Source organism: Lygodium microphyllum, chromosome 19 (genome assembly GCF_053477565.2).
Source record: "Lygodium microphyllum isolate KBCC chromosome 19, Lygodium_microphyllum_v1.1.10, whole genome shotgun sequence".
In the NCBI taxonomy this organism is placed as follows: domain Eukaryota; kingdom Viridiplantae; phylum Streptophyta; class Polypodiopsida; order Schizaeales; family Lygodiaceae; genus Lygodium; species Lygodium microphyllum.
The window spans coordinates 44,756,617-44,828,705 of NC_141153.1; the positions used below are offsets into that span (position 1 = coordinate 44,756,617).

At 39.2% G+C, this 72,089-nt stretch overlaps 1 protein-coding gene across 1 annotated transcript; it reads right to left on the bottom strand.

Moving 5' to 3' along the window:
• Window positions 1-24,979: 24,979 nt before the first annotated feature.
• Window positions 24,980-58,532, bottom strand: LOC148019810 (kinesin-like protein KIN-13A). Its single transcript, XM_087699986.1, has 12 exons — window positions 57,415-58,532; window positions 56,984-57,214; window positions 55,533-55,748; window positions 55,311-55,418; window positions 54,990-55,067; window positions 54,694-54,775; window positions 54,353-54,515; window positions 47,855-48,157; window positions 47,556-47,774; window positions 42,691-43,276; window positions 26,208-26,273; window positions 24,980-25,895 (listed from the first exon to the last, which is right to left on the bottom strand). Exons 1-12 carry the CDS (start codon window positions 57,619-57,621, stop codon window positions 25,707-25,709), a joined length of 2,448 nt encoding a protein of 815 aa, XP_087556112.1. The 5' UTR covers window positions 57,622-58,532; the 3' UTR covers window positions 24,980-25,706.
• Window positions 58,533-72,089: the final 13,557 nt, after the last annotated feature.

A 72,089-nucleotide genomic window follows, 5' to 3' on the forward strand; every position in this document is an offset into this window, starting at 1 on the left:
ATTACATATAATCCTATTGGTTGAAGAATCAATTGATTTATTAAATTCTTTACTCTAATAATATATATTTCTGATGTTGATTGATTTATGAAAATTTTTATAAAAATCAATTGTCAAGGGTAAGTCAAGCAGCAATTCATTGCATGGTAAGACCCTCTCTCTACTCATGTTGCCAATTTCAATCCTATTGCATCTCATGGAATAAGCTGAATGGATATTTTCAGTAATGCATATCATGCTGATTGATTATAGTAGCATATCTTTTCTATGTTGAGATTTCCACCAAGGAAAAAGTTGGATGTTGGCAGATAGTGGGATAATAGAGAGGTGACCCTCTCCCACTATTAAAGATCCTAAAGGGGTGCAACCAACTGACCCAAGGGAAGCTTTACCCACATCTCGTTGATTTGGAGCCCATGTAGGGAGCCTATCCTAATGTTTTATCCCTCACATAGGTACCATGAGTGGATAATTGAAGATTCAAGTGCTCACAAAGATTCAAGTCTCTTGAAGATCAAAACAAGGTGAAAACGAGGCCATTGGACACTCTAGGGTATAAATAGGTCATTACAGGTATCATCCTCATCATTGCGGTATAGGTGCAGGTAGTATAGGTTTCCCACAAATCCTATCAAGCTTGCAAAGGATTTGGTATCCCTTAGGTACAACCATTTTGATCCCACATGTGGAAATAGGGCAGTTACAAGTTGAAACAAGGTGCAAGCGTGGACAGTTAAGCCGCAGAGATTGGGTTATAGAATTTTCTTTTAAAAATTTTTACTAACATGCTAGTGCTTATCTTAGAGAGAATTTTTTTTGGCTTTATTTTGAATCAAAAAGTTTAGAAATTAGAGTTTTTTTAGCTCAAGTTATATCCAATTCACTAATAGGGGATCCTGCAGGACTACACTACTAAGGCGATCATCCCACAAAGGGAAGAATAGGGCCTAGGATAAATATGTCCAACAAATCAAAGATATCGTATTGGAAATCACACCTCAAAAAAGCCTTGAAAAGCCTCAAATGCGAGGAGAACTTAGTGCTCTTAATCATACCATGAGTGAACATGAGAATTGACACACTCAAAGGCTTATAGAGCTATTATCTAGAGTTGAGCAAATAATTTTGTCCAACCATCAAATAAAGCACTCTATTGAAAAACTAGTGGATTCCAAAACCCAAATGAAGGCTTCAATTGACAAATTAGTAGACTCCAATGTACAAATTATGGCTCAATTCTCTCAATGGATGCAAATGCAAATGGGAACCAAGGATGCTAGGGAGAAAGCACAATCAAATAATAACCCATTAGTTCCACTTTAGCTACCTAATCTAAATAGTAAAAGTCAAGGACTTATAGGATGAGAAGGCATTTCAAATAGTCAATATGAAGTAGGAGAGGCTTTTTAAAGAAACGATGACTATTTGGGTAGCATAAATAGTGATAACCCCTAAGCTTATGGACCAAATCCTCAAATTTCTAGAGGTCCTCTACTATTGAAAAGATTTCATGCTAGTTCTTAGCCACATTTTGAAAGAATACCATATCATTTTGGAAGTCCAATACCTATTAATTGTGATCAACCTATTTTTGGGATAACAACCTTTTCATGAGAGGGAGTTGAAAGATAAAATAATTTGGCAAAGTATAATGGGTAGTCATCTTCACCATCCGACATAGAGAAATGGATTTCAAAATTGGAGTCCTATTTGATATATTCCCTAGGATTGATGATATGAAGATTCACTTTGTCTCATTACATTTGAAAGGATTTGCATATACTTGGTGGAGATATATTAAGGAGAACATACTAGTAGAGAATTGGGATGAATTCAAGACACTTATGGCCAAGGTCTTTGTTTTTCCTCTTAAAAAAGAAAAATTGGCATGAAGATAGTATGGACTAGAGGAAAGAGGCCTAAGTGTATGGGGTTATACAAACTAATTCCTCAACCTCACCATGTATATAGAGAGTATAAGCGATGAATCTAAACTCCACAAGTACATATATGGTTTAGAACCTTCATTATCAATAGTTGATGTTATGGTGCAAAATCTCACCACTCTTTTCAAAGCCATTGAGCTTGCGGAATGGTATAGAAGGAAGTATAGAAGAGAATCTAGATTTTAGCCTATAAGACTATTTTTAAACAGGGATAGGCTGGCAATATTTATGGTAGCAATCATACGCCATGTGGGGGTAATATTTATGGCATCAATCATATGCCATGTGGGGATTGTAGAGTGACAACTTATCCACCTTTCAATGCTTCAATATCTCAACGCAATTTTAGGACAACAAACAATCCAAGATTGGATTTTAAACAAGGGGAAAACAAGCTTAGAAGTACTTTGGCAATGTTAATCCAAAGTCTATTCCTACGGACCTATACAAAGAAAGGAATAAAAATGTCTTGTATTTCAAAATGTGGAGAGAAGTATACAGCTAATCATGCAATAAAGTGTGTGTATAAGAATGCAAAATCCAAGGTCAGTCTTTGAAGATTTAGAGGATGATAATGAGGAGGCATATTGTGGTTGCTACTGAAAATGAGGATGTTAAGAAGGAAATTGGGCAACAACGACTTTATGATCGTGCTAACACTTTTTGTTTTGATTCAAGTGGTGGTATTCCTTATGATCTGGGAGGGATTCGTGATGAGACACATACTACCACTATTTATTTCATCTCTATGGATGCTTAGATAGGTTCTAAGAGCCCTAATACACTCCGCATGAAGGGTGCCATTCATGGAAAGGATGTGTTTATCTTGAAAAATAGTGACAATACGCATAGTTTTGTGAATAACTCAGTTATAGACAGGTTACATTGTCTTCCCACTAATTTACAATAGCCCATAAGAATTAAAGTAGAAAGTTGTGCACAATAAAATAGTACTTAAATATGCCCACATGTTTCCTTATAGTTGGTTGAAGGAAACATGTGATTGGCTGATGACCTTAGGAAAGATTACTATGGATTTCTCACAATTGTATATGGAGTTTGCTAAGGAGTATAAGTGGTGCTCTCAGATTTTGTTTTACACTCGAATAAAGAGGTTGAAGACCAATCCAAGAATTTGGCTGATCATCTAACTTTGAAAGCTCTTCTTAAGGAGTACAAAGATTTGTTTGAAGTGCCTCTTCTCATTACCTCCTAAAAGAGCAATAGACCGCCCTATAGATTTGGAGCCAATTTCAAAGCCAGTCAATAAGCCATCTTATAGGTTGTCTAAAAATGTGATCATGAAGAAGTAGCCATCTTCACCATATGACTCTTTGGTCTTATTTTATTGAAGAAGAAAAATGGATCCTTCAATATGTGTATTGATTACAGAGATCTAAACAAGATCACATTGAATAACATATATCCAATCTCTAGAGTAGATGATTTTCTTGATGAGCTCAAGGGGCCTAGTTTCTTTACCAAAATTAACTTGAGATCATGATATTATCAGATCAGTATGTGTGAGGGTGATGAACTTTTTAAGACAGTGGAAAATGGATTTGCATATCTTCTATAAGTACTAATTAACAACACTTCATGAGCAAGAAAGATGTTCCTTGCAATCTCTACACATTTCACTGCTATTACCAAGGAACATTAGCATGGCATACTCCTCTTGTCTTTAAAATTGCCTTTAGGATTGATCGTGGGTTATACCATTTCTTGGTGATGTCATTTGGGCTTACAAATGCTCCGGATACCTTCCAAAGTCTAATGAATAAGAGTTTACATCCTTTCCTCTTTCAATTTGTCTTTGTTTTCTTTGATGATATATTGATTTACATCAAGACACTACAAGATCATTTATCACATATGAGGAAAAAAATTTATGTGTTGAGGCATCATAGACTCTTTGTTATGGAGAAGAGGTGTTTTTTAATGCAAACTAAGGTGGAGTACTTGGCCATATTGTTAGTGAGAAAGGGATATAGGCTAATCCTAAGAAGGTGCAGTGTGTTAGAGATTTGCCAACACCCTACCACCACTACTTCAGTTAGAGGATTTCGTGGTCTATCATCCTTCTATCATTGCAGATTCATTAAATATTGTGTGGTTGTAGCCTCTCCTTTGACTGATAGATTGAAGAAGAAAGTTTTTTTTTTTTGATGCACTTGCAGAAAGTAGCTTTACATAGTTAAAGGAACTCCTTACTTCTCCTTCTATTTTAGTATACTGGGATTTCTCTAGGGAGTTTACCATACAATGTGACACTAATGGGGTTGTAGAGTAGGGATTGTTTTGCTATACGAGCATGGATTTATTGCCTTTAAAAGTTGTAATCTTACAAATAAGGAGATAGCTATGCATGTTTATGACCAAGAGATATTGGCTATTCTACATGCGATAAAAAAGTTGCACCATTACTTGTATGATATAGTTGGTTTAGACTTCAAAGTGATCATAGGATCCTAAAGTATTTTCTTAGTCAAATATCACTCCTAGGCAGTATAGATGGTTAGCTACTCTACTAAATTGTGATTTAATACAAGGGGTAAGGAAAATGTGGCAGCTAATTCTCTTTCTAGAATGTGGGCATGTAAAGTTTTAGCTATGACTGAACTACATAGTGACTAGATTGAGGAGTTATAAGAGGCCTATCTTTTGGATGATGAGCTCAACCATGTTTTAGGAATTACAATAAGGTCTCATGGAGGAAAACTCATATTATCAACTTATAAATGGCCTAATTTGTCTTAATGGTAAGATTGTTATATCTTCAACTTCTTCTTTTAAGCTGAAAATTATAGAGGAGTTGCATACTTCTCCTTTAGCTAGACATTTTGGAGTCTTTAAAACCTATGATAAGATCAACAAAAGCTTTTATCGAAAAAGGATTGTGGAGATATGTTAAGGATTTTGTTATGAAGTGTATGGCTTGTCAACAAAAAAATGATAATACTCATAAGCTAGGTGGTTTATTACAACCACTACCTATTCCCAATGGCAAGTGGATGCACATTACCATGGACTTCATTATTGGCTTACCTACTACTAAAAAGGGATGGAATAACATCTATGTGGTAGTGGATAGACTCACCGAGGTAGCCCATTTCATTCCTACCAAGACATAGTTCACTACTTCACATGTGGCTAATTTGTTTATGGAGTAGATATTTAAATTACATGGATTACTATAGGTGATTGTGCATGACAGGGATTCAAAGTTCATGAGCAAATTTTGGTAGACCATATTCAACTCCATATGCACTAAATTGTCTCCTTCTATAGCCTATCATCCACACATTGATGGCTAGATAGAATTGGTAAATAAGTGGCTAGAGACTTACCTTTGCTATTTTTATCTTGATGTGTAGCATGCATAGGATTCTTGGTTCCATTTGGTTGAGTTTTCCTACAATAACTCCACCACTCATGAGAGATTGTTGGTACTGAGGACATGTTGACTGGTCAAAGAGGGCCTCTAGGGTTATTGGCTAGCTGCATGGGTGCAAAATATACATGTAAATGAAGAGTAGGTGCACTACTTGGGAGGTGTCTCTATCTTACTATGCAATACATTGTACAAGTGGTGGTGAAATTGGGAGTTGGGTCGAGAACTCTAAGTGCTTGAGGTGTTGTCCCACACTACTTGAGGACCCAGTTCATGGAAGGGGAAGGTGATGTGCATGATTTAGGGAGGCAAGACTATCATAATATAGTTCCCTTGATGTGCACTAAGTACATGAAGTGGGAGGGGCTAGAGACTTAATGATCCCTAGATGCAATGTTCGCGGCACTCATACATCACAAATGAGACAATGTATTTTGTCGTTTGCTCCCTTTTTCTTTGTTTTTTTCTCTTCTTGTTATTATTCGCTCTTTTTTTAAATAATTAATAAAAATAAATTGCAAATGATGATGCTAAGTTGCATTTTGGTCTCCTATAGGGGCAGAGCTAGATGGAGGTGTTAGTAGTGACCTACTTAGGAAGGACTGACTTAGCATATAGCTTTTCAAGTTAACCTTCACGTTTAGAGGTGTAGTGGAAAAAAGTGGGTGGTTACACCTCTTGGACCAACTATTGCTCATACAAAACCTGGCAATCAGGTAGCTCTTATCATAAGCCTAGTCATAATGCAACTATCTATGCCCACATTTGTGTAAAAAAAGAGGGACAATAGTTGCTCTTCCTCTATTGCTAGCTTTTGCTTAAGTAGTATCCTAAGGAGGCAGAGATAGTTATAAGTGGTGATAAACATTGGATTTAGACATGAAGAAAATTCCTGGAGAAAGTGCATGATAGATGGTTGAAGATTCTTTTCCATGAAGATCATGCACTCCTCAGAGGTCATGGCGTTAACATTGTAGATTCGAGGAAAATCATACCTTCCATATACCTCCAGATCAAAATCTACTTTGTGTCTTCTTGGGTAGGTCATGTAGGTCGGATTATCCCTTTCATATGATAAAGTGTTGTAGAAGGCCATCCATGCATCCATACTATTGTCCCATATATTCCTTCTCCATTTTGATTAGGATTCATAGCCTTTGATTGTTCTAGGATTCTCCATCACTTTGTAATTCCAATATTGAGCAGGTTCCCTTTGCCATAGCATTGGGTGTCTTTCTCTTTCCTCTAACCATCTTTTTCCCAACTACATGGAGATCTTGATCACCTCCTCCACACCCTTGGTAATAGCACTCGACCAAGTGATTAGGGGTAGGAGAAGGTGGACTCGAAAGGATGCAACGGCTTTCATATTGCTCCCATAGGGACAATTCTCATGCCCAATTAATCGGTAAGCATTCTTCATGTTGGGGGGTTAGGGCTCTAGGCACTGGCTAAGGTCTAACATTGAGCTTCCTCTATGACACATCTCCTAACTCCCTTCTTTTATGCCTCATTTCCACAGTCCTCTCTGAGGCAGAGGGATCTTCGTCGTGCGCTTTTGCGTATGATTCAAATTGTGAAAGTGGACTTGGCAAGTTAGGCTACTCTTCTTCATCATTTTGCTACTCAAAATCGAGCCCTTCTTCCAAATCTGGCTCTATAGGCTCCTAAGTTACGGGTTTTCTTGTTGCTCATGCTCTTCAAAACCCAGCAGGTTGAGCTCTCACCTAGACAACCCTGCCTTGACCAAATGTTTCCTTTGCTCTTCTATGCTTAGGCTGTTGCTGGCTCTAGATGTCTTTTCATGGAGACCGTATCTCAATACTCTCGTTGTGAGTTTTAATTTTCCTTTAAGCCCTTCAATTGTCCCCTCTCCTTCACCCTAAGGCCTCTTGCTGTGATAGTAACCCTATCTCTAGCACCTCTACTTTTCCTTCAATGATTATGCGCTCACTTTTTGATAATGCTAGTGCTCAGCTAGATCTTTGATCTAAGTCTCATTCCATTCTGCCCATCCTTTGACTCTCTCTTTCGTCTATTCTAGGCTCCGATTCTATTCTCATGAGAGGGTCACTACCATCTGCTCTTGCTTCTTCCATATGGCTAGTATCTTTTCTTTGTCTTGGCCCTGGCATTCCACTTATTTCCTTAGGATGGCCTGCTCATCTCTAACACCTCCACTTTTTCTTCAATAATTATGTGCTCACTTTTTGATAATGCTAGTGCTCAACTAGAACTTTAATCCAAGTCTCATTCCATTCTGCCCATCCTTCCGCTCTCTCTTTTGTCTATTCTAGGCTCTGGTTCTGTTCTCGTGAGAGGGTCGTTACCATCTGCTCTTGCTTCTTCCATATGGCTAGTATCTTTTCTTTGTCTTGGTCCTGGCATTCCACCTATTCCCTTAGAATGGCCTGCTCATGGAGTACTATGTGGAGTTGATGATACAGCTCTGCCATCTTCTTCATGGTCTCTTCATCTTCTACATCTTTGTAGCATGTAGCTCTTGTTTCGACTCCTCTCTCTGCCTCTTCAACTCCTTGTTTTCTAACTCCATATGTTTATTTTCCTTGGATTTTAAGGCACAAAATTGATCTAAAGCTATAAAGCTTTCCCTTTTTTCTATATAGGTTCTTTAGATTTTCTTCACCGTGTCTTACCTTCAAGGCCTCTTTCAAAGCTATCACCTCCCTAGTATATATCATCATCATTTGCCTTGTTTTTTCCAGTTGAAAGGATGCAAAAGCCTCCTTTTCTACTTCTACCTTGATGAGCGCAGCTTTTCTTTCGTCATTCATCCTCTTGCATTGGCTCTGGAGAGCTCTTTTACTAGCTCATCATATTCTTCTGTATTGTGTGTTGCTGATGGTACCGAAGTGGTAGATACTTCTAGTGTTGGCACCTTTGGACCTTGGTGGGATTGCCCATCTACTTGCTACTGGTCTTTTGGCTCTGATCGTTGGGGCCCTTTTTGATGTTGTTGGTGCCATCTCATGCACTTTGCACAGTAAGTACTGCACCCATGCCATCATGTTGCTTTCATTAACCACCACTTATGTGGCTTCTTATGCTAGGGTGGTTGCAGGGGCCATAACTAGTGGGATTACATGTATGGGGGCCTTTCCCTTCCCTTCTACCAATGGTCTTTGCTCACTCTTCTTTATAGTAGCACTTATGCTAGGCATATCTTTAGGTGTTGGGCTCATCATGGCTAGCTCCTGAGATCGATAGGGTTGTTCAACTGACCTTCTAATAGCAATGGCCACCTGCTCCTCCTCTCATCTTAACCTTTCTTCCTCCTCTTCCTGTCTCTTTTTACATTTCTCTTTGAGCTTCTATGGTTCTTCTTCAACCCTCTGCAATTCTCTACTCTCTTAGTAGTGGATCTGGTTCTCTTGATGGGAATCTTCAACATAATTCTTCACTTGTCCCCGTGGCTGGATGGTGCTAAGCTTTGTTGCCCTTGCTTGCTCATCATTCTCTCGCTCAAGGTTCCTAGTTTTTTAGGTTGACGGTCGGTCAGCTTCCCTTTTCTTAGCCACTCCCTCCACTTCTCCTGTTGAACCCTATTAACTTCTTCTTCTCCTAGGTTCTCTATAGAGTAGGAGATGAGAGGGCTCACTGGAATGAGTGAGTGGAGCTCATGGATTGGCAACTATTCTGGTGTTTCCTCATCTTCCTCTTCTCTGTCCATTTTTCCCACTGCCTCTTGGATTAGTGATGTTAGCACTCCTCCAAAACCCATGTTTGATGCCTTGGATGCATGTTTTTTTTCTTTCTAACTCGGCCCTCGTTGCTATGGATTCTCTACCTATGGCTCTTAAGGTTGTCGCCCTAGTACCCTTGCCGATTCTTGGATTGTTGTTCGGACATAGGAGTTCATGTTCACTTCATCCAATGCCTTGGCTGCGAGGTCCTCGAGCAGTGGTACCCTATTTTGTTTGTGAGCCTTGGCTGCAAGGCTCTCTAGCAGTGGTACCCCTATTCTATTTGTGAATGCATTGTACCTTTGGCTTGAAAAGAGAGCATGCACCACTTGGCTTGCAACCTAACATTAGGCTTGAGGATATCTGCTATGTTGATTCCATCATTTGTGTACACTTACTACTTGTTCATCCCTAATATGCCATATACATCTCTCTTTGGCCTTTTTTCTGGCTTGTCTGCCAACCCTAAAGCTTTCTCCACCAACTTCGGGCTGAGCACGACATCCACAATCCTAGTTACGTCTCCTTGTTTGATTGCCATTGTGCCACTGTTCTTCCTAGCATTAAAGGATGTGAGGAACTCTATGCACCTGTTGTGATCTATATATTGGCTGACCTTCTTTAGGTACTTGGCTAGATTGCATTGCTTGACAATCTGCCTAGCCACATCCTCAGTTGCCACAAGTTCTTTTAGGTTGTGTATGCTTGTCGCAACCGAGGATATTTGTTCTGTTCTTCCTCACGAAATGGTAGCATTGCCATTTGGATTCCTAATAACATAATAGCTCACTTCTTTGAATGTTAATTTTTGCTTGAAAACAAAATAGTTAGAAGGAACCATTATCAAGTAGTGAAAAGTATAAGCCAAGGAATGAAAATTTTTCATAACAATCAATCCGTATATCCCACACCAAAATTGCACGAAGAAATTTCTAGTAAATGAAAATTCACCTTAAATGAAAATTTGCCCTCCACAAAATTCTCCTTAAATGAAAATTCACCTTTCACAAAATTCTCTCAAATGAAAATTCACGTTTCACCTTCCCTTCCCTCTTGGAACGATGACAATCCTCCCTAGGATTGGAGAATAAAGGGATAAGGGCATTTGGGATGCTCTTGATGGGCTCTAGTATTGTAAAAGCCAATTGTAGAAGTTTGGGTTATACTCCAATGTAGCCTGGTGGTCCATGTCTTGTGGTCGAATGCCCACATGTGTGATATAGGTCAAGACATTGGTCAAGAGATCACCTAAATTCATTCTATGTCATGTTGAATCCATACTTAGATATGATATTGACAAAGGAAGAACTTCATGTTGCTAGTAGTCAAGATCTCTACTGACGAAAAGTCTGCAGATTTGCTCATGAAAAGCCTCACCACTGAGTGCTTTGCCTTCCTCAGGAGATTGATGGGTGTTGGATGAGATGATATTTTTCCTCATCCTATTGTACATGTGTACATTGTGCTGTCTTTTCTTTTTCTTTTCACTCCTCATTGGGGCAGATTTGCCTATAAGTGGGAGCTTGTTGGGGGTAAAGGCACCTCTTCCTAGCCACCCGTGTATTACTACACTGACATTACCCACCACTGCACACTGCAGGTGGCGGGCGCCCATCATCATCACTTTATTCTTTATTCTTTTAGTGACAGTTTGAATAAAGGAAGGCCCGGTCACACATTGTGATTGTTGGAGTTCCCACATTGTGAGTCTCTCTCTCTCTTGCTCTTACTCTCCCACCATAGCTCTCCCATGCAAGCTTCGATCCTTCTCACCTTTCAGTTTCCTCTCAAAAGCAAAAGCAATGATTTTTTAAAAAATAAATAAATATAAAGAATATTGACCAATGATGAAAAGGAGAATGGCTTAAGCCCTTGTCCTTTCCGTGCATCTCTCTCTCTCTCTCTCTCTCTCTCTCTCTCTCTCTCTCTCTCTCTCTCTCTCTCTCTCTCTCTCTCTCTCTCTCTCTCTCTCTCTCTCTCTCTCTCTCTCTCTCTCTCTCTCTCTCTCTCTCTCTCTCTCTCTCTCTCTCTCTCTCTCTCTCTCTCATGCTAAACCCTTCGTTCTCATGTGAGGGTATATCTCCCTTTCTTTCTATAATCCAACCTTGGAGTCGAATGCCTCTGTTGCATAGGAGAGCTTTTTCACTCCCAAAAGTGCAGCTACACATTGTACCACAAGCTCATTCAATGCATTTTCTCCACACCTTCCAAGCACAATCCGCTTGTGTTCACTCTAATTCCTCATTTCCATTGTTCATACAAAGATGTTTTTATCGTAATGTTCCTAGTCTAATGGCCAAGTTTGTGACTCCTCATGCAAAGTGTTGTAATTGCCATCCAATGATTTTTTTCCTTTAATTTTTAAATATCATCTAATGAAATAGTTTGTTGCTAGAAGCTATCTAATAAAGATTGAAGTGTTTCTTTCAACTAATACAAAAAATTCTAGCTAATTAGATGTGTTTTGGAGCTATATACATGCACCTTCTCCTAATTTGGTACACACGTCATTTGACCATCTCTGTGTGGCCAATGTGTCCTAGTGTTAGTAATGAAACCAAAAATGTTGTGTTCATACACTAATGTCAAGACCACATACACACCCTTATTAATTCAAGGGTTTCCACACACAAAGAACATAGGTATCTCTCCCCTAGACTATTCACATGCACAGATAAGCATAGAGAATAGACTTACCTTTACCACATCATCATGGCTTGCTTGGCAAGTCACACTCAATGATCCATGCAGATGCTCATTTCTCATCTGCTCGCTCTTGTTGTTATCGTGCATGCATCAATCACCAAGGATAGCTCAAATGGTTTATAAGAGATCATGAAACCTTTTCTTGCCACGTCCCTTGCTTTTTCACTCTCCCTACTTCACATCCTCTCACTATCACTTGCTATGCTCCAAAAGAATTGACTAAGAAGAAGAGAAATATGTAAGGGCTTCTCACTCAATATCCCTCACACTCACTCTCTTCATCATCTTCACTCTCTCTCTTGCTGAAAAAGATTACACAATCAAGAAGATCACAAGCTTGCACACACATGAATAGCCTTTTCTATTATCTATTATCCTTTTTATACAATAATTTTAGGGTTTTCACCCTTTGTGGGCATCCAATCCACATTGCTAGCCCTTGCATTGCATGAATTTTGGAATTTAAACTTGACTCACTCATCTTTAATGAAAAGAAAGTACAACTTGTGTAGGAGTGAGCTTAACCCTTGATTTTACATTCACAAACGTTTTTGGAAAATAATTAACTTTTTCCAAAAAATATTGTAATTATTTCCTTTGTTGCATGTCATTTCATAAAGATCTAGTCTACTGGTAGTGGAAGAAGAGGAAGGATTAGATTATGTGTCAGCCTTGGAATAAACCAATCAAGGAAGTCAATATTGAATTGAAGTGAAGCATAGCCATGAAAACTGCATGGTGTGAGGAGAGGCAACAGATATATGAAAGAGGTATTTCACACAAAAATTGTGTCGCTATCACGCTTGAATTTAATATCAAGCATTTCTAATCGTTTCACTCTAAACAATGTCCTGCTTCTCTAATTATTTCCCCTTAAGGTGCAATTAGCATAGTGTGACAAAGTTTCTAAAATTGTGCTTAGCTAGCTATTAATGGGGCCCTATTGAAATCCCATCTAATAAGAAGCATCATACTTTCTTATCTTAACCAACTAGCAATGTGTAGGTCTTCATGTGAAAGAAGTTTGTCACATAAAGGGTGTTTTTGATAGGTTCAAAAATTTTGAAATGATAAATAGTCATGAGCACTCTCAAGGATGTAGGGGCTATATATGTCAAATCATGCAATGAGTCTAGAGATTTTTTGCTCAATAATCGATATTAGTCAATTAACAAATCTAGCTCTACTAAACCCCAACTAGAATACCGTTCTTGTGCAAAAACACATTCTCCTTCTACTTTTTGTTATAATGCTTCTACTTTCTCTTTGCTAGTTCCACAATTTGGTTGCAATGTGGAGTGAGGCAATTGATTAAAGCTTCTTTTGTTTAGCTTTGGATATGTCTTCATGACTTAAGTCCCACAACTTTAGGGTACCACAAGCAAATAGATTCTTGATATGTCCATGTCAATGGTCTTTCTATGGGCTTTGCATATTCTTCAGTAGGGGACTCCAATGTCAGCATGAACATATGCCTAAGGTCATGTCAATGTATCATCAAGTTCCTTTGGGGCTCTTAGTTACTAGTTGGTGATCATCTTGTTGTCCCATCTTATCTAACTTCTCCTTAAGAGATTGCTTGATCTGCTTAGGCTTCAAATTCAATGGAGCTTTGGGTTGAGAAGAATATGACTTATGAATCATCAGATTCATTGTGCTCTCTATGTTAAAGTTTGTGTCTTTTTGTAATGCTGGAGCACTAAAGGCTCATTCCTCAGCAAGAGTCTTGGGTTTAGTCACAATCAAAGGCTCTGGACTGTGTAGTTTCCACTTCAAAATTGAAAGTAGTAATCATAGACTCAATGGATTGATATGTCTTGGTAGTCAAAGATTACTACACACTTGGATCCTTGTACTCATTGGAAGTAGTCTCAATCTTGGAAATTCTACATTTGTTTTTAATAACACTCTCAAAGGGAGGTCGTCATTCTTTGCATGTCTTCTTAGTTGTTCCTTGGTTCCTTTTCTTAAAATGGAGAGTTGCAATAACTTGTTGCTCTTAGATTTTTGATTTCTGAGTCTTTTGGTTTGGAGAGTTCAACCATTTGGATGGACCACAACAACATCCCAAAAACTTCTTTTGGTTTGGAGAGTTCAACCATTTTGATGGACCGCAACAACATCCCCAAAAATCCTCTTAGAGTTGTTTCTTGTCAATAGTTGATTGCCTTATTGCATCCTTCCTTGTACTCTCTCTTTCAATTTGAGCAGCATCACTAGGAAGTGGTTGCTTAGTCTCCTCCTCTTGGGTTCATGAGCTTCTCAAACACCATTAGCATTGGTAGTAGAGTAGCAACTGCATTGAGTTATTACGCTTTAGTGTTTGTATTAGTCAAGTGTCTTTTCTTGATAGGGAAGAAGTGGATTTTCAATTTTAAGTACTAGATTCTTGGCCTCTAATAGGCCTAATGGCATCTTATCATTTATCTTGATCTTTGACCTAGACTAATGATTGGATCTCTTTCTCTTTTTCCTTGATTTTCATGGACCTTGGACCATGGTGAGTGGAGATGGTTGTGTAGGTGGTTTTGGCGGCCAAATCCATTGATTTCATGCATAATACCCTTGAGTATATAGCGATGCTTTGGGAACCCATTATGTCTTGGTGTTAGATCTCCATTGACACTTTTGACTACATGACGTGGGTCTTCTCTTCCCTTTGGATGAGGTGCTTTTCTTGAAAGCTTTCGAACTTGTTGTATTATTCCTAGCAGCCTTGGTTTTGTCTTTCATTTTAGGAGGATTCTTATTCAGTGGCTCCCTCTTGTCCTCTTGTTCTTGGAGTAGCTCTTTCAAAAATTTATATCCATCCTCATTGGGGCTCTTGTTTGACTCTAGAGCAAGATGTTTGCCTTTCCCTAGAGAAGAGAAAAGGTTGCCTTTATTGAAAGTAGTGATTATGGTGTCTTTATTCTTGGAAAGCCCAATTCTATCCACCATTATGCTTCATAGTCCACCTGGCAAGCTCAAGTGTATCTACCATTGTGCTTCATACTCCACTTTGCATTTGGTTTCATGCTTGAAAGGTCTTCCAAGAAAACTTCCTCCACCATATCCTCTTGATTTGCAAGCACAAAGAAAATGATGGGAATGCTTTCAATTTCTATGATCATAAGAATTTCACATCTTCGTAAGATGGAATATGGCATATGTGGGGATGATTTTGGGTTGTTTGATAACAATCCATACATCGTAAGTTAGGACATTGTTATTCGAACAATTGTTTATGAGAGCATCAAAATGAACACACTTTCTCTTGATAGTTAGTGAGACCCTAAGATATATAAGAGGTATCAACTCTTTGTCTTTGGATTGGCTTTGACCTTTTATATATTAGGATCTATGGACCTAGGTGTCATACCACTAGGTGCCTCCTCATGTGTCGAACAATGATACATGTGAGTGATGCCACACTCAATGCATAGGACAATGATGATATATGTGAGTGAATAAGCAGACATGGTGATGACTATAAGAGGGAAACCAAGATGGTGGTGGTGGGAATTGTCCAAATCTTTGGCCTTTACTCCTCTCTCTCTCTTTCTTCCCCAAGGTGATGACAACAATGATATTGGTGATAATGAAGATCATTATGATGATTTTTAGGAGGGTGATGGTGGCTTGCTACCTTGCCCCTCTCCACCCTCACACATGCCTTTGTTTGGAAGGTGAGGCAAGGCAAGATTTTATTATGAATGGTATCCCTATTGAGGCGATAGAGTGAGAGAGATTATGGATATTAAATTTGCATGGCTCTCAATAGCCTCATGGCATGGATTTTGAGGTAATGATGAGGGCTTTGGAGCAACCCTTGAAGATTGAAAATTTTGAGGTAACCTTTATTGTTTAAAAGTGATGGTTGTGGAGTTTTCAAGGTGGCTTATTTTGGCCACAACCCATAGGGTGGCCTATAGTCTTAATATTATGGCTATTAACTCCACATTAGATTTAATATATTGTTAAGGTTTTTAAGAAATGATCCCACTAAGACCTAAAACTCTTGTGCAAATTAAGGATTCAAAATTTTGCCTTGTCAAAATCAAACTAGAATTTATCATTTACTGGGGACCTATCAAACTAGAATTTATCATTTACTTGGGACCTATCACTAATCTTATGATAATGTGAATTCCCTTCCAATTGAAAATAGAGATTTGAGATAATAATTAAGGTGGTTTTGGTGAAAGATGGATACATTACATTTTTGGTACTATAAAGTGGGCCTTTTAGTCCTATTTGGCTTGATATACCTTTTTCTTCCTTTTTCAAGGTCAATTTTTTTTCATAGTTCTTCCTTTTGCAAGGTCAATTTTTATTTATAGTTCTTCCTCTAAATCGCCTCTAGATAGCTATTGTTTATTGTGGTCAAGATGCAAGATCAAGTATTGGGTTCTAGGTTTTCTATGGTTTAAGTCACTTCTCTAGGTCAATTCAAATGGTCCTTTTCATATCAAGATGGTTCTTAATACTGGTAATAGAATGTCAAGGGTCCCTCTTTAGTGTTCCTAGGGATGAATGATGTTAGTCAAGGCTATTAGTTAGGTCTAAGGGTACTCAAGTCCTTCTATCTTTGAATAGAGTACTTAATATTACTTTGCCAAGGTCCATAGGGTTCTTAATAGTTCAAAAGCGGTCAAGCCTTTACCTATGAATAGCTCGAGACCTTTCAACCCATTGTGAAGTCTTATGGTGGTGGTCTTGATTGACTCATTGAGACCAAAAAGGTTGGAAAGCTAACCATCTTGGTATTATTTTAGGAAAATCCTTGAGGTGAGTTAAATGGACTCTAGGTAGCTCAAAATTAGCCCTTCAGTGTCTTGGAAAGAGTACAATGTCTCTAACATACACCAAGGACCTCATATGTCTAGGAATGATTGGCATGCTTGAACTAGTCTACCTCCAAGATAGAGTTCTTTGAATCTTTGAGGTCATACAACATAGTCTAAGAAATGCTTGTCAATGTCCTTATGTCCTAAAGGGTTAGGGATTAATCAAGACTAATCTCAAGTTATCCATTGTAGTAGAATTCCTTCAAAAAGAAAAGAATCTCTTTCTTTCTGGCTAGGGTGTTGGACTACTAGGGACTATGTAGGGCCTTGAAGGTCTTTATGTCAACTATTGTAGTTGTTCAATGGTTTCACTACAAGTGGGATAATGCTCTCTATGGGCCAATGCAATTTACCTTTACTGTCTCTATAATAAGGCAATGGCATATCTCTTCTTGGTCTTCACCAATGATTCTTTCAAGGTTAAGAGATATTAGCTTGTATTTTGCAATTCAACCCACCTTATTGGTGTCCTTTATTATGCTCAAATGAGTGCAAGGTCCTCAATCCAAGTCTCAAGGTGAGATATGAGCAGTGAGAGGTCTAGTCTCTATGTGTTCAAGATAAGAATTTTGCATTTGGGATCTCAAGGATGGAGTCAAGGCATTCCAAGGATGAAGCATCAGCAACAATAGGGTTATTTCAAAGGAGGAAGGCCTAGAAGCACTTGAGGGATTGGGTTCGGAACTTTTTCCCATAAATTGTTGGAGAAGCATACATTTGATGTATTGAATGTAAGATTAGTTGTAAGTTACACTTAAGGTATTGAAGCAATTAAGAATCAAGGTTCTACTTAACGAGTACACAAGGTTCTTGCAGTAGGGGTACACTCAAGGTATGAGAGTCAAGGAATCAAAGTCTTTGACCCTCAAGCAATTGAGAGTTATTGATGGGTTCTTCAACACACACTCATCACTTGATGCATTATGATATGGCTTGTACTTAAGGTATTTAAATTTGGGATATTGAGAGGATGAATCAGCTGGTGGGATAGCCCTAATTATGATATGGCTTGTACTTGGAGCATCTAGTATGATAGCACCCTTGGCATATTGAGAGGACGAGTCCATGTATTATAAGAGATAGCCCAAATCAAGGTAATGGAAACTCAATGGATCCTTGTCAAGGTCTTGGTGTAAGGACTCTTCCACTTGAGGCACTACAACCCACTAGCCACTTGACGTATTTGGGACAAGTGTATAAAAGTCTTATGACCACAAGGTATTTGCACTCAAGGTATTTGAGACATAGCCTTGCACTATGGTGTTCGAGCTTGACCATAAGGTATTTGCACTCAAGGTATTTGAGACATAGCCTTTCACTAAGAACATTCAAGCTTGTCCCCTAGGTATTGGCTAGAAGGCCAATTATTTTAACACTAGGGGTCACAAGGTATTAATGTGGATATTAACACGATGTATAGGAAGGTACTCAAGGGATCACAATTGTGGGGGGAACTCTTGTGAAGTATATTGAATGGTCAACCACTTGAGGTATTGAGGTTTATTCTACTTGAGGTATTGATAGCCTATGTTGTGGACACTCAAGTTATTAGTTCATGTGAAACTCCTACAATTAAGGTATTGAGGTTGAACCTTGAGGAATTAGAGGTGTATGTTAATCATTGTATTGCAAAATTGAAGGACATTGAGGTATTAGTGTAGCCCTTGCTTGAGGTATTCTTGAGATCATAGTAGAGTTTATTAAGGAGCACAATTGACATACTAGATCACTCAATCTTGCTAATATCATGTGACACAGGGTATTCTACATTTTGCAATCGAGGTATCTAAAAGTTGAGACTTGTAGTATCGGTTGATACTTCACAACTTGAGGTATTGTGGATTGAGCAACCAATGTATAGTCAATGTATTACAATTTAGGTATTCAACATAGCCCAACCAAGGTATTCTAGGGGTTATAATCAAGGTTTTTATGGCATGGTAATTGAGATATTATGGTGGTTGTGAAGGCGCTTGACATTGCTTGGATTGAATGCCCAAATAATGATGCAATAGGCCAAATCTAACATGTTAAAGTTGAATTTAGTTCAACCTTAAAATAAAAAATATGTGTCCCATTAGGAGAAGTGAGTAGAATTTCATCGAAATAAACCATAATAATTAGAGGCATATCACCCTCATGTCTAATATATAAGGTACTCTCTACTACATTATTTTGAAAACCATATGTAGTCAAGTATGCATATATCTCCTCATGTCAAGCCCAAGGTGGTTGCTTTCGACCATTTAATGCCTTTCCTAATCCACACACTTCATTTTCTTACTCCTTCTATGGAAAACCATGAGGGGTGAAACACATATACTTTCTCATCTAATCCTCTATTCAAAAATGTAGTTTCAATGTTCAATTAATATATCCCAACCATTATGAGTTTCTAATGTACAAATTCTACAAATAGTTTTCATAGGCAAGTGGGAGCTAAGGTATGTATTTCACAACCTTATCGTTTACTTTCTTACATTGTTGCACCAGTACTAAAGCATAAGCAAGGCCATCAAAAACACGCAAGTGATCAACAGATAGCTTTTGCCATGTCAAGCTGCATACAGAGTGATAGACTGCAATGCCTTAGTGGGACAATTGCTAAGTGTATAAGTTGCACACATTTGGATACACTTGCAATTGTTATGGGCCATTGCTCTTTTTCTTGGATAGTTCTAGTATCTTTCCTTAAGGGACTAGTTTCTTGGATTGACTAGTGGCATAGGACTAATGTTGTTCCATTTTTCTAGTTTGGGCTTGGTAGTGTATGTATCTTAGACACCTTTGATTCATCGTGTGGACCAACAACTACTAGGGCCGTTGCACTACAACATTGATGAGCGGCTCTAATGTATTCTTCTTATAAGCAACCACGTGCTTTTCAACAAGCTAGCTTTGTCAGTCATCCCTTTTTGGTATCCTTGCTTGCCTACATTTATGGTACTAGCTTGCATTATCTTACTTTCTTGGTGTCTAGCTTGCAATTAGCTTTTGATGAGATCAAAATTTGACTAGGGTGCAAGAGCAATCAATGCAAATAATCTAGGTAACCAACTTCCTCTCCCTTAACAATAAACAATGTCACCCTTAGTAAAAAGTAGTAATGAACTTGATGTTAAATAGGCTAAGGTGTATTCATTGTATAGTAAAGGCAATGTTATACTTAGCTATCTACTAGAAAGTTATTTCAAGAAATATTTCCTTCCCCACATCTTCTCTAGTTCGAAGAAAATAAAACATGAGTGGTATGCTTTTAGTTCCACTATCTACTTATCATTTCTCTAGGAATAGAGATCAAAGTCCAAAAATAGAAAAGAGAAAATCTTGCATTTCAATCATCTGACTCAAAATGTTCGTGGGTTTCTCGTTTGATTAGCAAATTTTGACAAAATCTTTGGGGAATCTCCGTAATGGTAGTTTGGACCTGTTTCAAAAGAGAAAAGACATGTGAAGATCTTCATGGTGGGAGTCCAAGTGAGACTCAACCTAATAAAGAGTAAGACCTTGGACACCAAATTGTTTCACACAAATAGATGGACAATACTCATTTTTTCCATAACATGCTTCAGTCTCCTATTAATACTTCCATTCTCAAGTCAGTTATGTGTTTGACTTATCAAAACAATTGATACAGAATAATGGCGATGATACAGGTCATGATTGTGTTGTGCAATGTTGTAGGACACTCTTTTTTACAATCCTTTACTCCTATAGCATCTAAAGCTCCTCTAACAATATGATATCTTACACGGAGTAGGTCCTTAACTCTTCCACCCCACCAATATTTTATTGCCATTAAGAGTGTTTGGTGTCCCTACACTATGGATTGATAGTGGTGTTTGTTAGCACAAGTTTAGGCTATTGTATTTCAATCCATGCATTGTAGGTCAAAATATTGAAATTAGAGCCTTCATCTATAAGAGCATATATGGTATGCTCTCTTTCTAAAATCAATTTGACCCTAAGATAAGCTAATGGTACTAGCTTTTCATCTTTAAGGCCGGTTCTAGTAACCTTATTGTTTCATATAGAAACATTTAGCCCTACTAATCCTGTAACTTTACTAGTGGATTTCTTGCATTTACAACAATCTATAAATAAGTGTGTCTTTGTCATCCACTCTCAAGTCTAGCTTGTCCTATCCAATCTTCTCTCTTTGACATGCCTTTGGCTCTTTAGTGTAGATACATGGGCTTACTCATCATGGATCCACTTATTTTGTGGGTCCCATGTGCCTTAAGTTTGCATCTCTTCACATGCACTCCTAACATGCCTAGAATGCCTTGTAGACACTCCATGAACTTGGCATGCATTTTAACTAGGTAGGATGGACTAGGTGCATAAACTAGCCATGTATAACCTTGCAAATGTATATCCAGTGAACTTTAATTTACCCATGCACATATTTTCTAACTTCATATTCAAGCACAAATTAACTTTTCAAGTTAGCAAGTTCACTTGGCCATATATGGCCACAATAATATTGACATTTGGACTTTTTAATGCATCTCACTATGCATGGCAAAGATATTTTCTATTACACCTTAAAGGATTTCCACTTTTCACTAACTAAAAATCGCATGCTTGGGGTGGCTCCTCTTTGCCAAATCTAATAAACACAAAAGTTAAAAATGTTAAAAAAACCATGAGCTTGTTTTTCATGTCATCTAAGGGTAGGATTTGGTGCCTTATCCCCACTCTAATGTCATGCCATCTACAACTTGATCAATTGAAAGTGTTCCATTAATATGGGTGTTGTCAACCCAAAGCCTTGCTTTTATTTTCGAGACATGAGAATGCCAAGTTTGATGAGCTCCAAGCACTTTTAAGCTATAGCTCATACTTTTATTGCTTTGCTTTTCCACACATTTAGTCTTTCAGTAACATATTACCACTCTTGCTTGTTGTCACACACTCGCTTGCCCATGACACGAGGATATATCAACCCTTACCCTACTATACATCAAGTTCCTTATGAAAGGTGCTCCTTGTATGACTCAAGTTCATCATTTATTAAAGTGGGTTTACTAGATGCTTTGAATTCCTCAACTTAAAACTTATTTTAGCAATCATATAGCATTATATTCTCTCACTTTAGTATCACATGATTTGATAGCATTTTCTTATGGTTATATAAGACATTATGCCTAGCATATTTGGAATATTTTAAATGCACCATCTCTACCATTAAGAGTAATATTTAAAAGACAGATGATCGTAACCATCCTAAAGATGATTAGTAAATGAGTGCAGCATCTGAAAAATTTATATGAAAATCCCCTAGAAAAATAAAATCTTTAGGATTATCATATAAGTAGTCAAATAGCCATATAAGAATCTTAAGACTTATCTTTGTTACCATTTATGTCTTTTGGCAAAATTAGAGGCTTGCACTTCCAAAGCCTTTGAGACGATTCTTTTCACCTACCAAGCATTTTTTCTAGGTGTAATGTAACATTTTGGCTAAATAAGAGCCTTGCGCTTCCAAAGCCTTTGAGACAATTATTTTCACCTACAAAGCATTTTGTCTAGGTGTAATACATTTGTTTGGAAATGAAAGATTAACTCCTCAATAGATTACTCTTATTTGTTTCCCATGGCAAATATCGCTTGTATTCCTCACTCATAAGCCAATATCTCACATATTAAAAAAGGCCTCCTAACATCCACTAATGTACTAAGTTAGAAACTCATAAAAAGGAGTCGTACTCATTGGCCTATCTAGTGAACTAGAATCGGTGATTAACAAGCATTTTTATGGGACACACAAGATAAAGTGTCATGTCTTACCATATTTTTCACTTCATTTCTCAAGGCTTATGATACCAACATTCTTTTCAAGGGAAAAGAAGGGATTAAGGGATATTATGTGGTCATTTACTACCAGATAAATCTAGTGGCTAGCAAAAAAGTAAAACCATAACTAACAGCCATGGCTATAACAAGGTGATGTGATCACAACAGCCTGCTTATATAAAGTATCCGTGGAAAGGAATACTCCTAATAATTTTAGTAGTCATTGCATAACCAAGGGAATGAATCTCTATCTTTGCACTTAAAGACCTATTTGGCATTTTTTGAAAAGGGGGTAGGGTTTCATAAAGTTATAATGTATCTATGTAAATGCCTATCTATACACACACAATGTTATATGTCTATATGTACAACTATCTGTGCATGCATGTCTAGAGTGTACTTATGTAAATACATAGATCTACCCATGCAATCAAAAAGTAGACTTCATAAAAGAGAGATGAAGAGAGAAGCATTCATATAAATAGATATAAATAAATATAAGAACGAGTTTGGGAAGAAAAAGAAAGGAAAATATATTCAATCAATAAAAAGTATGCAAGGTGCATAAAATCAAACTCAACAATAGCTACTAAATTGTGAACTACTTATTTCAAACCCACAATATAGTGTGATGGACCCAAGCTACAATAGCATCAAAAGGGCAATAACAAAAGCATTTTGGAAAAAAAAAAATCACGAAGGAATTTGGGCCTCAATTCCTAAGAAGGGCAAATGGTTCCAATCTCTATCATGAACCCTATAGAAGAACACAAACCCCCCAAAAAAGGAAAATGTAAGAGAATTCTACCAAAGGGCTAATTATACAACTTTTATGTAATGTTCTTCTAGCATTATTCCCATGATTGTCAATGACGCACCACAACAACAACAAGAATAGTTCAACTCCACTTCTACAAATGGCTAGTCGCGTTTCTTTGGAAACATCTCTCTTGAATACCTTCTTTAAGGTCCTAGATTTGTTGCATTTTTTTTGCATGTTTGCAAAGGCATCTACCTACTCTGCCTTACGATTTTTTAATCAAATCTCTAAAATGATCCACATGTAATGACTACCAAATGCTTAATCTTCTTATCCATTAAAATTAGAGTTCATGAATGAACCCCATGGCATCCCTTCTTTTATGTGTGCACCATATTTTTATGCACTCTATGTGGTCCATTATGGTGTTGGTTTTCCTAATGGTTCACCATAGAAATAAATTTGTGTCTTTTGGAAATGAACCAACATGTTAACTATATGATGATGAATTGCATGCCTCTTCCTATACCCTTATGGTTATCTTTAACGAGGAAGGCAAGGTGCAAATACCCATACGTAGTAGTGTATCCCTAGTCACACACTAATGGTGTTCACCGTTCACCAATAACTCAAATAATAATGCTTAACCTCATCTATGTGCCAAAAACTTTCATTATGGAAGTTAAGGGGAGAAAGTGAGTGATACTAAGAAATCTTAGGGGGCTTAGATGACAAACCATATTGTATAGCACTTCGTACTAATTGTCTCTAGCATATATTGTGCTTCCTATTGTTGCCTTCACCAATATGTATTCTTCATTTTATCTACCAAATTGTATATATTGAACATGAAAACTCTCGGAGTCATGTTTCATTCCATTGCTTACAAATTCCCATCCTTGAAATGTTGGACCCACACCAAAATTTCATTCTTATACTGCTCAAGGTTGCATGGCTATTCTTACGACAAATGAATTAGCTTGAATAACTTCCCCAACATGTTATAGAGAGCTTTCAACACAAGAAGCCAAACCGTTTTAAGAAACATTATTACTAGTTAAACAAATTCATACTCTAATCTTTCAAATGTCATCTCAAGGACGAAACAACTATTAAGACCTAGTTTAATGAGGCTCATTGACCAATCTCAATGCTACATGATCCAAGTTAGGCAAGGTCATGCTAATACTACTATGAAGTTACCCTCTTAAGGTCTTGCTTGATATGCTATGACTTACTCTTGTGGCCTAGCTCAATGATACCCTTCAATCACTCTCAACACTAGATGATTTAAACTAAAGACCATCTTGATATTAGTATGTATGCACTTTACCATTTTCAGGTGCTGTTCAATATTCTAATAGTTAAAAATATTACCAAGTGAGATAACCGCATCCCAAAGGAAACAGCAAAACCATCACTGTTAGACCACATAAAATTGTGTTCCCTAGCAAATCATTTGCATCTCGACGTTGACTAGATTTACAACATTACGCATGTCCTAATCGCATTGCATACGCAGACAAAAATGGAGTTTTTAGTGGCTTTAAAATAAAGCAAGACAACATAGTTGTCCAAACCAAAGACCGTTGAAAATGCTTGGAGTGCCACTTGGAAATAAAACCAACAAAAAGAATGTGTTCATAGCTCAAAGTGTCAGCAAGTGAGTGAACTGCATTCTGTATAATCAACATGACAATTGTACATACCTTAGAAAGCAGTATGATAAGTATCCTTTTCACATTTCTGATCCTATTGTATAAAGGTTTTCAAACTAACAACATTACTTTCATAGCCCTACCATTACTTGTATAAACAATGAGGAATGCGACTCAGGGGCATGCTGCTAAACAAAATAATGTTCCTGTTCAAGACGAGCTTAGATTGAAGCACCGAGCTACAAGCATACAAGCCAATAGTTAAGTACTTTGGAGCCAAGTACCTTGATGTATAAACATACAGAAGCATCCCTTCATTCTGCACTCACTTTTCCTCAGATCTAAAACACACCTACAAGCTAATCAACAAGGATACTGGGTGCATCAAGAGAGGAAGTTCAGTAACAGTTTTCATACATCTGTTGGAAGCAATGTACAATACTTAAGTGTAGCTGCCAATAACTTCAATCGGCATCGGAAAGCCATTTGTGACATGTAGTTTGCATCCACCACAAACAACAGTGTCCCAAGACCAATCTTTGAATATTGTCCCATGACCTTTATAGTAAGCCTTTTGTTTATGGCCAATAAAATATGCCAATTTGAACAACATGCTTTCAGAGCACACCAGTCTTCAGTCACATGTGACTGATATAACAGCTAGCCTGCTTGTAGTTCTTGATTATAAAGCTTTAGATGGGGTATTCCCAAAACTTTATCAGCCTGCTGGCTTGAACCAAAAACAAGGGAGTGGTATAAATGCCTCCCCGTTCTCAGATGAACAGGGCATTGTCTGGATGTCGATGTACAGATTTTTTACTCAAAAGCCAAGCTATGGGTTGGACTCCAGGTAGCTCAAACAGTCTGTCTCCTCTCATTTCAGGAATTAGCTTTTTTGCCTGTAGTTCTCTCACTGTCCACCATTGCCCAGGTTATGGCTGAGTATCTCTTGCTCCTTCAGATGGCGTTGAAACCTTGCAAGACGGGCCTGCAGATTTACAATTCCAGCTGCCTTTCTAGACAGAACATAGCTCAGCTGAGAGACATAACGATCAATCCGGCTACCAGGTTGGTCCACTTCTGTAAGAAGCTTCATCTCCTACATATTGAACCAACATGTTCTCAATATACGCAGGAAATTTTTGAGAACTTTGCTTGATTAGCTTTCTATCATTTCACCAGAGAATTAAAGCCCTCCAAAGCGCATGCACATCTGACCCTTCCAAAGCACAAACACATCTAACCCTCCAAAGAGCAAACATATCTAACCCCTCCAAAGAGCAAACATCTAAAGGTGCAGTATACATAATGATCAGATTACTGAAAAGAGATGACAAGATGTCATTCATATGCTTGTATTAAACAGAAAAAGCACAAAATTATAACTTATATCCTGACATGCAAGCATTACCTCCCGAACAAGTTCCATGGTGTCCTCCACTTCCAACCTATGAGCAGCAATGAGGTCCTCCTCTTCCTGAGAAGAAGGTAGTTAACTTGTCATGTATCAACAAATTTAGCAATATGCTAGTGTTCATTATATTGCACTGAAGCAAATTTCCTTCTGCCAAAAAACTGGGTATACAATAAACTTCCTTTCTCCCCAGAAAAAGAACCGTATCACTCTATATGCTTCTTAACCTCTCTGTTTCACTAAACATTATTCTCATTACCAGAACCACAGCATAAATTGTTATGAGAAATGATACTACGTGCAGCATTTTAAGACTTGCATGTTTGGGTGTGCACAATCATTCAACAAAGGTGGATATTCAAACGGGGTGCAGAGAGAGAGAGAGAGAGGTATCAGCCCCTGTTCTACAGTTCAGCCACAAGATCTGGTCCAGCTGAGCCTGCCATAATAATGACTGGTTCCAACTTCCACACTGCCCATCTCCAAGTTACCATCAACCTTGTTGACTCCAGCTTTACAGGACCCGGCTGATCAGCAACTGCTATCAGCTGTCCCTTCGTTTTCTATCAGGTTGAGACTCAAGAGGCCTCATTTCTGCCCAGCAGCCCTCTATTTTCTGCCCTGCATAATCGGACCTTAAAAGAACCTGCTTTCAAGTTGCCTTCAGTTGCTAATACTTTGCATTTGTCTGATGTGAAGCCCAGTGCCCCAGCTGATAGAACCCCTCCTTCCTCTGCAAAGGTTATTGCAGCTGCACTGACAGCAGATAAACCCACTCCTTTCTGGAAAAACTTTGACTGATTCTCATATAAGTTTCTAGATTGGCAATAGCCTGTTTTACTGCTGCAGCAGACCGCCCTGCTGTTGAACACCCTGGACAACAGATTCCAGCCTGTGTTTGGCTGCTGCACCAGCGCCCAGCATCCAACTACCTTCTGCCAGCTGTCACCCAGTTATACTGTTGCATGTGACTGCCTGCGGACTCTTTCAAGTGGTAAATTGCAGCATTTACCAATTCCAGCCCTCCACACTGCTGCATTTTGGTTTCCAAGCTGCTGCTCTTCCATTTCAGCATTATGTCAGCTCCATCTGGTGGTTACAACCCTCGGGATCCATCTCTGGTGGATGTCACTTTCCAACCACTCCCTTAGCCCACTCCCACAAGAGTCGTCAGCTGTTGGATAGCTCTACCTTTGAGCATCTTGTACACTCTTTCATTCATTTACAACATTCATTCATTCAGTTCAAAGTTATCTTTCTTCTCCGTTTGTGTTTTGCATTTTGTGGTTTGCATTTTTCATGTATGTGTTTTTGTCCGAGTTATTGAGTGTTAGTCATGTTCATACATACATTCTATTCTAATTTCTGTGTTTCCTCTGTGCAAACCATAGTTGTCAGGTACGAAAGGTACGATACGGTACAGTACGATAAAATACAATACTAAATGGTACCTTAAGATTTTATAAGGTGCGGTATGATATTAGTACTACAAAAAAATGACTTGATTATTTTGGACTAAAGATAATAGAATAGATATTTCAAGTCTAAATAGCAATGCAATTAGAGTAAATAAGATGAGTACTTGAGGTAGCATGCCAAAACCTAATGTGGAATGCGCAACATGCGCTACTGCTACCTACAACTTATAACTACATAGATGGGAGTGAATACATCATACATGTATGATCATACAAATAAGAGAAGTGTGGGCTTGAGAGAGAGAGAAGGTTGACAAAAATTGTTTGAATCTCAAATAACCTAATCTCATGGGAGAATCATATTAATATAAGGAGCATTTAGCTCGTCCCAAAGTGCAATTCGAATGGAAAGGATGCATCCATTAAGTTGGTACCTTATGGTACTAATATGTAAGGTACGGTACCTAAAGTATGGTATAGTATCAAACCTTTTGTTCGTGGTACTAGTGCAACTAGAGAGAGGAAGAGGCTAGAGAGAGAGAGAGAGAGAGAGAGAAAAGATTGAGAGAGAGAGAGAGGCTTGAGAGAAAGAGGGTGTGAGAAGCTTGAGAGAGAGAGAGAGAGGCTTGGGGGAGAAATAAGAAGGAAAGAAGAAAAAAAGAAGAAATGAGAAAGAAAAAAAGAAAGTTTTAAACTTAAAGTAGAGTGGCCAAAACCGTACGGATCAGTCTGTACTACGTACGGAGACAACCCTAGTGCAAACCCTAGCATATATTCACACAATATTAGAGCTAGTGCTCTTCCAAAGAGTATCCTATGGCTATCGCAAATGCTTGGTTTGTGCATGATACATGGACATGTTATCAACATTTTTATTCAATTCATGATGTCTTGGACCCTTCCTCTCGAGAAGCTACAATGCCTTCTCCGGTTTCTCCATCACTGGAGACCCTAAGGAGATATTATGCCCTCAACCCTACCTTCTTGTCACGGGAACATGTATTTTTTATGCTAGCATTGGTAGTATTAAGTTGTCTGCATGTGAGATGCACATGTGAAGTGCAAGTCAATTAAGTCAGGATGATAGCCTAAATCGCAGAAGTGTGCAACAAGTGACGTTGGCAAAAGTTGAATCAAGTTATGCTAGATGGTACTTGTGGATACCTAGTGTCGATTTGGGCCTAGGACATTAAATGGGCCTTTAAAATGTCCTATATTGACATTAGGACTAGGCACTAATTAATAAATTAATGCTAGCCTAAGGCCATTAAATATTTAGAACTTAAAAGTTCCAAAGGGATTGACACAATTAATGTGAATGGGTATCAACCAATTATTGGGCATTGTCAAATGAATAATTAATTAATTTTTAAAATTTTATTTTTGAAAAAATAATTGATTAACACTAAAAGTTTATTTTGGCAAACTTGCCCATGCAAGCTGAGAGAGGGTTGTCTAGGACTCACTCAAGGTGGTGGCAATCATTCAAAGGCTAAGGGAGAAAGGAAGAGCTATCAAATTAGATCTAAGATAGGCGAGAACTACTCGTACAACGTAAAAAGACTATGGCAGCAAGTTTCCTTCTCCGCCTCAATGAGAGGCAGCGATAGAAGAAATGTACTCACAAGTCGTACTAGGATTTTACTCCCCTTTCAAAGCTATTGTGGAATCACCATTAGAGCTACCATTCAAAATATTCTCTCTACAGCTGATTCTCTCTCAATCTCCAATAATCACTCTGCAATTTCCAACACATTCCAACCATTACTAAAGAGCAACCGTGAATTTTGTTGTTGAAACCCTAATTTAGGGCAACAATTAGAGTTTCTCAACCACCTCAAGATCTGTGCCCAAAAATTGAAGATCCATGCCCAAAAATTGAAGATACATACTCAGAGTACCAACTCTGAATTGAGAATTTATAGCTGATCTAAGGGGTGAGCCCATTCCGATTTGATTTGGCCACATGCAAAAGCCCAAGGATCAATCAATCAAATCAAGGGGCAAATAGATTGTCATGCTATTGGTCATTCAAGGCAATCCCATGAAAACAAGATCAGCCCAAACCTCCATGTACTTCATCTTTAAGCAATACGAGATATAAAAAATACCACAAGAGACACCAATTGTTGGGGCCAATGGAGTGTCAATTATCCAAGATTGATTTGGTAAAGTTTACATTTCACATTTGTGGATTCTATTATTTGTTGTAAATTGTATTAAATCAGGTCATATACCACTCTATGCGAAGAGAAAGGATGGTTTCATGGTTCCATCACTAGGATACATCCGACTCCTTTGAGTAGGTAGGTCAATGGCACCTTATTGCAAGTAGAATTGTTGCATATTATTGAATTTGTGATCAATTGAGTGCAAATCAGCAAGCATGTCATCATACTTTAGTAAAATGGGCTCAAGTCATGCTTCAAAGTTTGAAGGTTCACAAAGCATGGGGGAAAATGCAATGCCTAATCATGGAATGGGCACACAGCACAAGCAACATGTTAACAAATATTGGTTTTGACCAAGAAGCGGGTCCTCAAAATGCTGATAACCAGCAAGGAGAAGAAGAGGATGATTACTTTAAGGCACAATTGAGGACAGCGATTGATCTCTTTGCACAACCGGCAAAGAATCCTTGATTTGTGCAATTCTTGAATGCTTCTTCAAAGGACAACAAATGCAAGAAGAAAAAGCTGTCATCTTCTAGAGTTTTGAGACAACATGAGGTTTTGAAAGAAAAGCCACTTCAACCACAATGCTTGCGATGACCAAAAACAAATGATATGCCATTTGGGCAAGTATCACAAATGCAAGGCCAACTTGGTATTGCCAATCCAAGGAGTTTTGGATATCAACACATACATGGTTATGTTGGGAATCCCAGATACTTTGGTGGAGGATCTATTTTCCATACTAAGGCTGCTCAATGATCATCTATGGGTATGTATGGCCCAAATCCTTTTGGTGTGCAATAAGCAATGCATGGAATGCAAGGCCCAATGTATCCAAGAATGGCAAGTGAAATGCAAAATCCCATATATTGTAATGTCGGCATCATGTCTGAGGCACACAATGGCATGTTTGTTACTTTGCACCAATATGGAAGGTCCAAGGATTTCTATGGTCCAAAGGGACAAAGGCTTGGAACCTAGTGGAGGATTCAAGGAGGCAACTTAGGCAAGTGAATTTAGAGCTAAGGTTTCCATGTCCTACTTGGTGAAATTTTAGGATTGTTTCACCTATGGATGAATGCAAATAGATGGAAGAGGGTGACCTAGCAAATTATCCTCAATGATGCACTTTACCTTGATGTATTTCAAGTAGAGCCAACTTTGGATCAGGCTCATTCAAGTTTAGCAAAGCATACAGAGTCTAGAATATTGCATTATGCTCAAGGGGGAGGTTGCATCTCCCCTCCCCTGGTGATGGGCACCTCAATCATGTAGTGGATCTTGGATGTATTGAGTTTCCATCCAATGTATTGTATGTTGTCAGTGTTTCTACCATTGGGATCACTATTCACTATATTGGTCACCATGAGTTGGTATGTAGATAAGTATGGTTTGCACTTAAGATCTAAAACTATGCATTTGCAAGGATATTGATATGTATGGAATACATGGAATGTACATGTGGATGTCATGTGAATTCACAAGGCATGTATAGTGCAAGTCCGTTATGTCAATTAAGTCAAAGATCACATCAAGAAAGAAATGATGAAAAATGACATAGAATTGATCAAGCACACAGTCATTAATCTTCATCAATGGTTGTGCCCTTAAATAGGTAAAGCTTACAACATTTATGGCCCTTCAAGAGGCATTCCACACTTAGATTCTCACCCCTAAAGATGCCTATCTTCATTCCACATCCTTTAGATTCCTAATGAGACTAAAACTCTTGACTAATTGTGCCATTGATATGGTAGGTCTACCATCGACTATGTTCTTACTGAATCCTAATTAATATTAAAAACCTTATCTACCAATGCATTCACAACAAACCCCTACATGGTAGGTTGTGTTGATTTATTTAAATTGCCTAAGAAGTAATAACACCCTTAATGACTTTTTGGATAGTGGGTATAGAAAGCCCCCCCCCCCCCTCCCCGCTTTTTCTTATTGGGTGGTTGGCTTTTTGAGTTGATATATAATTTTTGTAATAAATTACAAGGCTTTTTGATTGAGTTTGAAGATGGCACTTTGTCTTTGTTTAGATTGGACTTTGGACTCTTGCTCTATTGGTTTTTCGTACTTGGAATCTTCATCTTCTTTGACTCTTTGGTCTTCTTTATATTGGATCTTGGCTTTCATCCTTCCTATCTTTGTTTTCTTGTCGGTTCTAATAGTAGATTGACATTTGCCCCTAGCTCTAGCCTTTCTCTTGGGCTTTGCCTTTGGCTTATCCTTGGCTTTTGGTCTTCATACCTACCTTTTTGTATTAGTCTTTTCATATTGGTCTTTTTGTTCTTCACCTACACCTTGGCTAGAATTTATTTATGCATCTTGATAGTAGATGCCAATTTTACTATTGGCATGCACACATATTCTCTTTGCTTTGGGATAATATATGTTGGAAGCATAAGATTCATATGGACTTTACAAGAAATTGTTTCAATTTTAAGGTTGGATTTTTCCGTTGTTTGCGACTTTGGACTCTTGTTATGTAGAGCTTACCAATCTTGTGGTCTTCAATTGTAAGGTTGATGTTTTTCTTTGTTTGTGACTTTTGACTCTCGCTAAGTTGGCTTATGGTCCTCACAATCTTTAGCTTCATTGGCTCTTTGGTCTTCTTTAAGTTGAATTTTAAGGTTTGATTTTTCCTTTGTTTGCAACTTTGGACTCTTGCTATGTTTGCTTACAAACCTTACTATCTTCAATTGTAAGGTTGGAGTTTTTCTTTGTTTGTGACTTTCGACTCTCGTTAAGTTGGCTTATGGTCCTCACAATCTTTAGCTCCATTAACTCTTTGGTCTTCTTTAAGTTGGATCTTGGCTTCAAGTCCTTGTCTTGTTTTCATTTTCTTATTGCCTCTAAATCAAGATAGGTGTTTGCTCCTCGCTCTACCCTTCCTCTGGGGCTAAGCTTGGCTTTTGGCCTTCATGCCTTCCTTACTTGTGGATTTTAGTCCTCTTTTTCTTCATCTACCCTTTGGCTAGAATTTGCATCCGCATCTTAACATAGGCATTAGTTCACTCCATCAATCTGAGCAAGTTATAGCTCAATTTGAAGCCAGTAATAAGATGCACAAAAGCCCCACCTAGCATCATGACATTGTTGGTGCTATAACATCGTGAATCAATAGGGCAGCTCGAGTGGCCTGTAAGTTGGTGGTATGACCCAAACTGGAAGTCACAGTGAAAATCATGTGAAAACCGTTTAGCTACAGAATCCTCAAAGGTGACCTCTTGAGGAATATTAGATCTTGGAGGTCCTTCATAACTAAAGTAATGAAGCCTCCATTGGAGTGTGGTCATTGCATTCAACCCCTCTTTAATTATCAGAGCTAGGTATTCAAGCCAAGCTTTTTCAAGTTCTAATTGGCATTTATCACCTTGGAGGAAAGACAGATTTTTTTCTTGTTGTAAAAATTTATAAGCTTCCATTTGACTATACTCAAGCTTAAGATACCACTTGTGTAGAATGTTTCTCCGAAATTCCAAGTAAGTCTCTGTTGGCCTGCTCTTTATCATTCTCAGTCTGTCATCTCCTGGTTGTGAGCTCCTGTCAGAGTCTGACAGGAGACAGAGGAGCTCTGTCAGTTCATTTAGTGGCTGTCCTTGTCAGTCTGCAGCATTTGGGTGTCATACAGCCCATACTGGGCTGTTATTCTGCAGTCGGCCCAGTTTCCTGGGCAGGTCGGCCAGATCTGGCCAAAGTCGGCCAGATCTGGCTGGTCGGCCAAATCTGGCCAGGTCGGCCAGATTTGGCAGGTCGGCCAGTTTACTGGCCTGGGGGCTATATATAGCAGCCCCCCCAGTCATTCCAGCATTGTACTCTGCAGGTTCAGCACTGTCTCCATCATCTCCGTCTCCGGCATTGGTGCTGCCATTGCTTCCAGTCTGTTCTGGTGCCCTCACTGACGCTCCGGGCTGCGTGCAGGGACTGCTCTGTCCATTTCAGTGTATTCAGCTTTCATCTCAGTCAGTGCAGACTTTCTTCCTTCATTCCCTGCTTTCTCTCTCCTCTCCTCTGTGTTCGTGTTCTTCTTCCGTTGCGCACTCTCACAGTCTCATGCTTCTAGTTGTATTAACTATGTACGCATACCAAAGGTTTCCGTATGATGCAATGCAAACCATACCTTATAGTATGTTCCATATACAAAACAAAAAAATAATGTGGTGTTTTGTAGCTTATTCCATATGTACATTCAGTACAAGTACTAAAATAGCTAACATTGTTTACAACCATCTAAATTACTCCTTGTCAGATTTTCAGTCATGCCAAAGCCCATGAATCAATTTCAAGAAGCCCACAATATTATCCTCAATAATACATCTAGATGCCATCTCAAGCCACACCATTATCAGGCTTGGATGAAGACATAGATGGATGTTCCTCATCTAGATTCCATCTCTCTTTATACATTGTGTCATTGGCTTGACTAGTCACAACTCACTACAGTACCTCCACTTAACTCATATATGATCACTTATGAATTTGATTTCAAGCTCGCAATGCAGCATCTCCTTTATTTCAGCCTTCAAGATTGCTGCTTGGGATCCAACTTGTAGTATTTTCAAAGTTTCATTGTTTAGAGTTGTTATTTCTTTTTCTATATTGGACTGGTCAGTTGTTGCATTGTGCTTAATGAATCAAATGTCTACATATTCTTTTCAGAATATGTTGGGAATAAAGGGCCATTGTGCCTTTTATATGTGCACGGGTGTGAACGCACTCTTAGCACACTTGTACTTTCATATATATCTATCTAAAAACCTAAAGTGGTACACACTCCAATTGTACCCAAGAACATCTTGCATCTCTCGCTCTCACTCGCTGCTGTTGCTTACGTGTTTGCTCTTTACCTGACATTTCATCGCCGGACATTGCATCTCCGCAGCGCATCACTCACTTCAAACTGGTATCAGAGCTTCGGCTAAGGTGTTCGCGTTTTTCGCAGTCCGTGCAGAGCTTCGGTTAAGGTGTTCGTGCTTCTCGCAGTCCACAGGTCACGTTTTTCAGCCAGGCGACATTTCCCAGGTTGCGCGCAGGTCAGTCAGTCATTTTCTGGACAGCTCGTCACTGTTCTTGGACAGTGTGCAGTCAGGCGTGCAGTTCCAGGCAGCGTGCAGGTCAGGCGCAGGTCAGAAGTGACGTGTTTTGCACAGGCGCTGGTCACGCAGGTCAGTTCGTGACTTTCCAGGCCACGTGCAGCTGGCGGCAGGTCAAAACGCTGGCGGCAGGTCAAAACGCAGCAGTCGTCACGTTACGGGACAGTTTTCGTCAAATTTCTCTTGCAAAAATTTTTAATTTTCAAAGGTTTACTACAAGCTGCCCCCTTTGCCCACTGACGGGAGTTCGCGCGTGTAAGCACAGTTCTGTGTTTTGGGCAGATTTGAGCCACAAATTTGGGGATTTGTCCGGATTTGACACGAGCAAGACACACAGTGAGATTCTGTCTCAGAAATTGCAGGAATTTGTGACATTTTGCCTCCGAAATTTGGGGCTTTTCATGTACATGTTAAAATTGGGCTGAAATTGACCCAATTTCTTGACATTGATGCACATTGGACCCCGTGCAATTTGGGGCTTTTGCTGTTTGAGCAAAATCTGTGCGCAAATTGGTCATTTTATGTACATGCGGGTTTAATTTCATGCAATTTGGACGCCCGACACTTGAAAATTTTGGGGGTTTTGCTGAAATTGCTTCATTTTGGCAAAATTGGTCTATTCTATGCATGTCAGAGACAGTGCAGATGTATGGTTGATGTTTTGAGCAGAAAACTTTGGGGCTTTTGACCGTGCGGGTCAAATTTTATGCCCGTCAGTGCATGTACAGCAGAAATTGCAGCTAAAATTTGGGACTTCTCATGTAATGTGATGTATTTGTCCTTGGAACAGCTGTCATCAGTTGTGGAGTGCTGTAGCACAACATTTGGTGCTTCTGAAAATTGATTTGCAGATCTGAAATTTCTGCTTTTAACTGGTACTTATTGCTGGTTGGTACTTGTTTGTACCTTGGTCACTTGTTTGACAGTTTGGGCCTACATTTGCTGAATTTGTGGTCATATTTTGAAAAAAATCATGGCTGGCAGCAGCGATAGCAGCCATCTTATGCACATCAAGAAACTTGAGGGTGCACATAATTTTGCAGTGTGGCAAAAGCAATGCTACAATATCCTGTTGCAGAAGAAGCAGGCTAAGCCGATCAAGGCCAAAGGGGTAAAGCCCGCAGATGTGGAACAAGATGACTGGGATGAGTTGAACGAGCTTGCACGCTCGACCATTGAGCTATCTGTCTCTGACGCTCTGCTGTTTAACATAGAGGGTTTGGACACTGCCTATGCCATTTGGACTAGACTGGAGGAATTGTATGCTTAGAAGAGTGCAGCTAGTAAGGTGTATTGGCTAAAAAAAGCTTATGGATTTGCGGATGAAAGAAGGAACTGCTATGTCAAATCATCTGAGTGAATTCAACTCAATTTTCAGCCAGCTGGTTGCTTTGAAGTTTGTCATTGATGACGAGTTTAAAGCTACCTTTCTGCTTTGCACTCTACCAAAGAGTTGGGATACATTCAGGACTGCCTTGGTAACTCGAATGCTATGCTTATGTATTCTGACGTGGAAAGCTCTTTGCTTATGGAAGAGATGAATAGGCAAAATAATGCATCAAGTAAGTCGTCTAGTGCCTTGCATACCAGGGGCAGATCACAGCAGAAGGGAAAATCTGATGGCAAGGGTCGCAGCATGTCTCGCGGCAAGAATGTGGAATGCCACCACTGTGGCAAGAAAGGTCACTTCAAACGTGACTGTTACAAGTGGAAGAAAGAGAAAGGGAAAGGCAAGAAGACAGAGGACAGCAAGGAAGAGAAGAAAGAGAGCCAGCCCAAGAAGAGCAGCGTCAAGATCGAAGAGGTGAATGTAGTCACTCAGGACAGTGACAGTGGGAACGATGTACTCTTCGTGTCTTCATGTTTTGATGCCCATGCATTGGTTGCCGATTCGGCTGATGACATGCATACCTGGATTTTAGATTCGGGTGCCTCCTTTCATGTCACCCCTTACAGAGATTGGTTTTCCGATTATACAGGCGGTCGACATGGTGTTGTCCATCTCGGGGACAACTCAGCATGTGATATTGCAGGCATTGGCAGTGTGCAGCTTCAGTTTCAGCATGGTTCTGTCTTTACTCTTCAGAATGTTCGTCATGTACCTGAGCTCAAGAAGAGCTTAATCAGTACTGGGCAGCTAGACGATGATGGTTATCATACCACATTTGGCGATGGAAAATGGAAGATCAGTACAGGATCTAGAGTCATTGCCACGGGTTCAAAGAGTGATACTCTGTATCCTCTTCATGTATCTAGTGTGCGTGACCATGTTGTCGCAGTAACCGAGCAGCCAAGTGTTTCTTTGTGGCATGGCCGGTTAGGACACATGAGTCAAACAGGAATGAAAGTTCTTTCTCGTTTGGGTTACTTGCCTTGTCTCCGTTATGCTGATTTTGAGCATTGTGATCATTGTGTCTATGGTAAGCATGCGCAGACATCTCATAAGAAATCTCTTTCTTTGAAATCTTCACCTCTAGAGTTAGTACATTCAGATGTATGTCAGATGCCAGGATTGTCTTTGGGGGGGAAGAAGTACTTTGTCACCTTTGTCGATGATGCTACACGGAAGGTATGGGTTTACCCCATTCGTAGCAAGGATGAAGTACTTGACAAGTTTAAAAACTTCTTGGCATTGGTTGAAAATCAGACTGATAAGACACTTAAGTGTCTTCGCTCTGACAATGGTGGGGAATATGTGTCCAAGGCCTTTCAGGCATTTTGTGACAGTAAAGGGATAAAAAGGGAGCTCACTGCCCCTCATAATCCACCCCAGAATGGAGTTGCAGAGCGTATGAACAGGACTATACAGGATAAAGTCCGTACTATGCTGTCTCATGCTGCATTACCCCATGGTTTTTGGGCAGAGGCTGTTATGACAGCCGTTCACTTGATCAATCGGTCACCAAACAGATCTTTGGGGGGGGGGGGGAGTCCCTCAGGAAGCGTGGTCGGGCAAGCCACCTTCTTATGCTCATTTACGAGTGTTTGGCTGCGAGGCTTTTGTGCACATTCGTAAGGAAGACCGCAGCAAACTTGAGCCAAAGTCCTGTAAATGCATATTCCTAGGATATGGTGACGAGGGTGAAATGGGGTATAGATTGTGGGATCCCGTGAAAAGGAAAACAGTGCGCAGCAATGATGTTATCTTCCGGGAAGGTCGCATGCATAAACAGCCCGAAAAGACTGAGGAGGTTCGTAGGGTTGTATTCCGGGAAGAAGTACCTTTTGGACAGCAAAATGTGCCCGCTGTACAGCAGCAAATACCTGCTGTAAATGAACCTGCGAATGCAGAAAATGATGCTGGAAATGATCAGCCAGCCATTGCCCATAATGATGAGCCACTAAATGTGCAGGAACAGCCAGGACAGCAAGCTGTTAATGTTGATTTGCAGGCTGAAATGCCGGGACAGCAAGCTGTAAATGATAATATGCAGGCTGAACAGCCAGCAAACAATGATCATTGGGTTAGGAGATCGTCTAGGGCTACTAGACAGCCCGACAGATTCGTTCCTGGTGCAAACAATGTGGCTGATTATGTCATGATCACTGACTGTGGTGAGCCGTCATGCTTCAAGGAAGCAATGGACAGACAGGACAGCAAGAAATGGTATAAAGCCATGCTGTCAGAGATGGAATCTCTTGAGAAAAACGGCACTTGGGACTTGGTGCAGTTGCCTAAAGGGCAGAAAACGCTTCCATGCAAATGGGTTTATAAGATGAAGGTCACTTCTGGTTCCTCGCCAAAGTACAAAGCCAGATTGGTTGCTAAGGGGTACAAGCAGGAACATGGAGTTGATTTTGATGAGATCTTCTCTCCTGTAGTCAAAATGACTACATTGAGAACCATTTTTGGACTTGGTTGCAGCTGAAGATATGGAGCTCATACAGATGGATGTAAAGACTGCATTTTCACATGGTGATCTGCATGAAGACATATATATGCAGCAGCCTGAAGGGTTTGTGGCTAAAGGCAAAGAGAAGATGGTATGTAAGCTCAAACGGAGTTTGTATGGGCTGAAGCAAGCACCAAGAGAATGGTATCATAAATTTGATACATTTATGCAGTCTCAAGGTTTTCAAAGAAGTCAAGTGGATCACTGCTTGTACACCAAGAAGGCCGCAGATGGCAGCCTAATTATCTTGGTTCTGTATGTTGATGACATGCTGATTGCTGGCAGGGATACTCATGCCTTGGATTCGTTGAAGCAAAGTCTTCATGGCAGCTTTGACATGAAGGATCTTGGTGATGCAAATCACATTCTTGGCATGCGAATACTCAGAGATAGGTCCAAAGGATTACTCTTTCTATCTCAACAGGAGTATGTCTCTAAGGTTTTGCAACATTTCAATATGGAGGGGGGGAAACCAATTGGTGTTCCATTGCCTCCATATGTGAAACTCAGTGCAGAGGACAGCCCTACATCTGATGATGAGAAGGCTGAAATGGCCAAGATTCCATATGCTTCAGCTGTTGGCAGCTTGATGTATGCTATGGTTGCTACACGTCCTGACATTGCCTTTGCAGTGGGAGTGGTTAGCAGATATATGGCAAACCCTGGCAAAAAGCATTGGAAAGCAGTAAAAGGTATTATGAGATACCTCAAAGGCACAAGTGATTTGTGCATCTGCTTTGGAAAGCAGAAGGCATCTGTCGTTGGCTTTACGGATGCAGACTATGCTGGTCATGCGGACTGTAGAAAGTCCACTTCTGGGTATGTGTTTACCTTCACAGGAGGAGCAGTCTCTTGGATCTCCAGGCTACAGAAGTGTGTTGCATTGTCTACTACAGAGGCAAAGTATGTGGCTGCTACTGAGGCATGCAAGGAGGCTTTATGGCTTTCACGTCTGGTGGGAGATCTTGGCATTACAGAGTTATCCGTTCTTCATTGTGATAGTCAGAGTGCTATCATGCTAGCACAGAATCCCGTCTTTCATGCAAAGACGAAGCACATACAGGTGAAGTATCACTTCATCAGAGATGTACTTGACAGCAAGAGCATTGAGCTTGTCAAAGTGCATACAGATGATAATCCTGCAGATCTTCTCACGAAGGGTCTTCCAGCAGAGCGGTTTGCTCATTGCCGACAGATGATGGGAGTTGGATAGATATATGTATTTCAGCTTTGTACATACTTAGACTTAGCTGATTCTTTTCTCCTCTTAAGGCACATTGCCTTTAGGTGGGAGGTTGTTGAGAATAAAGGGCCATCGTGCCTTTTATATGTGCACGGGTGTGAACGCACTCTTAGCACACTTGTACTTTCATATATATCTATCTAAAAACCTAAAGTGGTACACACTCCAATTGTACCCAAGAACATCTTGCATCTCTCGCTCTCACTCGCTGCTGTTGCTTACGTGTTTGCTCTTTACCTGACATTTCATCGCCGGACATTGCATCTCCGCAGCGCATCACTCACTTCAGAATATTTGAACTAAAAACTATGTTATCCACAATGCATACTTTGTGTACTCATTTGGGACACTACCAAACACATGGTGCTTAACATAGCTAAACAATTCATTGGGTATACCGGCTGCAATCTGTGATTTGAAATATGTTGTGGGTTTTTACCTTTAATTGGAGTTTCCCATTGGTAATACAAAAACATGATATGTGATGAGCTCTCGTTTTTAAATTTTTTGGTGGGGCGAGGCAATAACCAAAACACCTCAAAGGCATAAGAGACAAAAGCATAGCACATCACCAAGGTTACACTCCACTTGGATTGCCCAATCGCACAAAGAAAAGGGACAAATCCCCAATTATGAGAGCTTCTTACATACAGCATGGTGCAGGTAGGCAGCCATTGGGATGCCCATGATTTATGATACTCCTCACATGAGTGCACTGGTGAGTATCCTCCCAAGAAACTGCCCATTTCCCTACTTCCCATGCAACTATAACCTTCAATAGTTCTCCTTTCTTCTCCTTGAGTTGTATCAAGGTAAGTTATTTTTGTGATCCCTTCCTAGTTCCTTTGAGTAGCTAGGATTTCTTTAAAACATTGATTCTCTTTGTTTCATTTGACATTTCTCAATGGCATGTTCATCTTTTGCTTCAATATATAGACCCAAGTGATCTATCTTTTGCTTGAATCTATACAACCAAGTAATCCCTCTTTGTAGTGTGGAAGTGCGTTCTCCGTTTCAACCTCTTCAAGTTTGATTGCATCTACTTGGTGATATCCTTCTACATCTACTTAGATCATCAACCCAAATATAGCATAATATCACTTCTCAATGAACTTCCTCTCTAGTTGTCAAACTGATTACACTTGTTAAAAATTAGAGATCTTCCCACAAGAAGGAATGCTCTCAGAGTTCCACCAATAATAGCACCAATCTAGGCTCTCAATAGAAAGCTGCCACACCACAAATCCACCTTATAAAAACCTGATTTGGCCATGATACCCACAAAAAATTCCTTTCCTCTCTATCATGTGCTTCTCAATGTCTAGGAAAATCATGTGCTTCTCAAGTCTAGGAAAATGATAGCTAGGTGCCACCTACTATGCTGAGCCCACTCTTTTGTTTTTGGACATTAAAGAGGCCATCTAAGATATTGTGGGCCTACAAACACATGATTGACTATCTTGAAGAACCGGTTTTCCTTAAAAGCTAAATAGCAGGGCTTGGTATCAATGCTAGAAACCCCTTTGAGCAAGTGAGCGAAACACTTCGAAAGGAAGGCCGTTATAGTGGAAAAGGTCTTGCCCTGAAATTACTGAGAAATGTGTCAAACCTGCTTTCTGTATCTGCATTCTCTGAGTAAAGCACTCTATGTGACATTAATTGTCATGACCTCTATTGGAAATCCAGGTAGAAGCAGAACAAACTGACCACCCAGTTAACAAAACAAATGTGATTATCTGCCTATGTGGGTAGTGACTAACATGCAGTCAACAGATGCTTCAGCTGATATAAAACCCAAGAGAATGCTTAATCTTGAGTTGAAACCCTAAATATCTTCTACACTGAGTCACGAGGCACCAAAACCATGTCCATAGCAAGCAAGAATCTAAGCTCAGTAATGTGACAGGGCACTTTTGAGTGTGAAAAAATACCTAAACAGGACAAATGCATCTCAAAGAGACTGTCGAAAACTAAACAGGAAACTCTAAAAATGCCACTCAAAACACAACATTGGTTTAAATCAAGGCATCTTAGAACCACCTAAGACTCATTTGCAGTATTTACTCCCATAATGCCACAAGTGTGAAGCCAATCTAAAGCTCAAAAGGTTTTGTGAACCATTACAACAGAGAAAAGCTTTACAAGCTCAATGTGAAACAGGAATCGTTTAACAGATGGAATCTGGCATACCTATTCCTATAAACATGCCCTAGACAAAGCCTCATCAGGGTTGCCAACACAAATCCATTACCTCTGTCATCAAAAGGAGATGCTCTCCAGAAACAGCACATCAAACTTAACAAGTTTGTCAGTGCATCACCCACCAACTTCAGCTGGTAATCAACCTTGTTCTCATTCGTTTTATAGGAAACAAGTACAGCTCATGAGGTCATGGGCACTGGATATCATTATCTTGGAACACAGATTCATTCACATCAAACAATCTTAGATTCTGAATAATCAAGGAACACAAAACTGGAAACAGCAGTATAAAGGGATGAGCCAGCAGTAAAAAGACTTGTTGGGAGAATACGTATCCTTATAGCATGTAATTGAGCTTAAACATAGATTAACTAACACATGAGAAAAACAAAAGAGCAACCTTCAAAGCATAAAAGGAAACAGCTTCATAGAGAATGATCACCCTTACCTCAAGAATAGCAGTGATATGACTATCATAACCATTCTGAGGTAAAATCATTTCAGAATTAGCCTGAGATCTAGGTGGGACACCACTCATAGAAGGCTCCTCCTTATATGATCCTCTTTTGCTCAATGATATGTTTTTGTCAACCTTGGAATCATCGTTGGAAGTCCATGCTCCATACCGATCTGTACTCTTATCATCTTTTACCACTTTACGACGGGGTGGAGATACCCTCTCTTGTTCATTTCTGTCAGTTGTTACAGGTTCACGCTGGTAGTTGAAACTGTTTGACATGCTGTCTCTGTAAATCCCCCGATCTCTTTCATTTGAGAAGGAAGCTGTTTTATTGCTTTCTTTGTTCATCCCACCATGACTTGATGAAGACCATCCATCTTGTTCTCCAGGTTGTACATACAAATTGACCTGTTCCGCAGGCCTCTTAGATCCCTCTGCAGCCCTGTACTCTGAAATGTTGCCAGAAACCTCAGGTGAAACAGACGCAGGAGAAGTTGGATCCCTTTGTGTCTGCACCCCTGTATTTGGGCTTGGATCCCTTTTGGAGTTGCTGTTTTTTGAAAGGCCCTTCACCCTGCAGGATTTGCATAGCATGAACAAACACACACCCTCCGCCCACTCTTTTTTTATGAAAACACTATCCATTAATGTGATTATGTACAGAAGCAATTAACATCAAGGCAATAAGGATAAGAAAATTGTCATTAAAAATAGATCCTTCTAAGAATTTGCTCTCTCACTCCCTCTCCCCTCCTTCCCTCTCTCCAACCCCCCATGTCAGTAAAAGCTGGTGTAAAAAGAAAAGCACAACATTATGCAATGTACCATATGGTAAAAGTCTCCTTGCCCCCACCCCCTTCTGAAACAAAGACTGCATGAAACAGCACTACATAAACAAAAACATAGAATACTCAAACTATCCCCAGATCTATTATGTTAGGAGAGAGAAATAGTCCTGCAACATTGGTGGAGAAAGGGACCTAGTTTAGGAAATGCAACTATAGTTTTCTCTTGCAATTTGAGGTGTCATAAATGTGAATCAAACAACCTCAGAAAGCATGAATGACATCAGAAGGAAGATAGCATCAACAAGGTTTTCATCCTTGGTTTTGTTCATGATTTGTCATTAATATGTTAGTCATCAATGGCTTGACCTCCCCTCAAATTTGTCAACTTTATATGGTGGTCTCCAAGCCTTTTCGTTCCTTTTTTTTGTGAGTCCTGTCATGCATGAACATATATAGGTACATATTACCTCTACCCTAGATTGACAAGCATGGCAATGCCCCATGGCACTTGGACAAACCCTTAAATGGTGGAAATCCAAACTTGGTAAAATTTGCACAAACAAATTGCTATTGAAGCAAAAGCTGTTCTTCTAGAGATGCATGGTTGAGGCATTCATTGTGCAACAAGAATTGGTGAAATGCATCATTGCCTCACCTTCAATGGCTCATGTGATCTTGAGCCTACACACACACACATATGGGAGAAATCTTGGAGCAAGATACTACTGATTATATTCCTGCCTGGTATATCATAGACACTCAATCCCAATGGCAGTTGATCTACAGCATTTCTTCCTCTAATACCACAGGAAGAGACACTGCGAAAAACACAGAAGGAAATACAGAAGACTTGGAATATGAGCTTGCTTTGAGCAAGATGAAAATGAATACAAAAAATTGTTCCACCTCCCCTTTTCTCTCATAGGGGTGTATTGGCTGAAACGGCCTGATGACAGAGCATTATTTGTGCGAGTGGAGTATAACATTTGGTAGTGGATACAATGCGAATACTTTGGTAGTGGTGGATACAGTGCGAATATGTTACAATGAAAAGGTATATTAGTGGCTACTGTTACAATGCACAATCATGGCTACAATGTGCAAAAGTGTTAAGGGGGCTTTCAAGACAATAAGTCCACTAGCACATTGTCTTCATAGTTGTCAAGTATGAAAGGTACAATACGGTACGGTACGATAAAATACAATACTAAATGGTACCTTAAGATTTTATAAGATACGGTACGATATTAGTACAAAAAAATAGCTTGATTATTTTGGACTAAAGATAATAGAATAGATATTTCAAGTCTAAATAGCAATGCTATTAGATTAGGTAAATCTCATAATCAATAGTAGTGCTACAAAATTGCAATTTTGCTAGATATTGTTAATTGAATTGAAAATTTACAATGTGTTATCAAAAATTAAATGCACACCAAACATGCAAGGTGATTAGACAAGTGATTAGCTTGTCCACATAAAATAAGCCTTCCTTCCTCGAAAGGGTTGTAAATGACCTACACTGATTACAACAAGCAATAATTTAATATAAACTAAAATACAAATGTTACCAATTAATCTTGGATAGTGGACTCCCAATTGGCCCCAAAACTAGCGCCCCTAGCAATATTTCTTTGACTTGTATTGCAATTGGAAGAAGTACACTAAGATTACACCCACCTCCTTAGAGTTCCGATGCTTCTCTGAAAATGCCCAATTTTCAGCGGCTGATTTCAGGTGCTAATCCTTCAATTCTTTGGCAGAAGACCCGAGGTGGCTAGTAAACCCTAAATTTCAGTGTAAATTAGGGTTTACAGCAGCAATTATTCTTATTTTCAACCTTCAGTGGCTGAAATATGTTGTGAACAGCTAAGAACTGCTGAGGAATTGTTGGTAGAGGGGGGAGAGAGAGAGAGAGAGAGAGAGAGGGCTCAGGAGAGAAATTTCTGGCTTTTGTCACATAGATCTGCCCCAAGCAGCAGTCACCAGCCATAAGGAAGCTGGCACCTGCTGCAAAACTGGTCACCTACTGTCCAAGAGCTTGCTAAAGCTGTCACCTACACTTCTGGGCCTTCCTAGGGCTGTCACCTACTGCTGCTGATGGCTTCCCTGTTGGCTGTAGATCAGTTCAGCAGCATCTCCCCTCTCTCTCTCTCAGCCTCCACCACCTCTAGAAAGGCCGGAATGGCCCACCAACCTCAGCCAACCCCAACAGCCTTTCATCCAGCTTGCATGGGAATGTTTGCTACTTGGCAACCTTCCAAATGGGATTTTCAGCCATTTACGTTAATTTTGAGCATTAATAATTCTGAAATTTAATTTAACCCATTGTCCATAACCCAAAGATGAAAAGTGCCTATCCACAATTAAATTGGCTAAGCCATTTTGAATCCCAAGGTCCTGTGCATTTATTGGCCATTGAACACACATTAATGAATTAATTAATACATAGTTCCTAATGTCCCCATTGACATTTATTGACCAATCAAATGCCCTAGGCCAAAACTAACACTAGGCAACACCCACTAGTATTTGACTAGTATTACTTATTACAACTTTTGCCTTTGACATCCACTGCAAACATATGGCGGTCCTTGGCCTGTCATTGTGATTTAACTGACTTGCACATCACATGTGCATCTCACATGTACACATTTGGTTAATGCATAAGCTGAATGCTAAGCAAAGCATTAAAAATACACGTCCCCATGACATTATGTGCAAGATACAAAGATCGGACTAAGTCTATATTCCTAAAAATAGTTGTCGCCATGACGTCACTATAGTATAAAGTAGGTCTACCTAGGGTGTCACCTCCATTGCTCCAATCATCCAAGCTCACATCTCTAGGTGGACACTCTTGTAGTGAGTGAAGATGGCTCAAATTCAAGGTTGACGATGGCAACAAGATCTTCTCACTAGGGTCATGGGTGTCGTGGCTGGCCAAAATTTAGTTCATGCCAAGGTAACTCCTCTTAAGGATGGCCCGTCAATGGCTAGGGGAGAGGTAGGGTAGTCGTTAAGGGGGGAAAAGCTCTTTGGTGGCCATGGTGACAAAACCTATGAGTACTCTCTAACCATAGGCCTAGAGAGGTTACACCTATCTTTCACAAGGGTATCTCCATGACATCTAAACTATACCACAAAATGACCTAGATAAATTAATCCTCATACTCCATGGTCCACCATAGTATTGGTCCAAATGCATCTTGAGAAAGACAATGCTATTGCCCCTAAGTCATTGTATGCAATAGAATAGCATATGTAGCGCTCCTCACTCTTTGCCTATATCCCACAAAGTTGGCACATTTGATCCTCTGTTGTCACACACCATATCTTTTTGTCATCCCATCAGGTGTAAAGATGTGTGGGTTTGACAAATGGCCCTCTCAAACAGCCCTATTAACATGTGTAGCAAGACAGACTGAAGTATCACAGGCATGAGAGAGCGACACAGATCCAAGACTTCAGCGAAGGCCAATATCAAGAGACATTTCGTACAAAAATGGATGAGTAACTTACCTTAGCAAACCAAGCACACAAGTTGTGCCTTTAAGTGTCTCATATAAGCATGTGGGTACTATGGTACCAAAAACAGTGAGACTTGGAATTGCCAAGTCTGTTTAAGAGTAGTTTTTGGTCAAAGGATAAGTCACACATTTTGCTTATACTGAAGAGCTTCAAGTGCAAATAGCCTTCTCTCCTTAGATGAATAATTGGACTTAGTTTTTGGGATATTGACACTCCAAAGAGCTTGCTTGCTCTCAAATACTTGTAAACCTGAACTGATTTATCAGAAGACTTTGTAAAGAGCTTTTCTGAAAAACAGAAACCATGGCATTTTTAACACAGTAAGGAACACTAGATTTGCAACGGACAAGTAACAAATGTTTGTCATGCAAGCTGTGGAATATATGCATTTGAATTTGCAAGTAAGGCATGTCCATGTTCTTGAGTCTGTTTTGAGCTTGTCCATCAGGACGCCAACATTCAAAAACAAGAATTTGTTTCTGCAAGCATACTCATACCAAGAGTCTTAAACTAACAGCTCCATGAGGTTATTACCTGTCCGCATATCTGAGTGTATTAAGTGTGTGCTCACAGGAGCCAGTATTTGGAGAAATACAAGATATCATGACAGTACGAGAATCACCAACAAATGAATCACGAAGCACTTCAGTCAATTTACTTCCCCTAAAAGGGATGTGGCCTTGTTCATGGTCAAGTGCCCTAATACACTCCTTGAGAGCAAGTAGACTTTTGTTGATTTCAGCCCCTTCAATTCTGCAATTAAACAGGAACTTAATTGGATATGAAACGACCATATGCATAATTGGGCCAAAAGTTAGAGGCTTAAAATCTACCTGGTTTGACGGTCATTGTCAGTTGTATCAGCTCCGCGTTCACTGCCAGCGAGATCAATAAAAGAAAATTTTCCCACAAGCTTCCCTGCTCTCTCCTCTTTCTTGTTTGAGTGTTTTTTTATGACAAGCTGAAGAATTGCATGAGATCTGGATGATTCTTCATTTGCACCAGTTGATCCCGTGCTTCGTGATGCATTGCCTTTTTCAATGTAGTCTTTAACAAGCTCCACATCTGACACAGGAAACTCTTTCAAGCCAACAATGCAGACTTGCTGACGGCCATCTTCACGCATCATTAATTTCCTGAAAGCACAAACCAAATGAATCAGTCTCTGTGGAATAGACAGTGGGGTCACTAGCATTGGAAGAACTTTTTAAAAAGTACAATGATTCTCCCTCCCTTCCTCTCTCCCAAGTTACATAAGATTTGAACCAAAGCCCAGGGAAGATAATCTTGAGATTGCAAATTGAGATTTTTCATAAGAAACTCCCATACAGCATAGTGCATGTTCTCTTGCTCTGTTACTTTTTCAAACATGTTGTCATATAAAAACGCAACACCTTCTGTTTTTATGGATGCCATTTGTCTCATGAACACATTAATATTAAGCAACACTTAAAGTCCTTGATATAAGGATCTGTGAGCATCAAGACCAGTTTACCGAGGAACATAAAATATTTATTTTCAACACCTCCAGGAATCAGCTGAAAACTCAACAGCAGTACCTGAATGCAACAGCAACACCACCTTGAGAAGCTTCTACAAGCATTCAGATATTAAGAATCCAACTCAAGATCTTCAACGACTCCCAGAATGAGCTGAAAGTACATTTTACTAGAAGTTGGGATCACTACATCATTCGCAAAGATGCCTTGATATTTCAATATCTCCTGCAGTAACTTAAGTCTCCAGGGAGACTTTGGAAACTAGAAGCAGGCACTGAGAAGCAGAAAAGTGTAAAGAGGATAGAAATTCTCATGTCATCCCAAATCATAGAGCAAGGCCGTACTCCATGCCACAGAAATAAAGAAATGCTCAGCACATCTACTTCAGCAGTTTCGTATATCATTGTTTGAAACAACAATAACCTATATATAACTGCAAAGTACAAGAGTACATATATATCATCACTGATACAAGTCTCCTGCAAGATCAATGCCATATGCAGATAGCATATCACCAGAGAGGTGAGACAAAGGACACTACATTTTCAAATCTTGGTTTACCATGATATTTAAGGCTTTCAGCATGCCTATCAAGACACATTCAGGATTGAGTTCTCACATCAGAGATGTAAGAACTATTGCCCTTGAGATGAGATGCCAAAGAGACTGGCTGATCAAGATCTTGAATGGTGCTGAGGCTCACAAAGATTGAGGGACACAAAGGAAACAAGAGCTTCAAGAAAAGACACAAGTGGACAACCATGAGACGCTACACCAAAAATCCTACAATCACCATGTGAGGACCCAAAGAGAAAGTGGACCAACCAGTGAAGCACCACCACCACAGGCTATTGACCAACTGGCAGGCAAGAAACCCTAACCCTAGGAGCACTAATGTCCTTCATCTCTTGTAACCTGACAAATAGAGATGCTTAAAGAGACCACCTAGATGTTCAATAAGTGTGTATCCTGGCCTGTAGAAAAAAGAGATTTACATGAGAATGTTCATATGTCACAACCTCCAAGGTTTGTGGTTAAAGGGAAACAACACATGGTATACAAGCTACATAAGGCCCTTTATGGTCTCAAACATGCTCCTCATGCATGATACTCTAAAATAGACACTTATTTGGTCATCAAAGGGTTCAAAAATAGTATGATTACTCACACTCTATACATTAAGAACAAAGGGGGAGACTTGTTGATTATCATTCTTTATGCAAATGACACGTTGCTCGCTGGACATATAGAGAGAAATTTTGTGAATTTTAAAGTTGAATTAAAACATGCATTTGCTATGTTAGATATGAGCTATCTATACTATTATTTGGGAATTCAGTTCACCCAAAATCAGCATGGTATCATCATGTCACAATCACACACTATAGTATGTGGATAAGTTGTCGCATAGGTTTAATATGCAAGATTACAAACCTATGTGCACTCCTATGAAGCCAAGCTTAAAGTCATCTATGCATGATAGTGAAGAGATGTCTAATGTTGCAATTTACAGCCAAGCTGTTGGTTGTCTTATTTATCTTTGCAATGCACATCCTGACATTCAATATGCAGTATCTCAAGTAAATAGGTATATGCATAGCCCACAAACCATACATTGGCAAGCTCTTAAGTGGATCTTCAAATATTTGCAAGGTACTCAATCACAAGCAACAGCCTACTAGTGGGCACTTTCTTTCTAGGCCACTCATGCATTTCATGGCTAAGAAAGAAACAACCTACAGTGGCTACCTCATTTGTAAGGCTATGTACACGACAACCTTCACCCCAACAGCGAAATATGTTTGGTTGCATAGATTGTTAACTGCACTGCAGGTTTCTTTAGAGGATCCTCCACCCATTCTTCGACAATCAAAGTGCAATTGATGGCACGAAATCTTATGTTTCATGCGAGCATGAAACACATTGAGGTTTATTTCCATTATGTCAAAGAGAGATGCTATGCACGACACATCAATTTGATGTATGTCCCTACACAGAAGAACATTGCAGACATTTTTACCAAAGCACTTCTATATGAGAAGTTTGACAGTTTTTGAAAGTCCTTGTACTTGCTACCCTTTAGTGATTGATATTCCTGTACTTCTATCACATTGGCACTACATGGGGGTGTTAGAACTTGCCAATTCTACAAGCAATACCCAATGTTTTAGTTAGTTGGAACTTGGTTTGTAATGTGAACACAAGTACATTAATAAGTTGTCACCACTTCTAGAATTAGTTCTAAGGTCAAATTAACACTAGCTGAGTTAGAGATAGATCTAACTAAATCCTTGCAAGTTCCTTCAATTGTTATCTTCTCCCATTCCAACAAATAGAGGCACAATCTTTAACAATTTTGGAAGAATTTGTTGTCCACAGCAACCAGCAACCCTAATCCTCAATTTGCTCCTTAATTTGAGTACTTGAGGTTGCCAAATTGAGTCTTCTCTTAATGAATGAAAAACAATGGCCAACAGCAATCACTTGCCTAGAATGATACCTAGAATTAGGTTTCCTGCCCCAAATGATGTCCCAAATCAAGTTGCATGCTCCAAATTGTTCAAGAGCTGCTGTCACCAACCCCAAAAGATCACTCAGCTGTTGTTGCCTGCATCAAATAGTACCCTTGATGCTATTCCCATACCCAAACCTCCCTTGCCCAAACCAGCCCTACATGGCCCTATTCATAGCTGATTGCCACTCAGTTTCTATGACTGAATTTCTAGCAAAAATGCAAGGCCCTAGTCAATTTTAGTGCTTGCTCAACCAACCTTAAGTCTCTAACCTCTTTGAACCTTTGAGTGTTTGTAACTTCCACAAACCTAAGTCCAAGACATTAACTAATTGAATTCTCTGATCCCTTTGGCACTAAACATCAATCTCAAGGGTCTATTTGTATCTCTAACCCAAATCTTTCTAAGGTACCCATTGGCACCTCTCCTCCACAACTTTTACCAATGTCCCCCACCTGCCCCAATAGAGTTTGCCCATCACCATGACTCCCATTCCAACTTAAAATTCCATCTACACAACTATATTTCCCTAAGAGAAGCTACAAATCCATGACTTCTTGAGATACACATGTGCTCTCTTTTTTTTTTCATAATCAAGAGGTTAGGCCACCTATAGAGTTTAGGAAGGCCTTTTTTTTGCACCCCCTCGCTTTCCAAGGTAGGGTGTGGATCTTTTGCTTGAGGGCTCTTACCACATTAGGAGTGTTGAGTTTGGATTGAGTAGCACCTCACCTAGAGGTAAAAGAGTATAAGGGAAACTTTTATGTGGCCCCAAGCATTGGTTCGTCGATGCAGCATAGTGTGAATGGGTCAAAGTGAAGGGTGGGCACCTTCAAAAATGGAAACTAGCCAAAGAAAGCCTTATTCAATACTTCAACCCAACCAAATCCTAGTCATTGTCAAGTTTCTGACAAAAAATTAGTAAAGCAATATTTTATAGTACCTATCACTTTTCACCTTGTTTGATATGGGCAGGTTTTGGTTATTCTCATCCATTGTTTTCCACATAGTAACATAAAATGAGTGGCAAAACAATCTCAAGTCACTCTTCCATGTGACCTATTGGATCAAACCTACCACCTATTCAACCAATTTTATGCTATCACCATAGTTTACAACCATGTTTCCACCAATGTACCCTCTCCAATATGTTTGCAGCAAACATTGACCTCAACTTTTCTAAACACTTTAAAAAAGGCCCATTCAAGATATTCTTTTAACAACTTGTTTCTCATCAACACTTGCCCCTTGCTCTTGTTGTTTTACCCTTCACCATCCATTTTCAGCAATGGATCTGAAGCAACAAACAGATTTCTTTGCTACACTTGCTCTGCCAAAAACTTATGGAAGGTGAAAGTGGAAATCAATTGCCAGGTAACTAAGATACAAGAAAAGCTACCAAGGTGGATGACTTGAGCTTTTGATCAACAACCTTGTACCTTGACTTTCTTCTAGAATCAAATCAAAATGCCTTGGATTCACTACCATCAATCTATGTGTCCTACAAAAGGTGCCTTTTTGTACAAAACTAAAGAGGGACAACACTTAACGCTGAGGGACAACTGAAGTGGTATTCCCAACACCCCCCACCTCAATAATTATGTATGGGAACAATGGACGGAATTTTCATTCCAAGCCAAGACAAGCATCCACTGTGACTATGCTGAATGTGCCTACTGCTCAAAGGTTTTTCTTGCCAATTGTGCTCATTTAACATTAGGCAAAGCTTCTTTCATCATGCTTATGGCGCTCATTGCTCAAGATGGACCACTACTATTTGAAATCAAACTTGGATATTTTTTGTTGCTCCCTGCTTGTCAAGCTAAGATTTCTCATTGCCATTTGAATAGTTTTATTTTGCTTGGCTGGTTGTTTTTGATCGTGATATGCATGCATGTCTATGCAAAGCTCCATTTTCTTTTTCCAAGTAGTTGCATTATTTTGCCTTTTCTACATTGTCCTACTACTACTCACATATAGATTTCAACCTATTCTAGCAGAACAATCAAGATTTATTTACATTCTCAAGTGGATGTCACATGTGACATGTCTTGATGCAACGAAGAGACTCTTGCATGTTCAAAGGATCAACCCAATTTTAAATTTTTCCCATTTAGTCAAAGGCAAACTAGAGTGCCACCATTTTTCAATCCTTTAGCAAGTAAAGGTGTCTTGGTGTTTCTTTTGGTTTTTGTTGATTCTAAAGTCTCATGTGATTGCTCAAGGGACATTGCTTCATCCCTTGGCCGCTATGAGTTGGAGACTTGCACCAATATTCTAGTGGCAAATGTTGCACGCAAATAATCTTTCTCCACCTAGATTTTGTGAGCAAGCAAGTTGGGTGAATCTAGCTACCACTACCAAAATGCTAAAACCAATGCCCAATATCATCCACACCACAGCTAACACTATTGTTTGCATGACTTGAATCAATGAATCAACTATCACCATGAAGATCAATGTGTAGGCCTAAACATCCACATCCTCCAACCAATATGATATCCTCGTAGACACACTCCAGCATCCTGCACTCTTCTAACATCCTTAAATGTCCTGCAATATTTCCTCATAATCCTGAAGATTAAGCATGCCTAAGGCTTGGTACAAGGACACAACAAGTCATTGCCACTAGTTTGGATTTTGAACCATCAAGCATATTGCATATAAAGTTAGCATATTAGGAGCAAGGCAAAGACAAGAAGAAGTAAATTAAGGCAAGGTCAATTTCTACACATGAGTCCGGATCAAGGTTTCCCAATGTCTATGTGTATATTATTGTATCCCAGCCTATGTATCATCATCATCTCTCTCTCTCTCTCTCTCTCTCTCTCTCTCTCTCTCTCTCTCTCTCTCTCTCTCTCTCTCTCTCTCTCTCTCTCTCACGCACACACACAACTGCCTTCAGTTCTAGCTTTTTTCTTCTATGAGAAACTTCTCTATTGCAATCAAGATGCAAACTGGCTTCTTGAAGAAGCATAGGCTTTGACCATGCATTGAACATAAAGAAATTAATTGGCTGGGCAAGATTGACCAAAACAAAACACAAGGTTGAGAATGAGATAGTGGCACATAAATGCTAAGGAAAGCTGAATTGTAAGCAGTATCAGACACTTGACCCTTGCACAGATGAAACATAGGCCTTTTGCAACTATTCACTGTCATAGGGCCCTCATCATTGATGTGCACAGTAGGAAAAAGGCCTTGGATACAGCACCCAAATGCTATACTAGCACAGTAAATTCAGAAATGTACCTTTGAATACCACCTGAAACATTGAAAAAGTCAAACCAATACAGGAAATAAAAGTTTAAATACACACCTTCTGTCATTAAGAAGGTCATACAGCTTTCCACCATATATTTCAAAAAAACTGAGCCACAACTGTAAGCCTTGACTTCTGTAAGAGGGCTGCTGCATTAAATTAAGAATGTCTTGGCAAGCTCTGAGTGGGAGAGGCTGCATTGTGAAAGTCTTTCCGCTACCTGACATAAAGAAAAACCAGAACAAAGTAGGCTGTCCGGATTACTAGAAGTGCAATGACCACATATGCATACACAGCATGCCAACTGAACTCTGCGGCATGCTTCACATTACACTATTAGATAGGGTCCAAAGCCCCAAAGTTGGATAAAATTCCATGTAAATCATCCATAAAAATACCTGTTTGGCCATACGCAAAACAGGTTGCCTTTGTGCGCAGGAAGATTGCAGGTATTATTGGCTCAACTGTTACTCTGTAAACCTGAAACATAAGCATGAAATCTGCCTTGTAATCGCTCCTCTCTGTGATTAATAAAACTTCACAAAAGTAACTTAGTTAACTTCTATTGCTGGTGAAAGTTTCATCTTTCACAGTGCTCAAAGGATGATCCGGCTAGCTGCTGCTGCAATATGGTGCAAGCAATGTTAACTTTAGAGCCAATCTTGGCAATGAAGAGTTCAAAACCCATCTCTACCTCATCATTGGAGACTTGTTCATCCAACACGGCATCAAACATAAAGTCATGCTTTTCCACATAGGCTGTAAGGTCCACCTGCATTGCATTATTCATCAATAGTAAACAAATTTCAGATGCATAATCTGCTACAGTTTCAACTCTACTCTCATTGAAAGGCAGCACTCAATTATGAAACCATAATCAGAGGTTGCATATTGAGTAGCATCTACTTTAACAAATAGTAGTTTATGAGCTGCTAGTGGCACAGCAAAGCATTTTGATATCGCACAGTTGAAGTGTTATAAAAGCATGAGCACAACTGTGCATTAAGTTCATTACCTTCAATTTAGGCTCGTGAACAGTAAGTGAGCACCCATTTCCATCAATGGTCACAATATCTTCTTCTTTGCGAGCTACTTCCTTCTTGTTGAGAGGCCGTTTTCGGACCTGCCACAAGAGTATGCTCTTTACTTTTCAAAAATGGCAGAAAGATGATGGCTGATTCCCACAACTCTATTCTGAGATTCTCTGTGTTGGATAATAAACACAAAAGCCACATACCACAACTTTGATTCTTGCAAGATTGGATGTAGTCTCTTTGCCACTCATCTCCTTCTCCAGGACAGCTGCCCTCATAGGACTAGTTCCATCATTTAGTCTCTGCTTGTTACTTGGTGGCTTATTTGTTGACCACAAAGCTTCAGAATCATTGTTGTCATAGCCTTTCTCCGTGAAGACACCAAAAGGAGAGGCCTCAAAAGGTTCTTGTGTTGTATCCTGTCATTACCATGTCCCAATAAATATCTTCTAAAGATGTTGAGTGAGCAGAGAGTTAAAATGGCCTGTTTAACATACACATCATCTGCAAGATTTGCAAGGCAATCTAGATTGCACCACAATCCAAGTCACAGCAACATGCAAATGTTCACTCAAAAAACCTGAGAATAAGTTGGCACTTCCACACCAGCTCTGGTCACTTCAAAGTTGCAAGCACTGAACTTGTTACCTACATGGAAAAGCCTTTGCCCTAGGTTTTCAAAATGAAGCTTCACCCTAGGTCTATCCACTGAAATCGTACTGGTTGGCAAGGGCCCACCAGTTCATCCAACAAGTACGACATGTATCATCCTAGTACACCTTTGACCTGGTCATGAGATAGCAACATGGTATCATGGCATTCAGATAACCTATAGAGCCATGCAAGGTTCAGTAATAAAAAAACCATTGACACAGAGATTGGAAAAGTTTCAAGCTGAAACAGTTTGAAGTTAGAGAAGTCTTGGATTGAGAGCAAACTGTAGATTGCAGCACAACCCTAAAGGTCAGTTTCGGAGCACCTTGCATTCCCTAAGCTGAGAAGACGAGGGACAAGTCACTTAAAGTCACAAATAACAGCACCAAGCACATCTTTCCAGACTTACAACAACAGAACCTTACAAGCTAGACTGAAAATTGCAGGCAACCTACTATACCCACTCTGTTCTTCGTAGAACACAATCTAATGATTACTATAGTTATAGTCAAGGCAATAGTTGAGATATGATGAAAGACTGGCCATTTGGAACCAATCAAATCACTGTTTCACAATGTAATGATCCTCAAGTTGCAGTTCAGAGACATTAGAACTGGCAGAAATTCAATTTCTGCAGCAATGTTCTTGCAATCTACACTTTTGATACAATGTTATTGCACGAGGAAAGCACTGCTTGGAATGTCAGGGCATCAGATTCATCCAGTACTAGTACAATCCAGCAATACATCATGATCTTTCCAGACCAAGGCCAAGAATTGAGGGCAATTCAGTCTTTCACCAGTCAAGGTACAGTCTAATGTGCGATGATAGGCATTCAACTGAGCTGAGAAGAGGTCTACCCTCAATTGTCTTAACTCAAGTAGCATAAATTAGTTAACTAATGCACAAATCAAGCTATCGCATTAGACAATACCCTAACTAAATAGCAGTCACATCAGCATCCATGACCAGAAACAGAAAGCATGCTGACATGTCCCACCTCTGAAAGAAGTTCAATGTCATCCATTGAGTGCAAGTCCAGAATTCCTCCACCCATTTCACCATGCAGCTCAGGTGATGATATTCCATCTACAGCATTGTGCCTTCCAGATCCATATGGAGGAGGAGTTAATGGTTCCACTGTCTGCTCTACCCCACCACCAATGGATTTCAACAGCCTGTAAAGCTTTTGTCTGTCTTCCACACTTTGCATACCATGCCTAGCATAATCCTGGAGGAAATGCATTACAAGTACACGATCAACCACCGCTAACACACCTTTATTGTATGATGTAGAGAGGTCCAGGTAGAGGTCTGAGGAGGGGCCTTACGTTCAGAAATGTATCCTCACAAGAAAATTACATATTTGTAACTCATATAAGAAGCTACATTGTCAGAATAAAGGCATAAAAGTTTTGACGGATATTCTACCTGCATCAACAAACTGGGCAGAAAGCGAGGATCGAGAGCGGGTGGTGGTGCTGAGGTTGGGGATGCCAAATGCTGAAGGCCGGCTGATTGAAGCCATCTGGCCATGGCGGCATCAACACCATCGCTGCTCTGCGAGGCAGGGAACATGCCCCCGTGATGACTATCATAGTGAGAGGCAGTGTTGGGCTGCTGCACCTGTCCACCCATGGCAATGGCAACCTGCAAGCAGAAAATAAGGAAGGTGATCTGAAGGGAGGAGTGAGATGAGAGGTTAACCGATGAGCTTTGAGACTATACGTTTGGAGATCTAGAGAGAAGGGGCAGAGGGAAGGCCGAGCAGGGGATGTGAGAGGCTATGAGAGGGCAAAAAAGTGGGCGGGGGTTGTAAAATAACCACAAAAGGAGGGCCCAAGGAGGAGAAAAAGCTGCTGCCCATTTCATAGAATGGCCGGAAAGGAGCTGGGGGTTGGCAGGGGAGAAGGGGGCTCCTGAGAGGGCGATGCATCAGTGGCAGGGGAGACTAATGGCAGGGAGAAAGGTGCATCAACGGCAGGAGAAGGGGCTGCCCATTCGTGAACGGCAGGAAAAAGGGAGCTGGTGTGATGACGAGGAGTTGGGCTGCTGCTGTGATGAGGTGGGCGATGCATCCAGGGCGAGGCAGAGGATGTGGGCGAAGCGGGGGCGGGCGGGGGGAGGGGGGGGGGATACACGACAGAGGCTGAATTGGAGAGAGACTGCGCGAGAGAGAGAATGGGATCGACTCAGAAAAGAGGCGAGAGAGAGAGAGAGAGAGAGAGAGAGAGAAAGAAGGCCGAGTGAAAGTGGGGCTGCTTATCAGGCCAGAGAGGGAGACTAAGAAGAGAGGAGGGGAGAAAACTAAAAACTGCTTAATGATCCGGTACGAAACCACTAATCCAGTACAAAGGCCAGATTAATCGCTAGTTCAGGTTCACTAAAGCCTGGATTAGGAACTAATAACCAGACGGAAAAGGGCAGATCAGCCGTCCAAATTCCTCTGAGAAGCAGCAATTACTGTGCCCAGAGGCATAACCATTGCAATTTGCCTCACACGCAAGGCTCTGGCACACCCTCCCTGTTTTGATTTTCACATGGAATGAGAGCCTTGGCGGTTGGATTAAGACTCGAATGTTGGAAATCACACAATCCCATCCGTCCATCTGACCTATCACGGCTCTTCATTTAGTCCGCCTCCTGAGCTTTTTTTGTTTGCTTTTCTGGGTTTTGTTAGGAAATTTTGGAAAATCCTTCAAAACTCTTTGTTCTGCCCATCAGTCAGTCACTTCACACGCAAACCCAAACGTCAGCTGGCTACATACCCCTGCCACGTGTCGACCTGCCACGTCAGCGTCGCCCCACTATTCAAATCTTCCCCCTGAGGCTCTTTCACTAGAGGGGCAGTTCCAGCCTCCCTCCAGGGATACCTTACCTACCTACCCATTGAATTGAAGGTAAGGGATATTCCATTGGAGCTCAGTATGACCCCCATATAACCTTTATAAACCTATCTTCCATAAATGTATTTCAACCATAGGGTCGAGACGTCGTCGTTCGGGTGTGTGGCTCAAGTGTATCAGGTGCATGAGCTCGAATCCTATGCCCTATTTCCCCCACTACATGTCTATAAGCGTCTAATAAAAGTATTATATTCTACCATTTCTTGTTTTTTTGTAATGCAGAAAGATAATGTCATACAATATGAAAGTACTCAACCTTGCATAAAGAGTTCGAGCGGAAAGATAATACATGTACTTGTTGAGGTTTGGAACATCAGAAGAGGGGTTGCTATTCAAAAGATATGAGAAGAACTTCGAGCAAGAAGATAATACCTATACCTTTTAAGGTTTGGAACATAATAAGTGGTGTTGCTATTCAAAAGATATGAGGAGGCAAGAATATGGTTCTTTTGAAGGGCATAGCTTGGATCTTAGTTGATTGTATTAAACATTGACAAGTTCTCTTGGTGGGCCATAAAACTACTTAGGGTTACGCGTAAGGATAATGCATGTAAGCTTATTGCTTCCAAGGTAACATTTCTTGTGGTTTAAATATTGTTGCTCCTCCTCTAAGAATGGCAACCTCCTATATGAGGAGCTAAGCAAAGTAAAGCAAAACCAAAAGCCAACAATCACATCAACCTCCATAGAAATTCCAAGGTGGAACCCTTGTTCAATCGCTCGAGTTGTAAGTCATGCAATGAAAATTACCCATGGACTTTACATAAGTTGGTGTAATGAATATGGCCCACAAAGTTTTGTGAAGAATGCACCCTTGTAGCACCCCTCATTTTCTCATATAAGCAACATGTTCACACAAACTCATTCCTTATTGCAAATAGCATGAGCCACCTTTTCACTAGCCCTAACCTTACTTATTTCTCTTCAATCTATTTGATGGTTCCTCTGTTTCGATGGCCAAATGATCTAAAGTCTCTCTTATGCTAAATTTGTATATATAAATTATACAATTGGGGATTGTATGAAATTTGACACTTCTACTTATTGTATTGAGATCATGAGCTTTTTGTGTCACACAAGGTTCATGATCTATTGTTATTAACTATAAACAAAGGAGACATGTTCTCTTCATGCCCTATTTGTCATCAACTGATGTTTTCCATCCAGTTGTTTGCACTGTAATTCTTTAATGTGAAAGACTGAAGGTGTGTTTAGTTCAATGCTTGCATCACGTAGTGGTAGGAGTATGATCAAACTAATAGATATAACAGTTCCTTATGTACCACCCTACACAAGAAACACTCTCCCACTTTGCGTCAATAGCTTCACACTATCATGTAAAATGCCACGAAATAACAAAGTTGGCATGCTATTATGTGACAGCTTTGCTTTCCTAACACCAATTGGTGTAAGCTATTACAAATCACATTTGTGCATGCATTGTGAGATACACATTATTTGCTTCCTTATGTTATCAAAACACTCGTGTTTATTGACTATTTAAGGTTCCTTCTACACACCCTAAGCAAAGTGGTCTTTTTTATCAAGTGGCATGCATGGGAACAAAGTTGTTCCACTATTGCGCAACCCTTGCACCCATTGGTTGGTGTAAACAATCACATATTACACTTGTGTATGCATTGTAAATACAAATTCTCTACTTCTTTGATGTCATAAAACTCTCACATTTATAAAAAGCATTGAATCTTCCTTGGATGCACCTTGACCAAATCCAAATCTTCTTTGAACGGTAAATATGTGCATGTTCCTCTTTACAAGTGTATGAATTCACCTTAAGACCATCTAGTCACCAGGCATTTAATTTGCCAACTAAGCTACACCTATCTGGTCAAAAAAGACACACACACACACACACACACACACACACACACTCTCTCTCTCTCTCTCTCTCTCTCTCTCTCTCTCTCTCTCTCTCTCTCTCTCTCTCTCTCTCTCTCTCTCTCTCTCTCTCTCTCTCTCTCTCTCTCTCTCTCTCTCTCTCTCTCTCTCTCTCTGCATGCCTATTGCACGCACACACGTGTGTATCTCATCTAAATCCTAATCATACTAACAATGAAGGGGGTAATAGATCACATCACATTTACAAGATTTTAGGCATGTAGGTCATCATGCTTTCTACTAGAATGACAACATTTTGTTGTTATGTTCACGAGATAATACTTTGACTCTAGAAATATACATTTTTCCTCTCCTAGAACATCCATATGTAGACTCCCTCCTTGATCTAGTCCTCTGGGCATGTCTTCCTCTCCCAAACCCCCCTCCCTTCCCACTACTTAAAACCATTCAAGCACTCCTCCTACTTCCTATTGTGACTCAAACTCGCATATGCAAGGCCCTTGCACCTTCCTGAAGATTCAGTGAATCAGCTAGCAATGTACTTGTAAGAGAGAAGGAGATTTATGGAACCTTGAGTGTCACAACATGGCATAATAATATGACATTCCTTTTGTTTAACAAATGGTGTTATAGATCAAACTGTTGAGAGGTAACATTGGTAGTTGCAGGCCACTCTCAACCATAGGCTCCTTGATGTCCAAAGGATCTACATGTTATTACACTTGAGTAAACCCTTAAGCACCATCCACTTCAATCTCATAATGGAATGCCACATGCACACTATCTAGCTCACAAGTGTAAGTTCTACTAGAGCACCCCAAGCTCATACAACCATTGACATGACAACCAGGTCAAAGATTTGCAAACCATTTCTTGGAACATCCCAAGCTCATTCAACCACTAACAAGACAACCAACTCAGGGACATGCAAACCATCTCCCTTTAAGGCGTCAAGTTGGATTAAGCTCAAATTTTAATTAGAAGCTCATATTTTCCCTTAAATAGATGAGCTTGCACTAGTGCCTTGTCCTATGCCTATTAACCACCTTTTCAATGGCCAAGCCCTTATGTTTGCCTTCCTCCATCCAAACATCATGCTACATGTGTGTGTGTGTGTGTGTGTGTGTGTGTGTGTGTGTGTGTGTGTGTGTGTGTGTGTGTGTGTGTGTGTGTGTGTGTGTGTGTGTGTGTGTGTGTGTGTGTGTGTGTGTGTGTGTGTGTGTGTGTGTGTGTGTGTGTGTGTGTGTGTGTGTGTGTGTGTGTGTGTGTGTGTGTGTGTGTGTGTGTGTGTGTGTGTGTTAAATTTTAGGTTGGGGAAGTCTTAAAGGTCTTAAAAGTCTCTTATAATGGCAAAGACACGATGAAAATAATATTTTATAGACAAATAGATACATAGATTATATATTTTGGACTAAGGAATGTGGATCAAGAGCATAGAACTTAATTTGTTTTTGTATTTCATTTTTACTTCATCATATCTTATCTCACATCATACATGTAGCAAACCTTGCATGTAGCATTCAAGGGAACCTAGCATAGACTTGCCACTCTTTAAGAGGATTAAGTTTAGCATATCATGGAATAGTTCAACAAATTTTTTGTAGTTCTTTGTGTATCATATTACAAATAGAAAAGCTCAACATTACCTAATTACCAAGGTCTCTACTATGAACATCACTTCAATATTAACTAGGTGTTCCACATTTAGATTCTCCTAGTGCCTCATGTTGATGTTCTCCTGATGCTTCACACAGACATTCAAAAGCATGTTTTATGTGGCAAGATAGTCAGATGGATATAAGAAACATAATCTGAGCTTCAAAAGCTTTGGCAACTTACACTAATACAAAGTTGAATGCATGCAAATGCAATACATGGAGATGTGGCACTCAAATTATATAGAGGGTGTGGAATACCAACATTAAGAGGATCAAGCCTAAACTACATCTCCAAAGAACCCTAATGATCATTTCTCAAAGTTTCTTAAAGAAAAACATATTTAATGACAACCCATAGACTATATTGAGGATTACTCCTCCTCCTCCTCCTCCTCCTCCTCCTCCTCCTCCTCTCTCTCTCTCTCTCTCTCTCTCTCTCTCTCTCTCTCTCTCTCTCTCTCTCTCTCTCTCTCTCTCTCTCTCTCTCTCTCACACATAATTAACAAGTAATAAGGCATATACATAATCATACATGTATGATATTTTAATTGAAATACAATTATACATCTTTGATTAATAATCAATGAATATATTAATAAGTAATGGTTAACACACAATCACTCATATTAATATATTAATAACTGTAAATAATATGTATATTATTGAATTAACTTATAATTATATCATATAGATTATTTAATATCATACACATTCAATATAGTAATACATATAATTATAACTATATGTATTGTTGTGATATCTTTCATAGATATTATTATTACACTCTAATTCTATGTACGTACGTGTGTGTGTGTGTGTGTTTAATACGTGGGGTTCTATTTGTGTGGTCTCATAAATGTGTCCCCTCTCTCACTCTCATTGTTTTTATATTCTCTCCTTTCTCACTTGCATGTGCCATCATTTCTATTTTCTCATGTGTTCATGTTATGCACATATATATGTATATATGTGTAAAAGTTTGAAAATAATAACGTAAGAAAATACTAATTATACTAGCTGGTATATAAGATGAAGAATTTGGAGGAGCTATGATTAAGTATGTTGTACACATATCAGTGGGGAATGAGAAAATTCAAAACTTGATCATGGATCTTTGGCCAAATGAAGGTTGCAAACATGGGACAGGATGTTGTCTACTACAGTACCCTGCTATGGTAAACCTAAAATAACTTTCAATAGGAAGCTCTAATTGGGGCATGCTAGGCATCAAAATGATGCTCTTTCTTAATGTTGTCAACCCATATAGGTTGTTTTTTTCTATTCATTAGAAAAAAAAAGGCTTAAAACAGAGAGCTATCTACAATCTATTTGAGCTAGAATAGGGCCATAAATGACTAGTCTTCATCCAAGATTGCTTCCTTGAACTAGAATAGGGCCATAAATGACTAGTCTTCAGCCAACATTGCTTCCTTGAGATAATAAGGCTCCTCCATAATCGATGTTGGTTTCCAAGAAGCATCTTTCAAAGGTAATCCTTGTCATTTTGTCAACTATTCTTTGATCATTCTTAATCTAAGCTTCTTGTCCCATTGGTTAGTGGCCTCCTTGGGCACATATTGAATGATACCTTCTTCATCCATGGGTGGAAGCTCCTCTACATAATCCATAAGATATCCAATAAAAAGGCTTCAATTGACTCACATAAAAGACATCATGAATCCGAGTGGATGACATAAGTGCCAATCAATATGCCAAGTCACCCACTCTCTTCAAAACCATGTAGGGACCATGAAGTTTACGAGCTAGTTTAGTGCTAGAACAATCTTTAGTAATAGCATAATGAGACTTGGACACTTTCAAAAGCACTAAATCCCCTTCTTGGGACTCTAAACTCCACATTTTCTCATCAACATAAAGCTTTATTTGATTTTTGGCTTTCCTCAGATTCACTTTACATTGTTTAGGAGAGATTGCACGCAATCCAATTCTTCCTTGCTCTGAGGGTTGATCTTATCATTGAAAATGACCATGGGAAGGGGTACCTTGTAGCTAGAAAAAGCCTCAAAAGGTGAAAATCTGACGTTGGAATGAGTGGAGTTATTATAACCAAACTTAGCCAAATGCAACCATGAATCCCATGCATTCTGTACATCATGGCAAAATATGGCTAGCAGCCATGAAAGAATAGGAGAGAAGCTTGGGGGGTGAAAAGATAGAGTTGTATATTTCCACCAAAAAAAGGTAGTTGTACATGTGTCCTTTGCACCTTTTATATGCCCCTAATTCAACTTCTTACATTCCATCCCCACTCCAGTGTTTTTGTCCTAAAAATCAAAGATGGGACTTATTACAATTTTCCAATTGGTGGAAAGGAGTAGGGTATTGCTTTGTTAAGATGGGTTAAAAACTCCCTAATCTTCAAAATGGACATGAGAATTTAAGAATAAAAAACAAAGGACCAAATGCTATATATATACATTTGAAATAAGCCATAAAGGCAAGGCTTTGGTCACTGAGTCATCAAGCAAGCGTTCTTCTGATGGTGGGCAGTGACCATGTTGTCCACTACAAACGTTGATACACTAAATCACCAATATCTCTTGATAGGCTAATCCAATCAGGGTATATCATAGCTCCAAATGAAGCTCTTTTTGTGCACTTTCTGTCTATATAAGTTGTACTCCTCTTTCATTACGTCAATATCAATTTGGGTCCAAAATAGAGAGCAATCTTGTGATAGACTGCAATGACGCTGAGCTTATAAACTGACATCATCATTCTTCAAATGATCCCTTGAAGATGTGGGAACAATTCCAAGGCAAGCATTGATCTAAACAAAGGTTTCCTTTTCAAGTGTAATCCTCTATCCTCCAAGATCAACAGGAAAAGTAACATCTTGTCTGTGCATTAAATTCATGACCACCAAACCATACGTATCACATCCATGGAATCATATGCATGTACTTTTGGATCCACAAAAGCATAAGTAATTGAATCAAATAGAAACATGTGGTTATGTTCTTCCTCATGCTAGTCATGATTTGCATATTCTTCCTAACATTGGTCTTTAAGTAACTTCCCAACATAATCTTCACAAGCTTCATAGGCTACTACTTTAAATCCTTTATCTCCCTCTTGACTTGCATCAAAATTTTCCTCAGTATAACCATGTTCATCCTCTTCATTTGAATATTCAACTACTAAGGATATTTTTGCATTCTTTGCTCTACATATGCCTTTGTGATTGGAGCACATTGGTTTATACATCCATAACATAAACCTTGAGAATGCAATTCTCTGATCTGGACACTAGTTAAATGTCTAGCTCTACTAGATTTAGATAAAATTTTGTCCATATTATCATTGTCTGGATCAGCAATAGATATGTCCTATTGCTATCCATGGTGCTCATGACAATCATGTGGTTGAGAATAAAATGATTATTGCTCATAGTCATACTTCTGCCCATGTACATAATGCTACCCATAAGAGAGTGGCTATCTATACTCATTGCTATACAAGTTTACCAATTATTGCATTATGTCTTGTTGAATTGTTGCATTAGCCATAACAATTGATATAACCAACAGATGCTTGTCTAGTACATGAGCTAAGGCTTCTTGCAAAATAGCATTACCATAAAGATTTGTGAGAGCTTCCATAACACACGATTGTATTGATGATTGATCAGTATGAGATGTTAAGTGTTGGGTAAGTGTTTGTTCTATCCTTATTGCATCAATATGAGATGTTAAGTGTTGGGAAAGAGCTTGTTCTATCCTAACTACATCTACCACTTTGTTTGCCATTATGGTATCATCAAAAACCATAAGTGCATGTGCCAATACATCAATTGTGTCAGCCATGCGAGTAATTGACTTTTTTAATTTAATCTCTCTTATGATGCTCGTAATCTTACCCTGTAGCACATGATTAGGAGCAAAATTGTGTGAGTAACGCTCTGTTGAGGCATTTGCTACATTGTAGTCCATTGTTGTTAACAAAATTCTCTTGCTATTGTTGGTTGTAATTCTAACAAATAATTGAAGTAGAAACAAGATTCTCTAATTCTTCTCTAACATCAAAATCTAATCCCAAGAATATGGATACACCAATTCAGGTCCAAATAGCAGTGTATGCATTTGCTTCTTGGAATGCACCATCAATCAATGAACTATTACTAAAGATACAATAGAGATTTTCTAAAACATCTTAAGATACAACTGAGATTTCCTAGAACATCTTCACTGTATCATAGTCAATATGAATCACCCAAATAAGTACACAATGAATAGATAGATATTGCTCACAAAGCATCTATCCCCAAATCCATTTCCCTTTATCTACTAAAAGAAATAGTTATGCACTTCTGGCAAACTAGGCTTCTACAAAGTCTCAAATGCAACCATTGCCCAACCAGTCCACAATTTGAAGGACTTGCAACATAAACCATGAATGCTTTAGATTATGTCAAAATTGTTAAGTCAATCCATTATCAAAAGGAAAGTCTTCTTGCTACTACAGAATTCATGCTGGTAGTCATAGAATTGTAGAGTGCAATCCTTTCATGGGAGCTACATCCTTAAATATGTTCTTGTTGGAAGTCATAGAATTGTAGAGTGCAATCCTTTCATTGGAGCTACATCCTTAAATATGTTCTTGTTGGAAGTCATAGAATTGTAGAGTGCAATCCTTTCATTGGAGCTACATCCTTAAATATGTTCCTCTAGTCCAATCCTTTCATTAGAGCTACATCCTTAAATATATTCATGTTGGAAGTCGTTGAATTGCAGAGTGCAATTCTTTCATCGGAGCTACATCCTTAAATATGTTCCTCTCGTCCAATGGTGCATTTATTTTTATACTGTAAGCAACAACTTGTTCTAGCACATTCTCAAATTTCACATGTTAAGCCCTTGCAATTCATGAGTCATTCCTCCTTGGGCATTCACGGGTCATGGGATACTAGCAATTGAAGAAAGTGTGGGAGAAGATGGCAAATATGAGAACTCTAGCTAGAAGGGTCAAAGCCTAGATCAATGTATGCAGTGACTATTACTTCAAATTTTGAATTTCAATCTCTCAAACACATGCAAGCTAAGATCACTCACCAAAGATGCCTTTTGTAAACTAAGCTACCAAGACAATCAGCTTTCTTGGCAGTACATGTTGAGTATATTCACACCTTCATGGATTATTGGTAAATAGATTTTATCTACAACTATGTGGCTCAAGGCCTTGTTTTAATGGTAGCCTAAGGAATATCCAAAGAGGTTGAAATGAGGACATAACTTTTTGTTTTTGTACACATTAGCAATAGCTAATATAACTACACACAAACCATCAACAAGGATTTGCAATATCAACTACCTTTTGAATCTACTTGCACATAACCACAAAAAGCATTAGGAAATAAGCTTGCTAGTCTATATTAAATATCATTGTAGGCAACAAGGATCAAATTTAGGTTGTAATTGATGCAAATATATATGCTCTAACTAACAAGTGCAAGCCATTTTATTTACTGTCATTCTACTTTGTTTGTGGATCCAATTTCATACTAAACTTCTTAAGTCTTAAAGAGCTTGTTTCCTTTGTTTTGTCTTTCAATTCAAGCATCCCTCAATTTTTGGTTTCCCTTATTATGGAGGAAGGCGTCTCTCTAGTGTTGCCATGATCAACAATTGTAGAACTTTTAGGCCAATCTTTCTAAGTAGAATAGTCCTTAGCTTGAACTTTAGCTTACTTCGTATACTTGAGAGGAGGATAGGGTGAGATCCTAATTCAACGCCAACTCAAATGCAAGATGTAGTATCTAATGCAATCCATCCATCGTTGGTTTTGGTCTTGTAGCCCCAAATGGTAGTCCTGCCATAGTGGACAATATCATCCAACATCATGCATAGATAGTCCAATAAGCCTATTCTTTACATCTACAATAGCACTATGTTTCCCATAAATTATAAGAAAATCTTCTTCATCTTCCAAAAATACTCATGTTTACATTGTATCATCCAAAGTATGGCCATGTTTTGGGTAGTGTGAATCCTTCTTTTTCTACCTGAAACTTATATTCTTTTTTTTTTGTCCTTTCTTCTTTAGTCAAATGTAAGAACCTTAGTTCCCAATGTAATGTAAACACATTAGTTCCTAGTCTAATGTAAGCACCTAAGTTGCCAGTTTGCATGTTTCATTTCCACTAGAAGGATGTTGTAGAGGCAAATCAAAGAGCAATACGATGAACTTGTAGAGTCAAATGTAGCCAAGACATCTCCAAAAGTATGTTGTATAGGAAAATCAAAGAGTAGTATGATGAACTTGTAAGTCAAATGCAACCACGACGTTTACTCTTGCCCAGGTTGGACGTTTTACAATGTGTCTTGTGGAAACAAAGGCCTTTGCAATACTAGCAATGAAGCGAGTTGATCGAGCAAGGGCTAGAAGATTAGACATTCTAAAGTTCTCTCTATTGTGATATTTGTGAAAGACATTTGCAATCAAGCTTCAACTAGATTGATATGAGCTTTATCACCTACTACTTTATCCTTTCCTTGGTTGTCACTTGCGAACTCTAACAAGGGGTCACATATGATCTTATAAACGATTACTGATCAGTTTCAACTCCAGAGCCATAAACAATAGAAAAGGAGGCAGGGGGAGAGCAATGGATTCCTCAAATGCCTTCTCTATACACTACATTAATTGATCTTGCTACTAAGATATAACAAATGCAATGTCAAAATTGATGAGAAGTCATAGATGTAGTTAGGTAGATTCTCTAGGCACATTGCTTCTCAATAGAGTTCCCTTTCCTTGTCCTCTTCGAAAATAGCTTTCATTGATGAGTTCTTGGCTAATTCTTTGGGTTGATTTGATGCTTCTTTATTAATATGCAAGACAAAGATTTAAGATATTTTCTTGAACTCCTTCTAGCCAATCACAATTTGAGAAACTCTAGGTACAGTTGAGAAAAGTCCATAACAAATTCTAGGTATAGTTGAGAAAATTCCATAACAAATTTGCTTAACTTTATCAGCCAATCACAACCTAATACAATGTTAATGGGACCCATATCCAAAGCAATTAAGTTCATTTGTTGCCCATAATTTTTAGCCAATTGAATATACACTTTGGGACACATTTGGTTGCTGATTTCTTCATCTCCATTTGCCACTTGGACTTTGATAGGCTATTGCAAATTAGTAGAGGGAAATAGCCCATTGTGTCTATGGTGTGACTGATTTATTTATGAAACTATGGATACTACCACTATCAACCAAAATGAATACATTTTTCCCATTAATGCTCCCTTGGATATGAAGTGTGTTTGCACTTCTTGATTTTGTCCATACATCCATTGTAATAGAGCAAACAGTGGCAACATATGACTCATAATTCCCTCTTGGATGAAAAGGAATGCTACCAAGTAAAAAGGAAAAGTGTCAACAGGATCATCTTGTCCAAAATCCTCATTTTCAATGGCAGCCATAAGTGCATTTGCATCATCATTATCATTCGTTGAATCCTTGAGCACTAACATACTGTGAATCTTGGATTTTGCATTCTTATAAGCATACTTTGATGTGTGATTAGATGTATACTTCTCCAACATTTAAAACAAAGCCCATGTTCTTTTCTTTCCTTGTATAGGTCCATATGAATAGACTTGGGATCACCAATTGTTGAAGTATTCGTAGGCTTGCTATTCCCTTGTTTATGATCCTTTCTTGAACTGTTTGCTAGCCTAAAAGTATCTTTTTGTCTTGAAGGATCAAAAGGTGGATAAATAGGTATCTTAGGGCTACTAAATGACATATTACTTTCTCCATAGTCTGTGATTGGCCTTGTCTCAATAAATTTCTTTGCTAACTAGAAGATGACTGCAAAGGAGCCTATTTTTTATACTTTCTGGAATACCTTTCAACCAATTCAATAGCCTTAAACAGACTTCTAGGAGATTGTGCCATTACATCAGTTGAAAGACTAGGATCTAAACCATACATGTATTGGTAAAGTTTAGCATCATCATTGGTGACAGATTCCACATACATAGTAAGGTTCAAAAATTAATTGGTGCATTCTCTCATAGAAAGACCCCTTTGCTCTAGCCCATGCCAATGTCTAGCGATCTTTTCTTTTTCCACTAGGGAAATAAATACATGCACCACGAGAGCTTTGACACCTTCCCAAGTGTCCACCTGATAGATTTTCTTCTTCATGTAGTGCCAACAATATGGGCAGGTCCCTCTAGGTGTATGGTAACAAAATTGATACCTTGGTCATCAACTATAGGAAATATGTCAAAGTAATCTTCCAATGTAGAAAGCCACTCCTCAAGGTCTAATGGGGAAGATGATTGACCATTATACTTAGACAATATGATCTTATCTCTCAACTCTTTGTCACCATGATTTGACTATCCACCATTATGAGGTTGATCATTATTTGTACCACCATAACTACCATTGTTATAGTAGTTCTTGATAAGGGAGGGTTGATGTCATGATACCTAGAATAGGTGTTTTAGTGGCAAAGAAAATACCATTGCTTGCATTACCCAAATGATCATTGCCTTCATGTGAAGCCTCACTAATCTCATAAGCAGAATGCTCAAAGGATTAGGACTTGCATTGGCTAATGACCCTAGCACTTTATTAAAAATAATATGTGGCTCCTTTGTTTCTCTTTTTCCTTCACTTATGATTCCATCCATTTGGTAATTTGAGCAATAAGTCGGTCAATAGAAGATTGGTTTTGCTATGTCTCTTACCTCTCTTTCTCATTCTTTTGCATTTGAAAGTCCATCCATCTTGTGATTTGAGTGGTAAGCTTATCAAGAGAAGATTGAGTTTGATTCCTAGATTTGTTCATGGCATCTAGTAATTCAGAGTGTCTATTTGAATGTATTGTGTCATGCTGACATAAGGTTCTATTCAAGGTCCTCTAGGCACCCATGTCATAAGAACTCTCTTCATGCTCATTTTCATGAATGTCCCTAGCCTCGAGATCCATGGAGTCTTTGATTTGTTGTTGTAAATCCTCATTACCTTTGTATTTACCCTTGTTCCATGCCATTTTAAAGTGCACTCATGTAGTAGCTATAGTCACTAAATCTGCTATAACTTTTGCTAGAGAGCTCAGTCTCACAAACATTTTGTTCAAATCAAAGCTTACTTTGCCCTATTCAAATAAAGCACTTAATACTTTAATTTTAATTGAGATAGAAAAAGTTACAACATCTCGAAGTTGTCTGACATTAACTATATAGGTCTTGTCCCTGTCTAAATGACCTTGTGGGAGACCTATAAGTCCAAATTTAACCATGTTTAACCTTGTAGGTTTACAATCTAAATTGAGGAAACATTGTAGGGCATTGAGCCACCTATATATGACTTGACGTTTAATGCATTGACATGCAATGCATTCGGTCATAAATTTTACAATGTTATGCTCTATTACAAGCCAATAAAAATGTTCTTTATATTTAGATATAGTAGATTGAATTCCTCTATGTCCTATGTCCTATGTCCCGTGTAAGTTGGTGCATGCATTTTAGTCATTGCAATATTTCTAAAAGGTGCAATAATACACAACTTTGTTTGATAATACAACATTTGATTCACATATGTATAATTATAAAGAATAGTGGTGTTACCACTCTAAGATCTTTGCAAAATGATAGAAAAATAAAAATTTGTTGCATACGTATGAATCGTAGCAT

Excerpts from the sequence above, each read along its gene's own strand:
- LOC148019810 (XM_087699986.1), bottom strand. The coding sequence starts at position 57,621 with ATGGGTGGACAGGTGCAGCAGCCCAACACTGCCTCTCACTATGATAGT. Across the intron at positions 55,419-55,532 it reads TTGCAAGAATCAAAGTTGTG|GTCCGAAAACGGCCTCTCAA; the intron begins GTATGTGGCTTT and ends CTCTTGTGGCAG. Across the intron at positions 43,277-47,555 it reads ACACTCAGATATGCGGACAG|GGTGAAGGGCCTTTCAAAAA; the intron begins GTAATAACCTCA and ends CAAATCCTGCAG.